Source organism: Oncorhynchus tshawytscha, linkage group LG01 (genome assembly GCF_018296145.1).
Source record: "Oncorhynchus tshawytscha isolate Ot180627B linkage group LG01, Otsh_v2.0, whole genome shotgun sequence".
NCBI lineage: Eukaryota > Metazoa > Chordata > Actinopteri > Salmoniformes > Salmonidae > Oncorhynchus > Oncorhynchus tshawytscha.
This window is the reverse complement of record NC_056429.1, coordinates 42,821,286-42,893,374: the sequence shown is the minus strand read 5'-3', so window position 1 is coordinate 42,893,374 and position 72,089 is coordinate 42,821,286. Positions and strand designations below refer to the sequence as shown.

Here is a 72,089-nt window from a genome sequence, read left to right as displayed (position 1 = left end):
GACTCTTTGCTAATCCTCGCTTTATCATGTCAGGGAGAGTGGAAGAAGCTCAGAGACAAATACTGCCATAGGGTCTCTATTTTTGTTATTTTTGCCGTCAAAAAATGGTGACCATCTAGTCAATCTGTGCCTTCTGTTGTTTTCAGGTCAGCACACTTCACTTTGGTCCATTCTGTTCCCTTGCCAGTGTAATATTAAACTAAAAGGTAGAGAGCTCCAAGTCATTCGCTCATCAGTCTATAACCTTATAAACTTAACCTGGCCTGAACCCGCTGGCTTGTTTGACTTTGTTCCATGGCAGTTTTGCAAAAAGGATTAATGATTTATCATCTGCACATTCTGCTGTTATACCCCTCCATTACCATGCACACACATACAGAAACACTAAATGCATGTATACACACACACACACACACACACACACGCACACACACACATGAATATAGGCACACAGACTCAAAAATACCACACAACAATATTTACTTCAAATGACCATAAACTTTACACCCTTCCAGGCTCACCACTATTCTAGAATCCTAACCAATAGTCCTACCACAGCAAGCACACATCAAGGAGAGGCCATGTACAAGGGCAGGTGTCTTGAATACTGACCAGCAGTGGTATGCAAATTTCCCCAGGCACTGCATACGCGTGTCCTATCACCCCTCACACATACTGTATACTGTAGGCTTACATTATAAAGCAGTCTACTACCTGGATTGCTCTGTGAAGCAGTCAGTTTAGGACTACAAATCAAATTGTCTTGGTAGCGTACACATATTTTTCAGATCTTATCGCAGGTGCAGTGAAATTTGTATGTTTCTAGCTCCAACAGTGCAGTAATACAAAACAATACACACAAATCCAAATTAAATAACTAAAGGAATTAAGAAATATCAGAATGAATACGATTACTCAACACTGGCAAACGCTGCTTTCAGGAGAACTGGGAACTCTACAAAAAAAACTGGTCTAATAACGACGTCACCGATCTTTGTCGGAGAAATCAGAGCTCTAAGATGATGCCTGAGTTTCTGAGTTGGATGACCGTTCAAAACGATTTTTCACAGTCGGAGCTCGTTTTTTTCCAAGAGTTCTCAAAATGCCTCGAACACACTGAAGTCTTGTACGCGGCAAAAGATACTAATCCATCTTTGAAAAGGGAAATGTCTAAACGGTATTGTTATGTGTGGTACGACGTGCTGTTCGTCGTACTGTACGTTGTTGTTTACGACAGTTTGCTGCTTTATGGATGAATGGGTTGTCAGAATGAGTGACACATGTCATTAAATGAGAGAGTGACGTACAATGTGAAACTGTGCAGATGTGCGTTCTTTGACAGCTAAGCTATATATAACAGGTAGCCTTGGGACGTCCCAACACCGACGTCACCCCGTTGAATTTGACATTTAAAACTGTTAAGGTAAGGGTTAGGGTAGGGGTTATGGTTGTCCACTGCCCACTCGCTGGGGATTGTGGGCAAAACCAGTGTTTCAACAGGCAGGAGTGAATATAACTAATTAACAGGTTCAAATAAAAAATGTAATGTTGGCCTACACAGTTTACGGCATGTATAAAAAGTGCAAGCCTCATTTGCAAGCTGCAAGGCTATGCACAAGACTAGCATATAACATCACATAATGTTCACAGGCCTGTCTCAATCAAACCTGTATAAATGTTCAATATGAGAGATCTTATTCAACAAAAAATTACAATAACAAAATGGCAGAACCCACAGGGAAAAAAAGATGCTTGCCTTTCGAGCAACCTTGAGAGTACACACACAAGTCCATGGGCACACCTTGTATCGACCGCGTACGTTAACAAAGCGGCAGCAATAAACAAGAAGAAAAACAAAAAAAAGGCACACAAAAAAATGCACAAACTGAAGGAAATTAAACTGATAACTGGGTCATTTGTAAGCCATATGGGTAGTATGTAACAGTCATAACACAGGTTTAAAATTGGTATTAAAATCTTGGGCCAATTGGCCTCGGGCCAATGTATAATTTGTGAACCAACTGTTTCAAACATAATCTCAGCCATACCGTCAAAACCAGAGGAGTGCTGCTATTGCACCATCACCACTTAGCTACAGTTTCAGTTGGTTGTCCACTGACTGTACAGAGGGAATTCATTTAACCTTTTTTTTTCTGGAAAATTCTATAAGTAGAATCTGCTGAACATGAGCAGAATATAATCTTTAAGGGTCTATTGTAATACTACCATTCCCGTCATTTGATATTCAAAACTTTTCATAGAAACATATTTGCTTAATTTCAATAGATTAGACCTGATGATCATATATAAAACAATTACTTTTTATCCATCATAAATTGTTACATTTCACATCCCAGCTGGGCTTTTACCTCTGTCGACATCACACAACAACGACAACACTCCTAAAAGAATGAGGGGTGATATGCTAACTAATCACTTCATCAAAAAAAGTACAGAGTGATCAACTACCCAGTACGTGTGGAACACAGATCATTAATTCCAGCTCCAACAAGCCCGGTTTCCTCCATGGACAAAGGCTACCTGGCTGTATTGAAGGAAGAGCACTGAGACTAAAAAGCTCATTAAGAAAACCACAGAGGAATCAGAAGAGGCATGGATGTATCGACAGCTAAACAGTACGTGTAGTACAATCAGGACCTAATGACACTAAGCACAGCGTTTGTCATCATTGTGGTGCACACTTTGAGACGTCAGACACATACTGTAGTCGTAAACCACTACATTTAAAATGGCAAATAACACTGGTTCTTCACTATGCAAGGCCTCAGTATGAATGTGTAATGTTGCCTATGTGTAATGAATGTTTTATAAAGTCTAACAATACTGAGGTCTATCAAGAGAGAATCCCTCAGAGATGGCAGGATTCATTTCTACTTCTAAGTTCCTTTGATGTACAACTTAGTTGTAATTTCTTTCAGCTCGATGTGTCCCCTCAACCTGTTCCCTATTCAGCCAGTTAACACACAGCTCAAAAACCCATACATACCCCATAAGACACACAATTAGGGGTCTCTTCACAGTCCCCAACTCCAGAACAGAGGCTGGGAGATGCACAGTACTGTATTGAGCAATGACTACATGGATTTCTCTTCCACCTCAGGTAACTCAGGCAAGCAATAACATCTGTTTAAAAAAAACTGATAAAACAACACCTCAAGGAACGCGGAATGAGAAGAGACACACACGCACTGTAACACACACACACACACACACACACACACACACCCACACATTATTCTTCTAAATTTTCTCTGTCATATTTTGTATTATCTGTTAGTCGTAGTGTTCTTACTTGAAATTTGTGTTGCTGTTCCTGTCCATTAGGGTTCTGTATTTTGTCATGTTCTATGTTTTGTGTGGACCCCAGGAAGAATAGCTACTGCTTCTTCCACAGCTAATGGGGATCTGAATAGAATCATAAACCTAGTTTTACTGTTCCTGTGGTGGCAAACTGGTCCCATTGGGCTGAGGTATCTTAAGCTACATGTGGAACCACAGAGAGAGTTACAGAGTAGCCATACTGCTTTTGATGTAGTGTGAGTTATGAATTGTTTAAATGGTTCATGCACTATTAGTAAAAATTGTTTCAAAAGTTTTTGTAGGCTTTCCGCATAGGGTTCTACATGTAACCCAAAAGGGTTTTACCTGGAACCAAAAAGGGTTTGACAAAGGGTTCTCCTATGGGGGCAGCCGAAGAACCATTTTATCGGATAGCTTCTATCTCAAGGCCATCAGACTGTTAAACAGCCATCACTAACATTGAGTGGCTGCTGCCAACATACTGACTCAACTCCAGCCACTTTAATAATGGAAAAATTGATGTAAGAAATGTATCACTAGCCACTTTATACAATGCCACTTCACATAATGTTTACATACCCTACATTACTGATCTCATATGTGTATACTGTACTCTATCCCATCTACTGCATCTTGCCTATGCTGTTCTATACCATCACTCATTCATATATTTTTTATGTACATATTCTTATTCATTCCTTTATACTTGTGTGTAGAAGGTTTTGTTAGGTTAGAGGTTTTGTTAGGTAGGGTTTTGTTAGGTTAGGTTAGATTACTCGTTGGATATCGTTGAATATTACTGCATTGTCAGAACTAGAAGCACAAGCATTTCGCTACACTCGCATTAACATCTGCTAACCATGTGTATGTGACAAATAAAATTTGATTTGATTTGATAGCACCTTTTTTTCTTAGAGTGCGGGAATGTTCTTTAACACCCTGTTTGGGCTCCCGAGTGGTGCAGCGGTCTAAGGCACTGCATCTCAGTGCTAATGCCTCACTACAGGCCCTGGTTCGATTCCAGGATGTATCACAACCGGCCATGATTGGGAGACCTGCAGGGTGGCGCACAATTGGCCCAGCGTCGTCCAGGTTAGGGTTTGGCCGGGGTAGGCCGTCATTGTAAATAAGAATTTGTTCTTTACCTGATTTTCCTAGTTCACAAACTGAATTATATACGCACCTGTACAAGTACAAAAAAAACTCTACATCACCTTTACTCCACACAAAGATACTGTATGCATACAAAGCCCTCCATTAGCCAAATCTGACCATAACTTTATCCTCTTGATTCCTGCTTACAAGCAAAAACTCAAGCAGGAAGTACCAGTGACACACTCAACACGGAAGTAGACCGATGAAGCGGATGCTGAGCTACAGGACTGTTTCGCTAGCACAGACTTGAATATGTTCCGGGATTCATCCGATGGCAGAGCGAGAAATTCAAAATACAAAAATCGTAATATTAAACATTCATGAACATACAAGTGTCTTACATCATTTAAAAGCTTAACTTCTTGTTAATCCAACTGCATTGTCAGATTTCAGAAAAGCTTGACGGCGAAAGCATACCATGCGATTATCGGAGGACAGCGCCCCACCCACAAAAGCATTAAAAACGTTTTCCAAACCAGCAGAGGCGCCACAAAAGTCAGAAATAGCAATAAAATAAATCACTTACCTTTGAAGATCTTCCTCTGTTTGCAATCCCAAGGTTCCCAGCTATACAACAAATGGTCGTTTTGTTCGATAAAGTCCTTCTTTATATCCCATTAAAGTCAGTTTAGTTGGCTCGTTTGATTCAGTAATCCAACCATTCCACTTGTTCAACATGCATACAAAGGAATCCCAAAAGTTACCAATAAACTTCATCCAAACAAGTCAAACAACTTTTCTAATCAATCTTCAGGTACCCTAATATGTAAATAAACAATAACATTTTAGACGGAATGTAGTATGTTCAATACCGGAGATAAATAACGAAGTGCGCACTCTCATCCACGTGCGCCACAAGGCTACAGTCCAAAATGAGAGCCACCTTGAAAAACTACAATTACTAAGTCATTTTTCAAAAAACAAGCCTGAAAGCCTTTCTAATGACTGTTGACATCTAGTGGAACCTACAGGAACTGCAATTTGGGAGGTATTCCTTTGAATCTCCCATAAACAAGCATTTGAATGGGCTGTGACCTCAAAAGAAAATTCTGGATTAATTCTCCTCAGGTTTTCACCTGCCATATCAGTTCTGTTATGCTCACAGACATCATTTTAACAGTTGTAGAAACTTCATAGTGTTTTCTATCCAATACTAGCAATCATATGCATATCCTAGCCTCTGGGCCTGAGTAACAGGCAGTTTACTTTGGGCATGTCATTCATCCGAATTTCCAAATACTGCCCCCTAGCCCTAAAAAGTTATTAATAAGTGCATCTACGACGTCGTCCCCACAGTAACTGGTCACGTGCACAGTGTATATCCCAACCAGACGCCATGGATTACAGGCAACATCCGCACTGAGCTAGAGCTGCCGCTTTCAAGGAGCAGGACACTAATCCGAATGCTTATAAGAAATCCTGGTACTCCCTCAGATGAACCATCAAACAGGGAAATCGTCAATACAGGACCAAGATCTAATCCCATCAGTTGTGGCAGGGCTAGCAACCTATCATGGATTACAAAGGGAAACCCAGCCGCAAGCTGTCCACTGATATGAGCCAACCAGATGAGCTAAATACCTTCTATGCTGGCTTTGAGGCTAGCAACACTGAACCATGCATGAGAGCACCAGCTGTTCGAGACAACTGTGTGATCACGCTCTCTTTAGCTGATGTGAGTAAACAGGTAAACATTCACAAGGCTGAACTCAGAGCATGGTGTCCCTGTGACCAAGAACGCCAAGGTAACCAGTCCAAATTACCTCTGCCCCATAGCACTGTTTTGAAAGGCTGGTCATGGTTCACATCAACACCATAATCCCAGACACACTGGACCCACTCCAATTCGCATACCGCCCCAACAGATCCACAGATGACACAGTCTCTATTTTACTTCACACTACCCTTACCCACCTCGACAAAAGGAAGACCTATGTCAGAATCAGAATGCTGTTCACTGACTACAGCTCAGCGTTCAACATTATAGTGCCCTCCTAACTCATCACTAAGCTAACACATGGGGCCCTCAGGGGTGCGTGCTTAGTCCCTTCTTAAACTCCCTGTTCACCCACGACTGCGTGGCCAATCATGACTCCAACACTATCATTAAGTTTGTCGACGACACAACAGTGGTAGGCCTGATCATCGACGACGATGAGACAGCTTACAGGGAGGAGGTGGCAGTGTGGTGCCAGAACAACAACCTCTACCTCAACGTCAGCAAGACAAAGGAGCTGATAATGGACTACAGGAAATGTAGAGCCGAGCACGCCCCCATCCACATCAACAGAGCTGTGGTGGAGCACATCAAGGGCTTCAAGTTCCTTGGTGTCCACATCACTAAGGAATTCTCATTGTCCACACACACCAGCACAGTCGTGAAGAAGGCACAACAACGTCTCTTCCCCCTCAGGAGGATGAAAAGATTTGGCCCTCATATCCTCAAAAGGTTCAAAAGCTGAACCAGCTGGCCGAGCTCCCTGCCATCTAGGGCCTCTATTCCAGGCAGTGTCAGAGGAAGGCCCTAAAAATTGTCAAAGACTCCAGCCACCCAAGTCATAGGCTGTTCTCTCTGCTACCGCACTGCAAGCGGTACTGATGCACCAAGTCTGGAACCAACAAGACCCTGAACAGCTTCTACCCCCAAGCCATAAGACTGCTTCTAACCCCAAACCAATATACTGAACAAAAATATAGAATGCAACACGCAACAATTACAAAGATTTTAGTGAGTTACAGTTCATATAAGGAAATCATTCAATTGAAATAAAGTCACTATCAATTTCACTTGACTAGGAATACAGATATGCATCTGTTGGTCACATATACCTTAAAACAAAGTTGTGGTGTGGATCACAAAACCAGTCAGTATCTGGTGTGACCACCATTTACTTCATGCAGCACAACACATCTCCTTTGTTGATTATGGCCTGGGGAAGGTTATCCTACTCCTCTTCAATGACTGTGTGCAGTTGCTGAATATTGGCTAGTTCTGGAACACGCTGTCATAAACGTGGATCCAGAGCATCCCAAACATGCTCAATGGGTTGCATGTCTGGTAAGTACACAGGTCATTGAAGAACTGGGCCATTTTCAGATTCCTGGAAATGTGTATAGATTCTTGCGACATGTGGCTGTATATTATCATGCTGAAACATGAGGTGATGGTTGGAGATGAATGGCATGACAATGGGTCTCAGGATCTCTTTACGGGATCTCTGTGCATTCAAATTGCCAACGATAAAATGCAATTGTGTTCGTTGTCCATAGCTTATGCCTGCCCACCGCCACCATGAGGCACTCTGTTCACAACATTGACATCAGCAAACCGCTCACCCACAAACCAATCACCCACTCGCTATACATGTGGTCTGCGGTTGTGAGGCCGGTTGGAAATTCTCTAAAACGATGTTGGAGGCCTGCTTATGGTAGAGAAATTAACATTCAATTCTCGTACAACAGCTCTGGCGCACATTCCTGCAGTCAGCAAGCCAATTGCAAGCTCCCTTCAAACTTGAGCCATCTGTGGCATTGTGTTGCGTGACAAAACTGCACATTTTAGAGTGGTCTTTTATTTACCCCAGCACAAGGTGCACCTTTGTTATGCTCTTGCTGTTTAATCAGCTTATTGATAGGACACACCTGTCAGGTGGATGAATTATCTTGGCAATGGAGAAACACTCACTAACAGGGATGTAGACAAATTTGTGCACAAAATCTGAAAGAAATAAGCTTTTTGTGAATTTGGAACATTTCTGTGATCGTTTATTTCAACTCATGAAACATGGGACCAACACATTACATGTTGTGTTTTTTTCCCTCTGTATTGTTGGGAAGGGATCATAAGTAAGCAATTCACTCTTAGTTTACACATGTTGTTTACGAAGCATGTGACAAATACTATTTTATTTTATCAAATCATTTTATTTTAATTTGAGCGAAACCGCCTAAGAAAGAGAGATAGACAAAGGGGCAAAGTAGAGAGAGACAAGGGGAAGGGGCCAAGAGGCTGATGATGATTAGTATTATCAGAGACTAAAGAAGTGGTTGATACGGTCTCTTAATGATCAGTACGAACAAATATGAAAATGTACAGTATGCACTGACTACTGTAAGTCACTCTGGATAAGAGTGTCCGCTAAATGACCAAAATGTAAATGCTCTCTGAGACTCTGGGGTCGTTCTATGTCATCAGCTGGACTGGTCACATGTTGGTGAAGGAGTCAATCCATCTGTTACTCACCATTTTACCACGTCATTGAGGAGAATGACAGTGTCATCTAGGTCTAGTAGGGTGTATTGGAGTGATATTTAATGTTGACATTAGTGTGCAAATATATCCTGAATTACAGTGTGAGCTTTGGTGCTGTGGTACTCCCAGTGTATTGAAGTGTTACCAGAGACCGGTGTAAGGGGGTGGGCTGGGCTGGGGGATGATCATTCATGATGTGTTATCTGCACATGGTTCTGACCTTAGGTATGACCATTTCCAAGTATCATAAAAGGGAAACATACCACTATTGTGTGTAAAAAACAAGAGACTTGGGTAGACCGTAGGTCGGCTGTTGGGTAAACATTTTAACAGTTTTCACATCTGAACTCAAGGGGACATGGCACGTCTAAAGCATGGGAAGCCCTTGAGAAGACAGATAGTTCAACGCATACGTTCATATGCAGTGACGACGTATCGCATGTAGACCTTCCACATGACAAAACACAGGGGCATATAGTGTAGATTTGTATGCCCCCCCCGCAAGGTCCAAGCAAGCCCCCCCCCAAAACAAATATATGTTATTGTTTGGATGGGGCAGAGAGAATCATGTGCAGTTTTAAAGCAAATTTTGGGTAATTCTAAACATTTATTTTATTGCTTATGTCGTGTTCATATGCTATCTAGGGGGCCCGACCTCCAGGGGGACTCCAACCCCACCCCTCTAAAAAAAGAGTTTGTGGGTCCTCCTCCTATCGGCTACTTGAATTCAAAGTTGGCTACTTCTAATTCAACTAATGACAACAGATCTGTTCTTTTGTTAATGAGAGCATCTAGATTTGAGGGAGGCATTACAATGTCTGGACACCATGGAAATTACTGAGATAGAGATACAAATTACTGGTGCAGAGTAGAATTAAGCATCGTTCCCAAAATTAATATATGTGCACCAAAATTAAAGACCATGGATTTGGCTTAACTTTGAGCCAAATAGAACATCAAAGTTCAGTGTGTGTGTATATATATTTTCCTACAAATCACCAGAATTTCAAGGTAGGAAAACAAGAAACCTTTTGAAAAGTCCTGAATTTGTTAAAATGCTATTTTAGGCATAAGGGTTACGTTTAGGTTTAGGAGTTGGGTTAGGGGTTTGGGGATTGGGTTTAAGATTAGGGTTAAGATTAGGGTAGGGTTAGAGTTAGGGTTAATGGTTAGGGAAAATAGGATTTTGAATGGGAATACATTTTCATGAAAACAAAGCTGTGTGTGTGCCCTTTTGGCTGACCCACATCACAGAAAGGGAGAGAGAAGACAGAGAGGGAGGCCCAAACGTAAAGGGACCTGTGTACCTCAACAGAGGCCAAACACTCTCATGACATGTCTTGCACCTGGCTGGGTGCATTGGGGGTAACTGGGGACTTGCATCAGTCTTAGTAAAGAGACAACAGAGTCCAGGAAGATTTAGTCACGGTAGTTATCAACACACAGCAAGCAGGGTTTGTTTAGCTTTAGCCATGGTCTCCATGCTACTCACATGACTACAATGCACTGGACTTCTTGTGCTGCTAACAACAACCCTTCCCCTGAGCCAAGGGGGTGTATCAAATCCTGCTGTAGGACTTATTGCAACCAGCAGGTGAAACAAAGGACTAACATGAACGAGTCACTCACAAAAAACAATCATGACTCGAGTCAGTAAAAAGAGTAGTTCAAAAAGAACTAATTGTTCGCAAACTGCATATCACTACCTTGAACATCATTGTTGCCAGTTTTAAAGGTTTTGAAAAGGGTAACATAAGTGCATGTGACAGATGGGAGCAATATGTTGCAATCATCAGTTGGCTCCTATTTCATATATCAAATTAATTGGAAAAGTTTGGTATTTTGATGTCACTTTGCTTACTGGGAGGTGACTGAGTTTTACAGAGGAACTAAAAGTGGAACTGTGATGCAATGCCAACTAGCCCAGTTTGGTTATGATGCTACAGTGTGACCTGATATACTATGTAGACTGTTAGTTGTTATATAGATAGTCCATTATGACTTGTTGCAGGTGTCATAAATCTTGCTGTCCGTCTCTCTGACATTTGCAACATTGTTTCAATATTCAAATTCAATCTCCAGCTGTCCCATAGCAATGAACATGTCAGGAGTCAGGACAAGACAGGCAGGCAGGCAGGCAGCGTTTCTCAGCCAGTCGAAATCATGAATTAGCTGGCGTAATTTTTATGGATGTATACAAATAAATGTCATTTGAAAAAAGGTCAAACCAAATGAAGTGCAGCTAGTCTGCAGTCTTTCCAGCTTCAGTTTGAAGTGATTGTGTTAGCTGTGTTGTTGGCTAGGTCCTCTGAACAACAGTGTCCTGACGAGTGAGCACATTTTCTTTGCCAGGCAAAATCGCACCTCATTAGCTCATTGTTATGGATGTATTCAAAATGTCACTAGAAACAGCTTAAACAAATACAAATGCAGCTACTTTGCTGTTATTCTGGCTGCACTTTTTGACGTGAATGTAAGTTAGCCGTAGTTAGCTAGCTAGCAGCAAGGGATAACAACGTTGCAAGCCAGTATGGCAATGGAACATTTAGAACGAACGACCATAGATACAGATCAAAACGACTGGGCTGCGTCTCTGGCAATAGAACGAACGACCAGCCGGGTGGGATAGCAATCATAGATTTGTATCGAAACTATATCTTGTGGAAGCATGAAATATGAATAAATTCATCAAAATAACATTTTTTTTAAATGAAAATATGTCTATCGTTATTTGAATATTTTGGTAACCCTTTGTATAAAAGTGATAATGCTTTCAACGCTGGTGTTTGGAGGATATATTGACAGGGTTCGGCAGCCCTCGACTTCATCTCAGGCCTAACAACACCCATGCCAATATATCCTCCAAACACTGGCTTCTTGGGCATTATCACTTAATCGTACTGTCATCAAGGCTTTTGACTCAACTTTTAGAACTATAGAAGATCAGGCTTTACTTATTTCAGAGTTAGCACTTTAAAAAATAAAATAAAAAATATTTCAGAAAATATAAAAGTGGACGGATGAAGAGTCAGAGACTTCTGTGACGGTCACAAAAGTTCAAAATGTCCAATAGCTACACCATTAATATTGACACTGTTAAATTAATGAACACGTTGCCGGGGCAACAGACACCCTTTCGCCATGGTCACATCATAATGAGCTAGTTAACAGTCACACTTTGCGTTCCATGTGGCTGCTGATTTTAACACCAGTGTGGAGAATAGCATAGGATTATCTTTAAGTTGACATAAGGTACTATTCAATGGGGAAAACCCATACAACCTGGCAGCACCTCTTAAAAGGTCTAAATGTTTTCACTCTGACCCTCTGAACCATAACATTTCAGCACATCATTTGTACATCCAACTACTTTTACTTTGAAAGTAAGTCATTCCAACTTTGGAGCAATGACCAGAGAAAGATACACAAACCCACCGCCTCATATTTATTAAGGTTATATGGTGCTATAGTAATGTGTGAGAAAGTTTGTCACAGCTTATCAGATGTGACTTCGCTCTTGTGACACCCTTCTCAAATTCCATTCCATTTCTCCAGACACAAACATAAAAAAACTTGGCCAGTTCTAGAACAATTTTTTTCCTGATACTTAAAAATGAATCTTTACCACTTCTTCCTTCAGCAGACGTTCCCCCCCAAAATCCAACATTATAAAGTATGTAAGGGTTGGGATAAAGTACAGCATAATTTTTCCTTGCATATGTGCCCCATAATATCCATCATTTAGTTTATTTTATTTTACCTGTAAAAAAAAAGCTAAATGTATTGATTAAATGTCCAGACACATGTTACCCCCAGGGCGAGGCTCTCCAGCACTCTGCTCAGCGTTCGGATCTGAGATCTTCCGCTGCACTGTGTCTTAACTTCTTGATCAGCTCATACCAGTAGCACAGTCATCAGCACTTGCCACCTGTCAGAGACAGAACACGACATAGCTGAAACATTCATAGGGGAGAGTTGGGTAAATTGAGCCATTTTTTACATTCCGCATCACTCTGTCAGGGAATGTCGTATTATTATAGTATTATTTCTGACAAAAAATATCTACATATTCAGTACCAGTCAAACATTTGGAATCATGTAGTAACAAAAAAAAGTGTTTTGTATTTGAGATTCTTCAAAGTAGCCACTCTTTTCCTTGATGACAGCTTTGCACACTCTTGGCATTCTCTCAACCAGCTTGCTTTTCCAAGAGTCTTTAAGGAGTTGCCACATATGCGTAGCACTTGTTGGCTGCTTTTCCATCACTCTGCGATCCAACACATCCCAAACTATCTCAATTGGGCTGAGGTCAGGTGATTGTGGAGGCCAGGTCATCTGATCTAGCACTCGATCACTCTCCTTCTTGGTCAAAAAGCTGGATGTCTGTTGGGTCATTGTTCTGTTGAAAAACAAAATGATAGTGTCTGTGTCTGTTACTTGAACTCTGTGAAGCATTTATTTAGCCTGCCATTTCTGAGGCTGGCAAACTGTAATGAACCTATCCTCTGCAGCAGAGGTAACTCTGAGTCTTCCTTTCCTGTGGCGGTCCTCATGAGAGCCAGTTTCATCATAGTGCTTGATGGTTTTTGCAGCTGCACTTGAAGAAACTTTCAAAGTTCTTGAAATGTTCCAGAATGACTGACCTTCATGTCTTAAGGTAAAGTAATTATGGACTGTTGTTTCTCTTTGCTTATTTGAGCTGTTCTTGCTATAATATGGGCTTTGTCTTTTGCCAAATAGGGCTATATTCTGTATACCACCCCTACCTTGTCACAACACAACTGATTGGCTCAAACACATTAAGAAGGAAAGAAATTCCACAAATGAACTTTTATCAAGGCACACCTGTTTATTGAAATGCATTCCAGGTGACTATTTCATGAAACTGGTTGAGAGAATGCCAAGAGTGTGCAAAGCTGTCATCAAGGCAAAGGGTGGCTACTTTGAAAAATATCAAATATCAAACACATTTTTGGTAACTACATGATTCCATATGTATTATTTCATAGTTTTGATGTCTTCACTATTATTCTACAATGTAGAAAATAGTCAAACAAAGAAAAACTCTTGAATGTGTAGGCGCATCAAACTTTTGACTGCTACCGTCTTATCAGGATGTTGTGTATCAATGGAAATAATCAGTATTCATGTAAACATTACAGTTTTAAAAACATAGCTTGTCCAAAAAAGTGGCCCCTAGGCACACATAACCTGGGTATGAGTATGTTAAACTGCCTATACATTTCTGTACTGAATGAAATATTACCACTACCTTTATTAAACTATGTCTATCTTTATTTGCCAAACACAATTCACCAACATTCACAATCAATTTTCTTCTTTGAATCATTTTAAGCATCTTTTAACACAGGCTTAACACCTAACATGCCCTTTGTACTTTTTTAAACACTCATTTTCTTACCACGTTTTCCATTTGACCTCTTCCTAAATATTTAATAAAATTATTGAATTGGTGTATGGTTTCCTTAAAACAAGGGTGGCTCAACTTAGACCACTCCCCCCATACTGCTCTTGTCAGGGCTAATCTTTGAAGCTCCCCTGAACATTTTGGGGGTTGCAGAGAGCTGAGACCTGGCTTGGCTGACGGAAGGAGGGAGAGGAGGGGAACTGTGGTGCTACAGGCAGTCTAAAACCACATTCCAATTCTCCACAAAAGTGCATGTTCACGTACCCTACATGATTTAAAAAGCATTGGGTTTATGGTAGATAAGACTTTATGCACATCAATGCAACCCTTTTTTAATCCTAAAGGGGGTGAATGAGTGTACACTTCAAGGGCGGGGGGAGCTTTTAAAAATATATGCCTGAAAGACAGGAGGAGCTATCTGTGTGTGTGTGTGTGTGTGTGTGTGTGTGTGTGTGTGTGTGTGTGTGTGTGTGTGTGTGTGTGTGTGTGTGTGTGTGTGTGTGTGTGTGTGTGTGTGTGTGTGTGTGTGTGTGTGTGTGTGTGTTTATTCAGGAGATAGTGAATAGTGCTTGTTGTGGATCTGAGACTGATTCATGCTGAGGATGCTGGCTGGGAACATCTCTCTGACTGAGCCCAAGTCACCACTGGCTCTTAGCTTCTCTCTGAGGAGACAGAGTACTGCCGAGGGAACTTCATTCACCTCTATGACAACCTGACAAGTGTCCTCTGCTGCAGCAATGCTCTTGTTCTGTTATGAGGGGAATCTCACAGGAATGGAGAAGGGACACGTTATTTGCAAATAATGACACACTCACCTCAAGAGTAGAGTTGATACATATCAATGGCTGTTAATTTCAAACCACATTCAAAGTCTTGAAAGGAGTTCAACTAACTGTGGACTATGTTCTCAATTATAGTTCTGTCTTTTCCTACCAAGGTTCAGGCCATTAAGTTGAGTGCACTATGGGCCCTGGACAAAAGTAGTGCACTAATTGGGAACATGATGCCTTTTAGGATATACACATTCACTCAACCAGGAATGTGAGGTCTCCCCCACGTTGGTAACAGATAGAGTGACAATGACAATGTCTCCATGCATAAATACTAGCCAGCACAAGTAATGTTCTGTTCTGCCGTGATTCCTTGCTTCATCCCAGCCAGAACCATACAATACTGTGTTGACAAATCTGATCCGTATGTTGATTGTCCCACTGGGCTTGATTGTTAGGTTAGCTACATACAAAGGACAGAGAGAGCTCTCCTACAGTAGGGCTTTGGCTCAACACTATTGTGCTGTCACTGTCACTGAATAAGTAGGCGGGAGGAGTCATGTTACAGACACTGTTGCTATGACACTGACTAACACTGACTAACGCACATCAAATCAAATCAAATGTATTTTATTTTTCAAATCAAATGTATTTATATAGCCCTTTGTACATCAGCTGATATCTCAAAGTACTGTGCAGAAACCCAGCATAAAACCCCAAACAGCAAGCAATGCAGGTGTTGAAGCACGTTGGCTAGGAAAAACTCCCTAGAAAGGCCAAAACCTAGGAAGAAACCTAGAGAGGAACCAGGCTATGAGAGGTGGCCAGTCCTCTTCTGGCAGTGCCAGGTGGAGATTATAACAGAACATGGCCAAGATGTTCAAATGTTCATAAATGACCAGCATGGTGAAATAATAGGTCTGGGACAGGTAGCACGTCCGGTGAACAGGTCAGGATTCCATAGCCGCAGGCAGAACAGTTGAAATTGGAGCAGCAGCACGGCCAGGTGGACTGGGGACAGCAAGGAGTCATCGTACCAGGTAGTCCTGAGGCATGGTCCTACAGCTCAGGTCCTCTGAGAGAGAGAAAGATAGAGAGAATTAGAGAGAGCATACTTAAAATCACACAGGACACCGGATAAGACGGGAGAAGTACTCCAGATATAACAAACTGACCCTAGCCCCCCACACATAAACTACTGCAGCATAAATACTGGAGGCTGAGACAGGAGTGGTCAGGAGACACTGTGGCCCCATCCGATGATACCCCCGGACAGGGTCAAACAGCAAGGATATAACCCCACCCACTTTGCCAAAGCACAGCCCCCACACCACTAGAGGGATATCTTCAACCACCAACTTACCATCCTGAGACAAGGCCGAGTATAGCCCACAAAGATCTCCGCCACGGCACAACCCAAGGGGGGGCGCCAACCCAGACAGGAAGATCACATCAGTGACTCAACCCACTCATGTGACGCACCCCTCCTAGGGACGGCATGAAAGAGCACCAGTAAGCCATTGACTCCTGTAATAGGGTTAGAGGCAGAGAATCCCAGTGGAAAGAGGGGAACCGGCAGAGACAGCAAGGGCGGTTCGTTGCTCCAGAGCCTTTCCGTTCACCTTCACACTCCTGGGCCAGACTACACTCAATCATATGACCCACTGAAGAGATGAGTCTTCAGTAAAGACTTAAAGGTTGAGACCGAGAATGCGTCTCTCACATGGGTAGGCAGACCATTCCATAAAAATGGAGCTCTATAGGAGAAAGCCCTGCCTCCAGCTGTTTGCTTAGAAATTCTAGGGACAATTAGGAGGCTCATGAGGCTCACGTGGCCTTTTGGGGGCCCTAAACAAGATTTGGTTGGGGAGCCCAACCATTTCATGCAATTGTACACATTGTGCCAAGGAGCAGATACATTTTTGCCATTTCAAAGCGAGTTTTCTGGAGTTCTACATATTTTGCCCTTGGGCGGAGACAAAATGTGAAATACATTTTTGCTGTTTTAAAGCCAGTTTTCTGCAGTTCTACTCATTTGTTCCATGACTTATGCCATGTTTATGATAACTGAGTAAGAGTGGCTAACAAAAAAAATGGGGGGCCCCTGGGGATCAGGGCCCTGGAGTCGTTATTCGGCCAGGATTACTACTAAGTTTAGATTACTGGCTAAACTAATTTACATATCTAAAAATTGTTCGCTTACATGGCTAATTGAGTGACAGTCACTGATAAAACAAGAGAAAAACTGCTTATGCAAAACCAAATTTCAAACTTGCACCTTATGTATTCTACTACTCTAACTCTTAACAGTAAATTTAGATCACGACTACGTTCCTAAATGTTTGGTTTTTTTCATATTTTTTTCATCTAAATGTTTCTTCTTTTTTTTTAAATCACTGAGTTAATAACACGCATACAAATATGGTCTCTTTTTTGCTATCTTGATTAAGGCAACTCCAAAGAAGTGTTTCAGCCTAGTTCAATGCTTTCTGTGGGGCAGCCAGCAGAAAATACAGAGCATAGCGGTTGGTAATGACTCAGTGTGACTCAGTGTTCTGTTGAATGTGCGACCGCAAAATCTACAGGGGAGAACTCAAAAATAGATTTACATTATAAGTGCCCATTCAAGAAGGCTCAAGTTCATTGGCCACAGATAAAATTATGTCAAATCACGTTATATCTACCGTAGCTGTGACTGGACTGATCATGTCAACATCATACTTTCAATATCTTAGCTAGCAAGCTAAACAAGCAGTCATCATGAATCAAGTCGACAATCTACTGGCAAATCCTTCTCAATCCTTGTCATATGAGCAGAAATTATAGATAAAAACGTATTGGTGGTCATCGGTCATTGGACATAAACATTACACAAGAATTTGGAAATCGAAAATTCAGCAATGAGTGGTTTAGAAGGAATCAGTGGCTAACTGCAAGTGGAGAGGGTGTGTGGTCTTAAACACAGACTAAGGGTCTCTTTTCCAAGCTTAAAAAGGATAAACATTCACATGCAACACCATGGGCCAGAAAAGGTTGAATACACTATCCATTCTGTCAATCCAGCATGACTTTTGCCATGTTCAAAACTGTCAGCTTCATTAAATAGTACCTGCAAAACACCAGACTACTATTTAATGAAGCTGCCAGTTGAGGACTTGTGAGGTGCCTGTTTCTCAAACTAGACACTCTAATGTACTTGTACTCTTGCTCAGTTGTGCTCTGGGGCCTCCCACTCCTCTTTCTATTCTGGTTAGAGCGAGTTTGCTCTGTTCCGTGAAGGAAGTAGTATACAGCGTTGTACGAGATCTTCAGTTTCTTGGCAAATTCTCACATTGGAATAGCCTTCATTTCTCAGATCAAGAATAGACTGACAAGTTTCAGAGGAAAGTTATTTGTTTCTGGCCATTTTGAGCCTGTAATCAAACCTACAAATGCAGATGCTCCAGATACTCAACTCGTCTTAAGAAGACCCATTTTATTGCTTCTTTAATTAGCACAACAGCTTTCAGCTGTGCTAACATAATTGCAAAAGGGGTTTCTAATGCTCAATTAGCCTTTTAAAATTCTAAACTTGGATTAGCTAACCCAACATACCATTGGAACACAGGAGTGATGGTTGCTGATAATGGGCCTCTGTATGCCTATATAGATATTCCATTAAAAAATCTGCCATTTCCAGCTACAATAGTCATTTACAACATTAACGATGTCTACACTGTATTTCTGATCAGTTTTATCAGGCAAAAGCAAACCAATTGCTTTTCTTTCAAAAACAAGGACCCCAAACTTTTGAACGGTAGTGTACATGCATTTTACATACACATGTCACATAACAATAATACAATACCAAACAAACTCTTTAATCCCAACACTCAGCCCATCCTACCTATCACCATACACCACCCTCGTTTGGTTTTCATGTACCACATATTTTTTTTAAATTGTACTTTGAGGTTTTAGATTTTCTTTTTACCTTTCTAATCGTATATTATCCACAGATTGTGAGCTAAAGATGAAAACCTTTCCTATGAGTATTATTATATTATTTATTGACTGACTATGGCTTTCCAAATCGTCCAACAGTGCTATTTGTAAGGTTCATTTTAATTGCATGTTGTGCTTTTTTAACCATTCCTGAACCTGTGACCAGAAACAAGCTACATACCAGAATAAATTATCTATTGATTCTGTCTCTTCGCAGCAAATCTACAGAACTGTGAATGTTGTATGCCCCATATATATAGTATTCTTTTGGTGGCAAGAATTTTATATAATAATTTAAAAACTCTAAGTGTTGAATCAGGTGTAGTTTTTTTGTGCCAGTTCATAAACCATATGCCATGGAATTGATACATCGCAAATCTCTTCCCATTTATTTTGCAACCTGCTGTCAACATTTTTGTCCTCAGAAGAAACGGGTATATTTTCTAATTATGCCTCAGAAGAAACTGCTATATTTTCTATTTATGCCAGTTCCGTTCAGCCAATATGTAGCTTTAATATATGGCGGGCAAACAAGTTTCCTATCTTCTCACTTTTCCACTTGCCTCCTCCATTTGTGATAGTGCTACAATCAGTTGGTTGTACATTTTGTCACGCCCTGGTCTTAGTATTTTGTGTTTTATTTATTATTTTGGTCAGGCCAGGGTGTGACATGGGTTTATTATGTGGTGTGTTTTGTCTTGGGTTTTTTGTAGGTATTGGGATTGTGAATTAGTAGGGTTATCTAGAAAAGTCTACGGTTGCCTGAAGTGGTTCTCAATCAGAGGCAGGTGTTTATCGTTGTCTCTGATTGGGAACCATATTTAGGCAGCCATATTCTTTGAGTGTTTCGTGGGTGATTGTTCCTGTCTCTGTGTTAGTTTGCACCAGTTTAGGCTGTTTCGGTGTTCACGTTACGTTTATTGTTTTTGTATTGATCGTGTTTCATCTTCATTAAAGATGTATCTCAATAACCATGCCGCATTTTGGTCCGACTCTCCTTCACCGCAAGAAAACCGTAACAGGATCACCCACCACAACAGGACCAAGCGGCGTGGTGACAGGCAGCAGGAGCAGCGCAAAGAGGAATGGACATGGGAGGACGATTTGCACGGTGAAGGACCCTGGGCACAGCCAGGAGAATATCGCCGCCCCAAAGAAGAGCTGGAGGCAGCGAAAGCAGAGAGGCGCTGGTATGAGGAGAGAGCACGGCGGTGCGGATGGAAGCCTGAGAGTCAGCCCCAAAAATGTCTTGGGGGGTGGCACAGGCAGAGTCAGACCTGAGCCAACTTCCCCTGTTTATCGTGAGGAGCCAAGGAGGAGACCAGAACCAGAACCGGTGTTGGAGGTGAGTGAAGCAGAGACTATGAAGGAGTTAATGGGGAAATTGGAGGAGAGAGTTATGAGAGAGTTGCTGTGTTTGTGCTTTAGGCACGCAATTCGCCCGACGGAGCGTGTCGGGGATTTGATGGCACCTGGGTCAGCGCTCCATACTCGTCCTGAGGTGCGTGTTAGTCGGCTGGTGAAGATTGTGCCAGCCTCACGCACCAGGCCTCCTGTGCACCTCCCTAGCCTTGCACGTCCTGTGCCAGCCCTGCTCTCAAGATCTCCAGTACGCCTTCACGGTCCAGTCCATCCTGTGCCATCTCCACACACCAGCCCTCTGGTGGCAGCTCCCCGCACCAGGCTTCCTGTGCGTGTTCTCGGCCCAGTACCACCAGTGCCAGCACCACGCACCAGGCCTTCAGTGCGCTTCGCCTGTCCAGCGCTGCCAGAGCCTTCCTCCTCTCCAGCGCTGCCGGAATCTCCCGCCTGTTTAGCGCTGCCAGAGCCTTCCTCCTCTCCAGCGCTGCCAGAGTCTCCCGCCTGTTTAGCGCTGCCAGAGCCTTCCTCCTCTCCAGCGCTGCCGGTGTCTCCTGCCTGTTTAGCGCTGCCAGAGCCTTCCTCCTCTACAGCGCTGCTGGAGTCTCCTGCCTGTTCAGCGCTGCCAGAGCTGCCAGTCTGCATGGAGCAGCCAGAGCTGCCAGTCTGTATAGAGCTGCCAGTCTGCATGGAGCAGCCAGAGCCTGCCAGTCTGCATGGAGCAGCCAGAGCCTGCCAGTCTGCATGGAGCAGCCAGAGCCTGCCAGTCTGCATGGAGCAGCCAGCCAGCTGCATGGAGCAGCCAGAGCAGCCAGAGCTGCATGGAGCAGCCAGCCAGTCTGCATGGAGCAGCCAGAGCAGCCAGTCTGCATGGAGCAGCCAGAGCCGCCAGTCTGCATGGAGCAGCCAGAGCCGCCAGTCTGCATGGAGCAGCCAGAGCCGCCAGTCTGCATGGAGCAGCCAGAGCCGCCAGTCTGCATGGAGCAGCCAGAGACGCCGCCGCCAGTCTGCATGGAGCAGCCAGAGCCGCGCCAGTCTGCATGGAGCAGCCAGAGCCGCCAGTCTGCATGGAGCAGCCAGACCGCCAGTCTGCATGGAGCAGCCAGAGCCGCCAGTCTGCATGGAGCAGCCAGAGCCGCCAGTTTGCATGGTGCAGCCAAAGCCGCCAGTCAGCATGGAGCAGCCAGAGCCGCCAGGATCTTCCAGATCCGCCAGTCAGCCAGGATCTTCCAGATCCGCCAGTCAGCCAGGATCTTCCAGATCCGCCAGTCAGCCAGGACCTTCCAGATCTTCCAGATCCGCCAGTCAGCCAGGATCTTCCAGATCCGCCAGTCAGCCAGGATCCGCCATTCAGCCAGGATCCGCCGGAACCGCCAGTCAGCCAGGATCTGCCAGAGCCAACTACCTGCCCGAGCTACCCCTCAGTCCCGAGCTACCCCTCAGTCCCGAGCTGCCCCTCAGTCCCGTGGGGTCCTTGGTGAGGGTTACTAGGCCAAGGTCGGCGGCGAGGGTCGCCAATCAAAGGACGCGATACAAGGGGACTAAGACTTTGTTGGAGTGGGGTCCACGTCCCGCGCCGGAGCCGCCACCGTGGACAGACGCCCACCCGGACCCTCCCCTATGGGTTTTGGTGTGCGGCCGGGAGTCTGCACCTTGGGGGGGGGGGTTCTGTCACACCCTGGTCTTAGTATTTTGTGTTTTCTTTATTATTTTGGTCAGGCCAGGGTGTGACATGGGTTTATTATGTGGTGTGTTTTGTCTTGGGTTTTTTGTAGGTATTGGGATTGTGAATTAGTAGGATTATCTAGAAAAGTCTATGGTTGCCTGAAGTGGTTCTCAATCAGAGGCAGGTGTTTATCGTTGTCTCTGATTGGGAACCATATTTAGGCAGCCATATTCTTTGAGTGTTTCGTGGGTGATTGTTCCTGTCTCTGTGTTAGTTTGCACCAGTTTAGGCTGTTTCGGTTTTCACGTTACGTTTATTGTTTTTGTATTGATTGTGTTTCATCTTCTTTAAAGCTGTATCTTAAAAAAAAAAAAAAATTAAAGCTGAAATGCTTACTTACAAGCCCTTAACCAACAATGCAGTTTTAAGAAAATACGTGTTAAGTATAAAATGTATATAACATCATTAAAGAGCAGTAGTAAAATAACAGTAGTGAGGCTATATACAGGGGGTACCAGTACAAAGTAAATACGCAGGGGCACAGGTTAGTCAAGGTAATAGAGTTAAAGTGACTATGCATAGATAATAAACAGAGAGTAGCAGCAACGTTTTTATTTACCCATATAAGTTGACTGAGAACACATTCTTATTTACAGCAACGACCTGGGGAATAGTTACAGGGGAGAGGAGGGGGATGAATGAGCCAATTGTAAACTGGGGATTATTAGGTGACCGTGATGGTTTGAGGGCCAGATTGGGAATTTAGCCAGGACACAAGGGTTAACACTCCTACTCTTACGATAAGTGCCATGGAATCTTTAATGACCTCAAAGTCAGGACACCCGTTTAACATCCCATCCAAAAGACTGCACCCTACACCGGGCAGTGTCCCGAATCACTAGACCAGAGGAAAGAGTGCCTCCTACTGGCCCTCCAACACCACCTGGTCTCCCATCCAGGGACTGACCAGGACCAACCCTGCTTAGCTTCAGAAGCAAGCCAGCAGTGGTATCCAGGGGGTGAGGGAACAATACAAACAGTTTGGGTAGCCATTTGATTAGCTGTTCAGGAGTCGTATGGCTTGGGACTAGAAGCTGTTAAGAAGCCCTTTGGACCTACACTTGGCGATCCAGTACCGCTTGCCGTGTGGTAGGAGAGAGAACAGTGTATGACTAGGGTGGCTGGAGTCATTGACAAGTTTTAGGGCCTTCCTCTGACACCACCTGGTATAGAGGTCCAGAATGGCAGGAAGCTTGGCCCCAGTGATGTACTGGGCCGTACGCACTACCCTTTGTAGTGCCTTGCGGTCGGAGTCCATGCAGTTGCCATACCAGGCAGTGATGCAACCAGTCAGGATGCACTCGATGGTGCAGCTGTAGAACTTTTTGAGGATCTGAGGATCCATGCCAAATTCTTTCTGTCTTGTGAGGGGGAATAGGCTTTGTTGTGCCCTCTTCCAGGAACTGGAATCTCTCAACCTGCTCCACTACAGCCCTGTCGATGAGAATGGGGGTGTGCTCGGTCTTCCTTTTCCTGTAGCCCGCAATCATCTCCTTTGTCTTGATCACGTTGAGGGAGAGGTTGTTATTCTGGCACCACACAGCCAGGTCTCTGACGACCTCCCTATACGCTGTCTCATCGTTGTCGGTGATCAGGCCTACCATTGTCGTGTCGTCAGCAAACTTAATGATGGAGTTGGAGTCGTGCCTTGCCATGTAGTCATGGATGAACAGGGATTACAGGAAAGGACTGAGCACGCCCCCCTAAGGGGCCCACATGTTGAGGATCAGAGTGGAAGATGTGTTGTTTGCCAACCTGGCTTGTCAGGAATTCCAGGATCCAGTTGCAGAGGGAGGTGTTTGTCCCAGGGTCCCTAGTTTAGTGATGAGCTTTGAGGGCACTTTTAAATCTTAGTCCTGTAATGACGCTTTACCTGTTTGATGTTTCATCAGAGGCCATAGAGGGATTTCTTATGAGCGTCCGGGTTAGAGTCACACTCCTTGAAAGCGGCACCTCTGCCCTTTAGCTCAGTGCGGATGTTGCCTGTAATCGATATGTTCTGGTTGGGGTATATACGTACCGTCAGTGTGGGGACTATGTCATCGATGCACTGATGAATTGATGATGCCAGTGACTGATGTGGTGTACTCCTCAATTTCATTGGAAGAATCCCGGAACATATTCTAGTCGGTGCTAGCAAAACAGTCCTGTAGCTTAGCATCTGCGTCATCTGACCACTTCTTTATTGAACGAGTCTCTGGTGCGTGCTGCTTTAGTTTTTGCTTGTAACCTGGAATCAGGAGGATAGTATTATGGTCAGATTTGCCAAATGAAGGGCAAGGGACAACTTTGTATGCGTCTCTGTGTGTGGAGTAAAGGTTGTCTGGAGTGTTTTTTCCTCCGGTTGCACATTTAACATGCTGGTAGAAATGAGGTGAAACGGATTTAAGTTTCCCTGCATTATAGTTCCTGGCCACTAGGAGCCCCACCTCTGGATGAGTGGTTTCCTGTTTGTTATGGCCTTATACAGTTCATTGAGAGCGGTCTTAGTGCCAGCATCGGTTTGTGGTGGTAAATAGACAGCTTTGAAAAATATAGCTGAAAACTCTCTTGGTAAATAGTATGGTCTACAGCTTATCATGAGATACACTACCTCAGAGAAAAACCACGAGACTTCCTTAATATTAGATTTTGTGCACCAGCTGTTGTTTACAAATATACACAGACTGCCACACCTTGTCTTACCGGAGGCAGCTGTTCTATCTTGCCGATGTTATTCAATGATTGTACGTTGGCTAATTAGGACTGATGGTAGAGGCAGATTATCCACTTGCCGTTGGATCCTTACAAGGCACCCCGACCTATGTCCTCGATATCTCCATCCCTGTCATTCGCATGAGAAAGAGATTTTGGCCTTGTCGAGTGTCTGAAGTAAATAATTTGCGTCCGACTCATTAAAGAAAAAAATCTTCGTCCAGTACGAGGTGAGTAATCGCTGTCCTGACATCCAGAAGCTCTTTTCGGTCATAAGAGAAAGTGGCAGAAACATTATGAACAAAATAAGTTACAAATAACACAAAAAGACACAGACAATAGCACAATTGGTCAGAAGACCGTAAAACGCCAGGGATCTCCTCCGGCGCCATTCTCATGTTACCTTTTTAGTTACATGGCTTTTCTAGCACAGATAGAAACTGCAACCACGTTTCTACAAAGGCAGATATCCTACCTGATGATCTTCCCTGATGTTTTCGTGAACTTTCCAAATCCTTTTGAATGCATATAACAAAAATTAATCAAATAATTTGATATATTTTCTTATTAGCCTATGAATAAACGTGATTGCAATTTCTATCTTTCCTAGAAAAGCTATAAAATTACAAATGAAATAGGATATTGGTATTGGCCCTCAATATTCAAATTGGTGCATCCCTTATTGAATGTATAAAACTTGATAGAAAGTATGCAGACATTGGCCTCCCCGGTGGCGCAGTGATCTAAGGGAGGGTTTGGCCGGCAGGGATATCGTTGTTTCATCGCGTACTAGCGACTCCTGTGGTAGGCCGGGCACAGTGCACGCTGACCAGGTCGTGTAGCGTTGAGACAAGACAGTAACTACTAACAATTGGATACCATGAAAAAGGGGATAAAAAAGTATGCAGAAATTATAATGGCCTATACATTTTTAAATAACTGCCTTGACCTTGTGGTTAAAAAGTACACCCCGAGATTCAATGCCTAGTTGAGAATTGGATATGATGACACTCAGCATTAAATAAAATTCAATCCAAAAACGATATATTTGGTATGTGTTTCATTATTGCATTGTTGATATTGTTGATACCCCCCTTGGTTTGTGCCATGGCGGAGTTCTTTGTGGGCTATACTCAGCCTTGTCTCAGGATGGTAAATTGGTGGTTGAAGATATCCCTCTAGTGGTGTGGGGGCTGTGCTTTGGCAAAGTGGGTGGGGTTATATCCTTCCTGTTTGGCCCCTGTCTGGGGGTGTCCTCGGATGGGGCCACAGTGTCTCCTGACCCCTCCTGTCTCAGCCTCCAGTATTTATGCTGCAGTAGTTAATGTGTCAGGGGGTTAGGGTCAGTTTCTTATATCTGGAGTACCTCTCCTGTCCTATTCGGTGTCCTGTGTGAATCTAAGTGTGCGTTCTCTAATTCTCTCTTTCTCTCTCTCTCTCTCTCTCGGAGGACCTGAGCCCTAGGACCATGCCCCAGGACTACCTGACATGATGACTCCTTGCTGTCCCCAGTCCACCTGGCCGTGCTGCTGCTCCAGTTTCAACTGTTCTGCCTTATTATTATTGGACCATGCTGGTCATTTATGAACATTTGAACATCTTGGCCATGTTCTGTTATAATCTCCACCCGGCACAGTCAGAAGAGGACTGGCCACCCCACATATGCTCTCTCTAATTCTCTCTTTCTTTCTCTCTCTCGGAGGACCTGAGCCCTAGGACCATGCCCCAGGACTACCTGACATGATGACTCCTTGCTGTCCCCAGTCCACCTGACCGTGCTGCTGCTCCAATTTCAACTGTTCTGCCTTATTATTATACGACCATGCTGGTCATTTATGAACATTTGAACATCTTGGCCATGTTCTGTTATAATCTCCACCCGGCACAGCCAGAAGAGGACTGGCCACCCCACATAGCCTGGTTCCTCTCTAGGTTTCTTCCTAGGTTTTGGCCTTTCTAGGGAGTTTTTCCTAGCCACCGTGCTTCTACACCTGCATTGCTTGCTGTTTGTGGTTTTAGGCTGGGTTTCTGTACAGCACTTTGAGATATCAGCTGATGTACGAAGGGCTATATAAATAAATTTGATTTGATTTGATATAGTCCTAAAATGTTTTGCATGTCAGCAATCAAGTTTTGAAGATATATAAATACAGAAATACAGTCGGTATGATGCATAATAGATCAGTTCAAAACCTCTCTGCAAATAAAAGCTTGTTTTCAGGTTAGGCTACATTTCCCTCTCATTAGGCCCTTCTGCTCTGGTGGATTTTCCCATACTGTGGTTAATGTACCACTTTGGTGCCCTTCCCACTCAGATCATACATACAGTCCTAGAGACATTCTTACTTGAAAAATATTTTTTTTGCTTAACAAACATGATTATTTTCTTTTTGACCACAACTACTATGGTAAGGTACATCGTTGCTACCCAGAAATGATTTGATAGAGATTTATTTTATTTTATTACAGTTGCATTGGGCCTTTAAAATGCAGAAAGTCGTTTTCAATTTTCTAAATGGAAACCTTTTGTTTGATGCATTTGATGTCATACCACACATTCCGCTCCAGCCATTACCAAAAGTATTTCCTCCCAAAATGAAGGTGCCACCAACCTCCTGTGTCTGGAACGCAACCCATCTCTTACCCAACTGATTGCGCCATCTTGCAGTTGTAATTGTCTTTTGGCAGGCTAGGCTATATTAACCAAAGACTTTCATAACTAACCCAAGATAGACCACCACCTGTCATTTCCAATTGGAACGAAGTAGTCATGGTGGGCAGAACAAGCAACGAGGGAGGCAGAGCCAAGCACAAACTACTGAGATCTTACAAACTAGTTCACACTGTTTGTAACAGATTTTTTGGGGGGAACAGAAAACTGTATTTATATCAAATGTTTCATCATTAAATAAAAGAGCATAGGGCGGCGCACAATTGGACCAGCGTCATCAGGGTTTGACCGGTGTGGGCCTCCATTGTAAATAAGAATTTGTTCTTAACTGACTTGCCTAGTTAAATAAAGTTGAAATAAAAAAAGTTAAAGAAATACATCCCACTGCCGGCCGCTGGGCTTCCTCTCATCATCATATTTCGTAGTGTGGAAACGCCAACCGGATGCATCACAATTAGACATCCGGTGGAATATCTGGCTCCTTGCTCCATCTTGGGTATTGCTACGTGTGGTACTTGTGGGGGAGAGTGACACTCTACTCGCAGTTCTGATTCAATTAACTAAGTTGACCAGACCTATCTGCTATTGCACTGGGTTTTATGGGAGACACACCCAGTTAGGCAGACCAGAACTAACCTTTTATTTTTTTCCCCAAATGGTAAACGGTCTGAGTGAACTATCGTCAGTTTTCCACCTCCTTTGTTGGCACTTCGCCCTTGCGAACGTGCTCGAGCCGCCCCTTTTGTCGCGCCTTGTTCGGACTTGTCTGCACTTCAGTCGCATTGGAGAGAGAAAAGAGCGGGACCTGTCCAAAAACGGAACCGTATCCACACAACTCTGAATTTACATTAAATATGTCTACCACCTCCAGCTGTCAAAAGCCCCAGGTAAGGTTTTATTTCTTTCGAATTTTGCGTATTGTCATTGTTGGTAGATGTTGTACTGTAACGTTCCGTCGTAGGCCAATGCTAGCCCACTGGGAAATGTGTAACGTTACATTTAACACGAGGTTGCTTGCTTGGCTGTTTTTTTAAAACTATTTTTATATGCTGACCTCTGTCGGGTAGTTTTCTAAATGTAGACGGGTTTTACTGCACTGTAGCCTACATGTTTTACATTGAAGTTTGTTAAATAGCATATTCCCGCATTGTAGTGAGTGGCCAACCGCAGAATGAATATCTACAATTTGTCGTTGGCTGCAGTGACAGATGTAGGAGCATCATTACATGTCTGAGTTCTTTCCCGAAACCACTGTTAAAGTTGCAATTGAAAACGCTTGGAATTTACCCACTGCCCCAGACCATATGAGGAACGGCTAAGTGCGCCGTTAGATTCCCCCCCTCCCCCTTTAAACCTTTTTATATGCAGATCTCCGCTAAACGTGGAATTCAAGATCTGTCTCTGACTGCTGATAACTTCACAAACACAAGGAATCTGACAAATACAAAGTTGCCAATGTATTTGCAACTGCTACAAATAAGCAAAGGATGTCAATATGCTTCAAATGAAAACTGAGATGACTGCATTAAAATATGAATAGGTTACATAGGCCTATATAATTAAATCATATTGAAGTACATTTCATATTCATTTGAGTTCAGCTACTCGCTGTAAATTTTCCTTCACTATATTTTGATATGTAACAAAAATGTCCACAATGTTTTGCAAATCTAGTGCATTGTTATAGGGTAAGCATTAGTTTTAGACCCCCTCAATATTTGCATCCATATGTGATAACTCTCTAGGAGCTGATCCGTCATCAGTATTGTGAAATAATTCTAATGTTATGGTAAGATTTTAATGGGGGAAACTGATCCGAGAGGAGCGCTGCTTTTCTTTCGATCCTATCATTTTCGGCTCAAACTCCCAATGATGCACTTAGCGAACTTTCTCTCTGTGAAACGTATATGACTTTTTCGGCTGTTGTGGGAAAGATGCATCGTTAAAACGCTAAGTTCCAACGCTATCGGGAAACCAGGCCCTGGCAAGTATAGCAGGCAGGCGACAAAACAAAAATAGCCTTTTGTGATGTTTTCCTGGTGCGGCCTCTTTCGTAATACACTGTAATTGCCATGTCCTTCGTGTTTTGTTTTTGTGTGTGCATAGTTGGTAGTGTGTAGTCATGCCATCTATTGAGGCTTTGGCTCCGCTGACACACATGCTTGTGTTATGGGACGGGGGTCGACTGACAAACTAGTCAAAGCGCTGTGGTCTGATGTCTCGTGCAAGCATGCTCCACTGTACGCTATGCGCACGCCCAGACACCAGTCTCAGCGACAGACAAGTTGAGCCAACCAATAGAACTGCTTCAGATTGGGTGTTGGACCCATCATCTGCGAGGGGCGGTGGTTACACTCGTTGACACTGCCCACCAACTGGGTCGGCAGCATGGCAACACGGGTAGGTCTACAATTTGTCTTTTTGCTTTTGAGATTGATAGGTGGCTACAATTTATCATGGCTTTCTACATTATTACTATTAAATGAAAGGTACAGTTTACTGGTCTGAACCTTTGACAAATGTAACTCAATCCAAGGATGGAATATATCATTGCATTCCTAATCATCCTGAAATTATGAAAGGTGAATTGAGGAGATTAGTAGTATTTCAGTTTTTAATTAAACTTTTGTTTTTGTCAGCATGCTAGGGGGCGGCATGTAGCATAACGATTAGTATTCTGCCAGTAACCAAAAGGTTCCTGGTTTGAATACCAGAGCCAACAAGGTGAAAAATCTCTGTCCTTTAGCAAGGCACCAAATTTACTCGAGGCACCATACTACAATGTCTGACCCTGTAAAACGGCACATTTCAATGAACCTATCTGGTGTATGTGACACTTTTTAAAATGCTAATGGTGAAGCAACCCGTTGGTTTCAACACTACTTCCGGTAGCTACTCACCCCAATGCTAGGTGTCGCATCCAATGGGCTGTTATAACGTTAGTTAGCCTAGCATTCTGGCGAATACTGAACCATTGCCATTTTTCTTCAAATCTGTAGAGATACACAACAAAGGATCATCAAACCCACCAGCTCAATCTTAGTATTTCCAACCATTGAGATTTTCTGTGGTAGCAGTGACATTAGTCTTGTCATCTGAGTGAGGGACATTTATGTTGTACGATGTGGCAGTAGCTAGTTGTCCAGTCCCTGGCATAGGTTAGGTTTTTAGGCCTAGGCTTCTTCTTGGCATCCCCAGGTCAGATGTTCCTCACTCCCCCAAAATCTCTTTGGAGGTCTGGGGTGTACATGTAAGTCTTTATTTTCTATGCCTAGATCCTTTGTCTTCTGGACTAAAATAAGATGAGAAAAATACATATTTGGTGAAATATTAAATTTGATCATGAGAAGTTAATAACTTCCTTACAAACACACATTATCTCTTTACGGAGTGGTTTATTTAAGAACCCTGTTAGCTACTGTTTATGGAGTCCACATAAAATGTTCAAATACATGACGAAGTACAAAACGGTTATAGAAAAGAACAATGTAAGATATTACATTTAAATTCTAAATACAATTTGAGATGTATTTTGCAATAAAGGTTTCACACCCCATTACTTTTCCCATATTTTGTTACGAAGTTGGATTAAAATAGATTTGTCTTTTTTGTCAACGTTCTACACAAAATACTCTAAAGTGGAAGAAAATTTAGAACCTTTTTTAATTATTGGAAAATAAAGCAATAATATATTTGGAAAAGTATTCAACACACTGCTCAAAAAAATAAAGGGAGCGCTAAAATAACACATCCTAGATCTGAATGAATGAAATATTCTTATTAAATACTTTTTTCTTTACATAGTTGAATGTGCTGACAACAAAATCACACAAATTATCAATGGAAATCAAATTTATCAACCCATGGAGGTCTGGATTTGGAGTCACACTCAAAATTAAAGTGGAAAACCACACTACAGGCTGATCCAACGTCCTTAAAACAAGTCAAAATGAGGCTCAGTAGTGTGTGTGGCCTCCACATGCCTGTATCAAATCAAATGTATTTATATAGCCCTTCGTACATCAGCTGATATCTCAAAGCGCTGTACAGAAACCCAGCCTAAAACCCCAAACAGCAAGCAATGCAGGTGTAGAAGCACGGTGGCTAGGAAAAACTCCCTAGAAAGGCCAAAACCTAGGAAGAAACCTAGAGAGGAACCAGGCTATGTGGGGTGGCCAGTCCTCTTCTGGCTGTGCCGGGTGGAGATTATAACAGAACATGGCCAAGATATTCAAATGTTCATAAATGACCAGCATGGTCCAATAATAATAAAGCAGAACAGTTGAAACTGGAGCAGCAGCACGGCCAGGTGGACTGGGGACAGCAAGGAGTCATCATGTCAGGTAGTCCTGAGGCATGGTCCTAGGGCTCAGGTCCTCCAAGAGAAAGAAAGAAAGAGATTTAGAGAGAGAACACTTAAATTCACACAGGACACCGAATAGGACAGAAGTTCTCCAGATATAACAAACTCACCCTAGCCCCCTGACACAAACTACTGCAGCATAAATACTGGAGGCTGAGACAGGATGGGTCAGGAGACATTGTGGCCCCGTCCGAGGACACCCCCGGACAGGGCCAAACAGGAAGGATATAACCCCACCCACTTTGCCAAAGCACAGCCCCCACACCACTAGAGGGATATCTTCAACCACCAACTTACCATCCTGAGACAAGGCTGAGTATAGCCCACAAAGATTTCCGCCACGGCATAACCCAAGGGGGGGGCGCCAACCCAGACAAGACGATCACATCAGTGACTCAACCCACTCAGGTGACGCACCCCACCCAGGGACGGTATAAGAGAGCCCCAGTAAGCCAGTGACTCAGCCCCTGTAATAGGGTTAGAGGCAGAGAATCCCAGTGGAAAGAGGAGAACCGGCCAGGCAGAGACAGCAAGGGCGGTTCGTTGCTCCAGAGCCTTTCCGTTCACCTTCACACTCCTGGGCCAGACTACACTCACACTGTATGACCTCCCTACAATGCCTGGGCATGCTCCTGATGAGGTGGCGGATGGTCTCCTGGGGGATCTCCTCCCAGACCTCGACTAAAGCATCCGCCAACTCCTGGACAGTCTGTGGTGCAACGTGGCGTTGGTGGATGGAGCGAGACATGATGTCCCAGATGTGCTCAATTGGATTCAGGTCTGGGGAACTGGCGGGCCAGTCCATAGCATCAATGCCTTCCTCTTGTAGGAACTGCTGACACACTCCAGCCACATGAGGTCTAGCATTGTCTTGCATTAGGAAGAACCCAGGGCCAACCGCACCAGCATATGGTCTCACAAGGGGTCTGAGGAACTCATCTCGGTACCTAATGGCAGTCAGGCTACCTCTGGCGAGCACGTGGAGGGCTGTGCGTCCCCCCCCCCAAAGAAATGCCACCCCACACCATGACTGCCACACCGCCAAACCGGTCATGCTGGAGGATGTTGCAGGCAGCAGAACGTTCTCCACGGCGTCTCCAGACTGTCACGTCTGTCACGTGCTCAGTGTGAACCTGCTTTCATCTGTGAAGAGCACAGGGCGCCAGTGGCGAATTTGCCAATCTTTGTGTTCTCTGGCAAATGCCGAACGTCCTGCACGGTGTTGGGCTGTAAAGCACAACCCCCACCTGTGGACGTCGGGCCCTCATACCACCCTCATGGAGTCTGTTTCTGACCGTTTGAGCAGACACATGCACATTTGTGGCCTGCTGGAGGTTATTTTGCAGGGCTCTGGCAGTGCTCCTCCTTGCACAAAGGCGGAGGGAGCGGTCCTGCTGCTGGGTTGTTGGCCTCCTCCACGTCTCCTGATGTACTGGCCTGTCTCCTGGTAGCGCCTCCATGCTCTGGACACTACGCTGACAGACACAGCAAACCTTCTTGCCACAGCACGTATTGATGTGCGATCCTGGATGAGCTGCACTACCTGAGCCACTTGTGTGGGTTGTAGACTCCGTCTCATGTTACCACGAGTGAAAGCACCGCCAGCATTCAAAAGTGACCAAAACATCAGCCAAGAAGCATAGGAACTGAGAAGTGGTCTGTGGTCCCCACCTTCAGAACCACTCCTTTATTGAGGGTGTCTTGCTAAATGCCTATAATTTCCACCTGTTGTCAATTCCATTTGCACAACAGCATGTGAAATTTATTGTCAATCAGTGTTGGTTCCTAAGTGGACAGTTTGATTTCACAGAAGTGAGTTACATTGTTTTGTTTAACTTCTTTGGATATATGGGGCGCTATTTTTAATTTTTGGATGAAAAACATTCCCGTTTTAAACAAGATATTTTGTCACGAAAAGATGCTCGACTATGCATATAATTGATAGCTTTGGAAAGAAAACACTGACGTTTCCAAAACTGCAAAGATATTGTCTGTGAGTGCCACAGAACTGATGTTACAGAAAAAAAACAGATACAAATCCAATCAGGAAGTGCCGCATCTTTTGAAACCGCCTCATGCCAATGACTCCTTATATGGCTGTGAATTGGCTGTGAATGAGCTTAGGCTTTCTGTCGCTTCCCCAAGGTGTCGACAGCATTGTGACGTATTTGTAGGCATATCATTGGAAGATTGACCATAAGAGACTACATCTACCAGGTGGTCGCTTGGTGTCCTCCGTCGCAATTATTGCATTATCTCCAGCTGCAGTATTTTTCCGTTTGCTTCTGATGAGAAGCCAACTGCCACCACTGATAGATCATCGAATAGATATGTGAAAAACACCTTGAGGATCGATTCTAAACAACGTTTGCCATGTTTCTGTCTTATTATGGAGCTAATTTGGAAAAAAGTTTGGCGTTGTGACTTCATTTTCCGGTCTTTTTCTTAGCCAAACGTGATGAACAAAACGGAGCTATTTCGTCTACACAAATAATATTTTTGGAAAAACTGAACATTTGCTATCTAACAGAGTCTCGTCATTCAAAACATCCAAACTTCTTCAAAGGTAAATTATTTTATTTAAATGCTTTTCTTGTTTTTGTGAAAATGTTGCCTGCTGAATGCTAGGCTTAATGCTATGCTAGGCTATCAATACTCTTACACAAATGCTTGTGTAGCTTTGGTTGAAAAGCATATTTTGAAAATCTGAGATGAGTGTTGTTAACAAAAGGCTAAGCTTGTTTGAATATATTTATTTAATTTCATTTGCGATTTTCATGAATAGGAAACGTTGCGTTATGGTAATGAGCTTGAGGCTATGATTACGCTCCCGGATACGGGATTGCTCGTCGCTAGAGGTTGTGTTCCCTTTATTTTTTTATCAGTGTATTTTGGCAGTGATTTAAATCTTCTCTAAGAGCTTTGGAAACCCGGGTTGTACGATATTTACCCATTGTTCTTTTAAAAACGAGCTCTGTTGGGGCTTCCAGAGTGGCACAGAGGTCAAAGGCCCTGCATCGCTGTGCTTGAGGCGTCACTACAGACCCGGGTTCGATCCCAGGCTGTGCCGCGACCGGGAGACCCATGAGGCGGCGCACAATTGGCTCAGCGTCGTCCGGGTTAGGGGAGGGTTTGGCCGGCCGGGATTTACGTATCTCATCGCACTCTTGTGACTCCTTGTGGCGGGCAGGGCGCATGCACGCAGACTTTGGTCACCAGTTGTACAGTGTTTTCTCCGACGCATTTGTGCAACTGGCTTCTGGGCTAGACAGGGCTTGGCACGGTCGTGTTTCGTAGGACGCATGGCTCTCCCGAGTCTGTACGGGAGTTGCAGCAAATATATATATCTATAGCCAGTCCTGTCAAGGTGTTTGTTGCTCATTGAAAGAAATGGGTTTTTATTATGTTTTACTGCTATTGGGGACATATGTAAATGCCTACAACAAAAAAAAAACATTTTTGGATGTGTAACCTTTTATTTAACTAGGCAAGTCAGTTAAAGTGGTTAAGAACAAATTCTTATTTACAATGATGGCCTTCCCTGGCCAAACCTGGATGACGCTGGGCCAATTGTGTGCCGCTCTATGCGTCTCCCAACCACGGCCGGATGTGATACAGCCTGGATTCGAACCAGGGACTGTAGTGACATCTCTTGCACTGAGAAGCAAGCAGTGCCTTAGACCGCTGTGTCCATGTTTGTGTGTTAACTATTAAACTGTACTAGAATGCTTAAAAGGATGCAAAAATGTTAAATATCGGCCAGAAATGTCGTATTAGTGCATAACTAGTCTTCACTCATCACTGTGGCGCTTCTCAAAGTAATTTTTTCTTTGCATCAAACCGCAAGTAAACTAAGCCTTTTACATCCATTGAGAATGACAATGGTTTCTTAATTTAGCCTATTTGAAAAATCTTTCCTGCTCTCTCCCTTTCGATAACCACTCAGCATGAAAGGGAAAAAAAATGTCATGCTCTGATCTGGTGGAAACGTCATAAAATAGGCCTACCTCAATCAATCGACTGTATTTTTAAAGCCCTTTTTACATCAGCCAATGTCAGTGCTATACCAAAATCCAGCCTAAAACCCCCAAACAGCAAGCAGTGCAGATATAGAAGCACGGTGGCTAGGAAAAACTCCCTAGAAAGGCCAAAACCTAGGAAGAAACCTAGAGAGGAACCAGGCACTGAGGGGTCGCCAGTCTTCTGGCTGTGCCGGGTGGATATTATAACAGTACATGGCCAAGCTGTTCAAACATTCATAGATGACCAGCAGGGTCAAATAATAATAATCAGTGGTTGTAGAGGGTACAACCGTCAGCACCTCAGGGGTAAATGTCAGTTGTCAGTTGACTTTTCATAGCCAATCATTCAGAGATAGTGAGAACGTCCGGTGAACAGGTCAGTGGTTCCATAGCCACAGGCAGAACAGTTGGAACTGGAGCAGCAGCATGACCAGGTGGACTGGGGACAGCAAGGAGTCATTTGGCCAGGTAGTCCTGCGGCATGGTCCTAGGGCTCAGGTCCATACCTGACTACTTCTTATGCCTTGGCAAATAGCCTATAGCCGTCTGTCTGGAGCAGGAAACTTGAGGGCCCAGAATATTTTATACAATGTTGCAAGTTTGCTAGCATAAGATTTAGGCCTGACCAAGTTATTTGTTGATGCAATGTTTCAAACAGGCCATGCATAGCCAATGGGATTTTATAGGATATTTATTTTTATCAGGATATGTTATACCTGTGGACTGCAATGTTTTTGTGTTGGCATTATGTCGGCAACTTATGTATCGGCAATGGCACTAGACGTTACTTTTAGATAGCGTTTTGATTAACCACATGACATTGAGTTCTATATTTTTTTTAATAAAAAAAAAAATCTATGACTTTATTATGAATTAAATGAATGTGCTTTTCTTTTTTTAAGTAACTGGCACGCAGATCAGTAGAAATGGTATTATAACTTGGCACTCCAAATGGATAAGGTTGCCGACAGCTGGTGTAGCCTATTACTGGCAACCTAAGGAACTTAAAGGCACAATGTGAAGACCAGCGGGAGGAGAACCATCTGGCCATTATTTTTCTGGTTAGGCTATATCAATCTGACTCCCTCTTCAGTAATTTGTCTTTATTTTTTAATCGCAGTGCTGAAACCATCAGACAAGCTCTAGTCTACATATAGTTTTATTTTATTCAAACGTGTGGAAAATATGTGGGGGGGGCAAATACGCAAACCGACCCTGTCAACCATTTTTATTTTGTCGGAAATAGCCCTAAATCGATTACTGAAATATAGACTAACTGGTCTCTACCTCACTGTGGTTTATGAAGACTTTAAATGTGCCTCTCCTCATTCACCTTTTCATTGGCCTTTGTAGAGCAGCCCTGATAGCATCAGTCAAAATGCTTATCAGAATCAGGAAGAGTGTTTCTGATTGGGAAAGATATGGAGAGGGGGATATAGAGGAGAGAGATGTAGGAGAGAGGAGTGTGGGGGGACCTAAAGGAGCAGAGAGCGAGTGGAGCATTCAGAAGGATCTTCTGCCACAGTGGGCCAACTGACCCACATATGTACAGTACATACAGGGGCTGTGGCTGCTGCTCTAACACACACACTGGCCTAGAAACATCCTTGATTCAACTCTTGCTTACATACTTATGCAAGGACACACACATACGTTGTTGGGCACACATTCAATTTTATAACCCGCCTGGCCAACTCTGTCACTTCATTCTGCCATGCAAGCTATAGCACATCCGCCACACACACACACACGGAGTAGGCTGGAGACACACCCAGATTCAAAAACACGTTCCAGATTTTAGTAGCGTTAGTCATGTGACATTCTGTTCTGTTTCACAGCAATGCAATACATTTTTCGTAGTTCCCTTTGTACTTCCCCTTTCTCTCCCCTCCTTGCCTACAGTTTGTCCTTACTCCCCCTCTCTCCAGTCACCATGCTGTTGTGTAAGACTTGTGTAAGGCATGTGATCAACAATAGTGAGGGATCATTCATTTTATTAAGAAGGGAGGCAGGCAGAGAGGAATCTGATCTGTGTGTTCTTTCGTCTTATGCCTCTGTGGGGTCTGGCTTCTGGCTGGAGTGTCATTGATCCCTAAACACACTTCATAATACTTATTCAAGTTGTTTTCTGTTGTGATGCGTCTGTTTAAAAGACTTGGTGGAGAAATCTGCTTTGCATGTTTGTCAGGTGCATCCTGTTTCCATTAATCATCCTTGATTGCAGTCCACCTGTGGTAAATTTGTTAGACCGAAGATTGAACTCTTTGGCCTGAACGCTTAAAACCTCTTTGGGATTTGTTAGAGTATAAGCCAGGGAAACTGCAGAGCGCCAAATTCAAATAAATGACAATAAAAATCAAACTTTTATCTTCTTGACGCTACCTACCTATAGCGGGATAATTGTCATCAACAACCGCAGAATTTCAGAGCGTCACATTCAAATAATATTACAAAAAATATTTATATTCATGAAATCACAAGTGCAATATAGAAACACAGCTTAGCATTTTGTTAATTCACATGTCTTGTCAGATTTTGAAAATATGCTTTACAGCGAAAGCAACCAAGCGTTTGTAAGTTTATCGATCACTACATAAAACATGAACACCTAGCATCAAAGTAGCTTGGACACAAATCAGAAAAGCAATAAAATGAATCGCTTACCTTTTGGTCTTCGGATGTTTTCACTTGCGAGACTCCCAGTTACACAAATGTTCCTTTTGTTCCATAAAGATTATTTTTATATCCAAAATAACGCGCCAAACAAACTGCTATGTTCAGAAATCCACAGGCTCGAGAGGTCACGGCGACACAGACAAATTCCAAATAGTATCCGTAATGTACACAAACATGTCAAATGTTTTTTATAATCAATCCTCGGGTTGTTTAAAAAATATATATATAATCGATAATATAACTGGCACTGTCTTTTTCAGTAGGAGAGGGAGAGACGATGGCTGCCCAAGCTCTGTTGCGCAAGCATACATTGCGTCCGGTGTTCGCATGAGTTTATCTTTCTCGCTCATTTTTCAAAATAAAAGTCTGAAACTGTCTAAAGACTGACACCTTGAGGAAGCCATAGGAAAAGGAATCTGGTTGATATCCCTTTAAATGGAGCGAAGGCAGGCTATGGAACATGGAGCTCTCAAAATAAAAGCCACTTCCTGGTTTGAATTTCCTCAGGTTTCGCCTGCAATATCAGTTCTGTTATACTCAGACAATATTTTGACAGTTTTGGAAACTTTAGCGTTTTCTATCCTAATCTGTCAATTATATGCATATGGGCCTGAGGAATAGGCCGTTTACATTGGTTTACAAACTGTCCTTTTGTTCGATTAATTCCGTCAATTATATATCGAAAATGTCCATTTATTTGGAGTGGTTTGATCCAGAAAAACACCGATCCCTACTTGCTCAACGTGACTAGAAAATATCTCAAGTTACCTGTAAACTTTGCCAAAACATTTCAAGCTACTTTTGTAATACAACTTTAGGTATTTTTTTAACATAAAAAATTGATACAATTGAAGACTGGATGATCTGTGTTCAATGCAGGAAGAAAACAAACTGAAGCATGCTTTCTGGTAACGTGCATCTAACAGTACACTTCAAGTGACCCTCGTTCAAGATACTTGGTACTTCATTACACAAAGGAATAACCTCAACCAATTTCTAGACTGACATCCAGTGGAAGCGCTAGGAACTGCAAGAAGGTCCCTTAAAAATCTGGATTCCCAATGAAAACCATTGAAGTGACAAAAAAAAAACTAAAACAAATCTGAATGGTTTGTCGTCGGGGTTTCACCTGCTAAATAAGTTCTGTTATACTCAGACCTGATTCAAACCGTTTTTAGAAACGTTAGTGTTTTCTATCCAAATCTACTAATAATGTGCATATCTTCTCTTCTGGGGATGAGTAGCAGGCAGTTGAATTTGGGCATGCATTTCATCCGTACGTGAAAATACTGCCCCCTGTCACCAAGAAGTTAAGCGTCACGTCTGGAGGAAACCTGGAACCATCCCTACGGTGAAGCATGGCGGTAGCAGCGTTACACAGTGGGGATGTTTTTCAGCTGTGGGGATTGGGAGGCTAATCAGAGTTGATGGTAAGCTGAACGGAGCAAAGTACAGAGATCCTTGATGAAAACCTGCTCAAGACCTCAGTCTGGGGCAACGGTTCACCTTCCAACAGGACAATGACTCTAAGCACACAACCAAGACAACGTAGGAATATGTTTGTGTGTTAGGTAGAAGATAGCGGTCTCCTGTGGGTAATATTAGTATTGAGATCCCAGACACACATTTTTCTTCAGATGAAAGTTGGGTGGTTTTGAAGTCCGCCAGGGATATTAACTAAAGAGCTTTCAAAGAACTACCGGGTGGTGGCTTGGCTGCAATTGTGTTATGATACGCCAAGGTTAACAGTTTAATTTGGCAAATGGCACCTAATTTAATTAGTTGGTATTTGATTAAATGGTGGAAAAGCAATGCCTGAAGTGTTTGCTAAACTAAAATGCTACTTTGCCCTACACCAGGGGCAGGCAACTAGATTTCACCACTACCAAGCCCAAGAAGAGTTACTTTCAAATGCAATATCACTTAATTTCTTGACTATAATGAGACAAGATCAGGTCTTTTTTGTTGGAATGCCGCGGCCCGATTTATCGGGCGGATGGTTGGGTAGCCGGAACATAATTATAATTTATACACTACAAATTCACCGCTACCAAGCCCAAAAAGAGGTACTTGCAATATCACTTAATTCCTTGACTATGAGACAAGATTAGGTTTTTTTTTTCTATTTGTTGGAATGCTTGGGATCAGATTTCCTAAATGCTAAAATGTTTGGGGGGCAGTGTTCCTGATGATAGTATTTTTGGACCAATATCTAAAATACTCTAGGGGGATATTTTTTGGCCTATTGCTGACCCCCACCCCCACATACAAACTACACATTCACACTCCTACAGTTTCCAAACCAGCTGAGCACAAGATGCCCGAAACAGAAAAAGTTGGACAAAAGTCTCTTTCACACATGGCCTTCGTGGCGGTTTTAAGAATGTGAGCGTGTGTATTGTTTCTTCTGTCTGAATCGTCTTGGACTGGAGGAAGACATGGTCGTCATTATTTCCAGCAGCACACAAAGAGCAGTTGGTCTGTCGGTTTGTCTGTGTACAATTTTGAATGTGTCTCAATAGGAAAATAGTGCTTTTACACAATGTAGAAGCCTAATGTTCCACAAATGACTTGGTAATTTCAATGACTGTTATTTGTTCATCTTAGCTCTTATACTAAACTGAAGTGCTGAAGTTTCATATGTGCTTCAAAAGTAGCTTGAATTCATGTAGTCTGTATCTCAACCAAATAAAAATAAAAAATATTTTCTGGTGCTCCTAAATTTAATGTGGTGCGCCTAAATTTAAGTTGAGACAACCAGTGCTACCAATGAAAAATGTATTTAGATCTGTGTTTACAGGAGAATGTCAGGTCATCAAGTCTGTAAACTGAAGCACAGCTGGGTCATGCAGCAAGACAATCATCCAAAACACACAAGCAAGTCTACACCAGAAGGAACAGATGGAAAGTTTTGAAATGGCCTAGTCAAACGTCCAGGCCTGTTATGTTAGGAGCTGAAATTAACAATTTCCCACACCCACATTTTATTAAATAAGTATCCAATTTGTATTCATTCACTCAGGTTCCCTTTATCTAATATTAGGTTTTGGTTGAATATCTGGTATTCAGTGACAAATATGCACAAATAGAGAATCAGAAATGGGGCAAATACTTTTTCACGGCACTGTAGCTGTCAGCACCAGTGACAGCAGTTAGGTTGGCTATAACATTGTATGTACACTAGTAAAATGGCAAGGGTATTTGGAACATGTTGCCTTGTGAGAATCTCACACATCCCCCACATAATGGCAGATTTTCTGGAATGGTGACAGTTTCTTCCTTCTCTTGTTATGTATTAAGACTGAGGGATAGTCCTAGTGGATGAGGGATAGTCCTAGTGGATGAGGGATAGTCCTAGTGGATGAGGGATAGTCCTAGTGGATGAGGGATAGTCCTAGTGGATGAGGGATAGTCCTAGTGGATGAGGGATAGTCCTAGTCCTCGGCAAAGCACATCCACGAGTTTGAGCCGGATTCAGCGGTAGTGTCTGGGCTGGGTAGCCGGTGTGGAGGGGGCAGGGATCAGAGGGCCTGTTCTTAAGACTTTAGAGAGGGACACTGAAGGAGTGGAAAATGGGAGGGTGGGGTTTAATGCTACTGAGAGACTATTTTAGTGACTGGACTGTCAGTGTGCTACTTGACTGCAGCAGTCACTCTGCTTGCCTGCTGGAGATGCCATGAAGTAGCTTAGTTTAAACACGTGGGTTAAATTCAGACCTTGTTCTGAGCATGTGCTTCTATCCTATCTATTGATCTCACTGCAGTTTGGTGTAATTTAGTTGTGACAAACTTTCTCCTCTCTCCTCCAGGTTATAATGCACGCCCAACACAGAAAAAGTTTGACTCTATAGCCAACGGGATCCTGAGGACTTGATTACAGTCGCTTCAAGCCTGATAGTTTGCACCGGTGCGGCTGCCCCCCTACCCCCGGCTCACATCCCTTTGGTCAACTGGCATTACTTTTGACAGCCCCCTTCCTCCTCCGCTGGTTAATAAGACTTGGGTTCCCTTGTGGTCTCTGTCTACTTTGCCTGCCTTCTCTTCCATCGGTCCCTGCCCTCTACGGACACCAGTAGCAGTCCCTGGAGTTACATAATCCTGTATTAGGTATGTTTAATTATTATTATTAATGCAAGGGGCGGATTACACACGCACAATGCACATGTGCCTAATCCAAGTCATTGTGATCATGAATTAATCAAACAAGCTTTTATGAACGATGCCAGCATCATGCCACTCTTCTCTGTGTGGGACTGATGGTTGACATGTAGTCATATGGGGATAGAAATTTAGATACTTTTTTCTCTTTTTCATGTTCCCCCTTTCTCCCCTCCATCCCTCGCTGGTCAGGCTCAGCCCCCAACATTAAATAGTGAGATGATTCCCAATGGTTATCTGCTCTTTGAAGATGAGAGTCTCTTGGATTCCACCGTAGCCAAGATGAATGCCCTGAGAAAGAGTGGACAGTTCTGTGACGTGAGACTGCAGGTACGTGTTTCCCCCCCCGCTCTCGACCCCCCCCGGTCCATCTTTTGAGAAATGACACCATTACTGAGTCTTGAACTATAAGAATAGAAAGGTTCAGAACTTTTGCGAAAGAGCACTGTTGAAAAATATATGGCAAATAGAAATCAACTGGATGGTGTTCAGAGATGGATGGGAGGGGTTGAATGGAGCTGAATGATGGGACTAAAAATAACAAACACATGTTCTGATGTGTCCAAATTTGAGATTTTTGGTTCCAACCGCTGTCTTTGAGATGCAAAGTAGGTGAATGGATGATATCTGCATGTGTGGTTCCCACGGTGAAGCATGGGGGAGGAGGTGTGGTTCTGCTTTTTTGGTGACACTGTCAGTGATGTTATTTAGAATTCAAGGCACACTTAACCAGCATGGCTACCCCTGCATTCTGCAGCGACACGCCATCTCATCTGGTTTGTGCTTAGTGGGACTATCATTTGTTTTTCAACAGGACGACCCAAAACACACCTCCAGGCTGTGTAAGTGCTATTTGACCAAGGACAATTATTGAGTGCTGCATCAGATGACCTGGCCTCCACATTCACCTGACCTCAACCCAATTGAGATGGTTTGGGATGAGTTAGACCGCAGTGAAGGAAAAGCAGCCAACAAGTGCTCAGTATATGTAGGAACTCCTTCGAGACTGTTGGAAAAGCATCCCAGGTGAAGCTGGTTCAGAGAATGCCAAGAGTGTGCAAAGCTGTCATCGAGGCAAAGGGTGGCTACTTTGAAGAATCTAAAATATATTTTGATTTAACACTTTTAGGCTAAGTTTTGATGACTATTGTTCTACAATGTAGGAAATAGTACCCCCAAAAAAACTTAAATGAGTAGGTGTCAACTTTTGATTGGTACTGAAACTATTCAGTCCCTTTTCCATATTTTGTTACAGTACCGCCTTATTCTAAAATGGATAAAAACATTGAAGAAAATAATCTACACATAATGTGAAAACTGGTTTTTAGAAATGTTTGCAAAAGTATTTTTTTTAAACAACCTTTATTTATGTAAGTATTCAGACCCTTTGCTATGAGACTCAATTGAGCTTAGGTGCGTCCTGTTTCCATTGATCATCCTTGATGTTTCTACAACTTGATTTAGAGTCCACCTGTGGTAAATTCATTTGATTGGACATGAGTGGGAAAGGCACACCTTTTCTATATAAGGTCCCACAGTTGACACAGCATGTCAGAGCAAAAACCAAGCTGTGAGGTCGAAGGAATTGTCCGTAGCGCTCCGATGAAGAGTACCAAAAAATGTCTACAGCATTGAAGGTCCCCAAGAACACAGTGGCCGCCATCATTCTTAAATGAAAGAAGTTTGGATCCACTTAGACTCTTTGTAGAACTGGCCGCCCGGCCAACCTGCGCAATCTGGGGAGAAGGGCCTTCATCAGGGAGTTGACCAAGAACCTGATGGTCACTCTGACAGAGCTCTAGAATTCCTCAGTGGAGATGGGAGGACCTTCTAGAAAGACAACCATCTCTGCAGCACTCAACCAATCAGGCCTTTATGGCAGTGGCCAGACGGAAAATCGCATTTTATTGGTCACATACACATGGTTAGAATGTTATTGCGAGCGTAGCGAAATGCTTGTGCTTCTAGTTCCGACAGTACAGCAATATCTAACGTAATCTATTTGTAATATTTGATTTCACCTATTCACCCTCTAGTAACCTTTGTAATAAAAACGCATATCCTTCAGTACAACACAGAACATACTTTTAATGTTATTGTTTTATAAAAAGCTATAATAAATAAGAAAAGTAAGTATTAGCTTTATAGGTCAAGGTCATTGCTTTTTATGTGGCCAAGAAACATTTAACAGGCAGTTCATGTATGAAATCTATCCTTTAGTATCACGCTTTTGTCCTACGGCACAGCAAAGGTTTCATGTCACCCATTATGCTGAATGACAGTAGCTTTGTTATCCCATGTAATCATGCAATTCATATTTGATATATGAATACTGAATATTATAATTTTAAACTATATTATGGCCTTTAACTTTCCATAAATTCTAAAATATTTTTCAGTGTAAGGCAGGAAGTTTTTGTAAAAGACCAACAAATTTTGAGTTGTACTTGTGACACTGTGTTATTCAAAATAATTATTTTTATTTTTTTCTAGGTAGTTATATTTCTGCCATCTAAGCATGGATATATATAACCTTGTGATTATGAAAAATTGGCTTTTTAAAAAAATGACATTTTACTAGGGTACATTCATATGAATTATTGGCTTTATTCTTGAATAAAACTAATGGCATAGGTGACACTCCAATGAACATAAAGCCTTTTTGGGAATTGTAATTGCTGTTTTATTTTTTTGCTACTCTGAAAACCTTATGTCTTTGACCCATAAACTCAGCAAAAAAGAAACGTCTTCTCACACTGTCAACTGCGTTTATTTTCAGCAATCTTAACATGTGTAAATATTTGTATGAACATAAGATTCAACAACTGAGACAAACTGAACATGTCCCACAGACATGTGACAAACAGAAATGGAATAATTTAAAAATAAGATTGTTGTGCATATGGAACATTTCTGGGATCTTTTATTATGGCTCAGAAAACTTGGGACCAAAGCTTTACATATTGTGTTTTTTTTAAAATTTTTGTTCAGTATAAATTATAGCACCTCTGAAGAATGGTCTCTCTGGTTTTAGCCCTGACCTCTGATCTATCTCCTCTGTAGGTGTGTGGTCATGAGTTGATGGCTCACCGTGCCGTGCTGGCCTGCTGTAGCCCCTACCTGTTTGAGATCTTCAACAGCGACATCGAACCTCACGGCGTGTCCCACGTCACCTTCGATGACCTTGACCCAGAGGCTGTGGAGATCCTGCTTAACTACGCCTACACTGCCCAGTAAGTGCCATGACCTCTGACCCCTAAACTATGCCTACGCTGCCCAGTGAGTACATCTTCTAAGACATGCATTGCGCAATGAGTCCTAGGCTTTATTAGATGTCCTTCAACTTTCACCACTACGTAAGTTTTTAAAATTATTATTATTATTTTTTTTTACCTCGTGCTTTGGCCTGAATGTCCTTATTTTGGTAAGGATCAGAATATAAATAATTTTGACTGAATGAGTTGTAACTTCCAGAGCTTTTAGTTGTAGAACAATAACTTAAACATACTTACATGCCATAATTTTGACTTTCATTATAACCTTGTTTACAAGGTGTATGTGTGTAAATAAAACTTATCCATATCACAATGGCGCACTTGAAAATTGAGAACTGAATATCTGAATCTGTTTAGTATTTGATGTAAATAACTCAGGAGAATGCATGAAGAGTAACTTCATTGCAGTCTGGTTTCTTTATTTACCTTTTAACAGCAGAATTCCAGTGTTTAACATTTGAAATGTTATAGACACTGATATTTTCTCAAAATGATGAAATGGACTGTAGATTATACCATGGGCCATTGCCTCTGAAGCATGACACAGCAAGTAATAATAAGGATTACTTACTGTGTTTGTCCTCTGTGACTCAGCCTATAGTCGGCCCTGTATATAATCGTGGTATTCTGCAATAAATAGACGGCAAACGAGGTATAGGCCAAGATGGTCCACCATGCAAACAGGCTGTTCTGGTCCTGAATCTTATGTTTCCCTATTGAAAACAGTATAACAACGATAAAGCAAATTTAGATGCATTATGTATGCCTTTTTTGTTTTTAAGAAAGCCTACAGACCTGTGAAAGTATGCTACTTTCAGGGTGCAACTCTAGCTCCAACTGACAGGTCTAATACCATGTGCCTTTGTTTTTTAAAGGGGTAAGGGGGTGGGCTCTAGACCATCCTATTAGCCATTCCAGCTGTGTAATTTCATATTAAATTTTGTTTCCTAACACCCACACCATCAGACTGAGCGTTTCAGTGGCCCTAGGAGGCGCAGGGAAATATATTATGAAAACATGTATATATTGGAGTGATATAAATAATATTAAATAAGGGATTTAGAAGTACAATTAAAAAGACTGCATGGGTTTAAAAAAATATTTCCTGGACCCTTCACCGCTCTCTCTGCTCGGCTTTCATCACCTGTCAGGCATGCGTACAACTCCTGTCTGTGTTTGTCTGTCTGATGAACTAATGGTTCTGTCTTGCAGGTTGAAGGCAGACAAGGAGTTGGTTAAGGATGTCTACACTGCAGCCAAAAGGCTAAAGATGGAACGAGTAAAGCAGGTAGGATCTTACTCTGTTTTCAACTACTGATATGCAAACAGTCCCAATGTTAAGATGTTTAAACTTCTCTCCTCTCTGATTGGTCAGATCTGTGGTAACTACCTGCTGTCGAAGATGGAATCCCATAGTGCCATCTCCTTTCGTAACTTTTCCAGCTGCATGGGAGACGGCCGCATGCTCTCCAAGATCGACATCTACATCCAAGAACACCTGCTGGAGGTCTCTGAGCAGGAGGACTTCTTCAAACTCCCCCGCCTCAAAGTAAGCCCTCCCTGAGCAATGTTCTACTGCAACCTTAACCTCTCTGGGATAATCGGGACGGTAGCGTCCCACCCCCCAACAGCCAGTGAAAGTGCAGGGCGGCAAATTCAAAACAACAAATCTCATTAAAATTCCTCAAGCATACAAGTATTTTACACCATTTTAAAGATAATTCTCGTTAATCCAGCCACAGTGTGATTTCAAAAAGGCTTCACAGTGAAAGCACCACAAACGATTGTTAGGTCACCACCAAGTCACAGAAAAACACAGCCATTTTTCTAGCCAAAGAGTGGAGTCACAAAAAGCAGAAATATAGGTAAAATTAATCACTAACCTTTGATCTTCATCAGATGACAGTCATAGGACTTCATGTTACACAATACATGTATGTTTTGTTCGCTGAAATGCATATTTATATCCAAAAATCTTATTTTACATTGGCGTGTTATGTTCAGTAGTTCCAAAACATGCAGTGATTTTGCAGAGAGCCACATCAATTCACAGAAATACTCATAATAAACATTGATAAAAGATACAACTATTATACATGGAACTTTAGATAAACTTCTCCATAACTTGGTGCACCCATCCCGTTAGCAGGATCATTTTCTCAACATCCACTGAATTGCAGAGCGCCAAATTCAAATTAAATTACTAAAAATATTACATTTTCATAAAATCACAAGTGCAATATAGCAAATCCACATGGCGCGTCAGATTTCAAAAAAGCTTTTCGGCGAAAGCTATCCAAGCGTTTATGTTAAGACATCTCTCAGCAGACAAAACATTACAAAGACCTAGCAGCAAAGTAGATATGTCACGGAAGTCAGAAAAACGCAATTTAATGAATCGCTTACCTTTGATCTTCGGATGTTTGAACTCCCGAGACTCTGTTACACAATAAATGTTCCTTTTGTTGCATAACGTTTCTTTTAAAATCCAAAATAACGCGCCAACCAAATGGAGGTATGTTCAGAAATCCACAGGCTCGAGCGGTCACGACAGGGCAGACAAATTCCAAATACTATCCGTAAAGTTCGTAGAAACATGTCAAACGTTTTTTTAATAATCAATCCCCAGGTTGTTTTTACAATAAATAATCGATAATATTTCAACCGGACCGTAGCTTTTTCAATAGGAGTGAGAATTTCTGCTCCAAGCTGCTCGTGCATGCAAAACTCTGCTGGCACCCAGCCATCCACTGACGCGATGTGATCTTTCTTGCTCAGTTTCAGGCTTTTATTCTGAAAAATGTCTAAAGACTGAAGCCATAGGAAAAGGAATCTGGTTGATATCTCTTTAAATGGAAGGAAGGCATGCAATGGAACTGAGGCTTCAGGAAAAACAGCACTTCCTGGTTGGATTTTCCTCAGGTTTTCGCCTGCAATATCAGTTCTGTTATACTCAAAGACAATATTTTGACAGTTTTGGGAACTTTAGTGTTTTCTATCCTAATCTGATAATTATATGCATATTCTGGGCCTGAGAAATAGGCAGTTTCATTTGGGTACATTTTTCATCAAAATACTTCCCCCTACACTCAAGAGGTTAATGCAACCGTGGTGTCGGATTTCAAAAACACTTTACGGAAAAAGCACACCATGCAATAATCTGAGTACGGCGCTCAGAGACCAAAACAGCCAAAGAGAGATCCGCCATGTTGTGTAGTCAACATTAGTCAGAAATAGCATTATAAATATTCACTTACCTTTGATCATCTTCATCAGAAAGCACTCCCAGGAATCCCAGTTCCACAATAAATGTTCGATAAAGTTAATAATTTATGCCCAAATACCTTCGAGTGTTTGGTAAACAAATCGAAACACGTGTGCAAGGTCAGACAAAGTCCAACCAGTTATATTACAGGTCGTAGAAACATGTCAAACTAAGTATAGAATCAATCTTTAGGATGTTTTTAACATAAATATTCAATAATGTTCCAACCAATTCCGTCACGAGCTCATAGCAATCTGCAGGACACCTGGCTCAATCCCCTCTCATTCAGCCCCACTTCACAGCAGAAGCATCAAACAACGTTCTAAAGACTGTTGACATCTAGTGGAAGCCTTAGGAATAGCGTTAGTAATATCTTCAATAGGGAATGAGTTGAAAAACGACCAACCTCAGATTTCCCACTTCCTGGTTGGATTTTTTTCTCAGGTTTTCTCCTGCCATATGAGTTCTGTTATACTCAGACATCATTCAAACAGTTTTAGAAACTTCAGTGTTTTCTATGAAAATATACTAATTATATGCTTATTCTAGCTTTTATGGCTGAGTAGCAGGCAGTTTACTCTGGGCACCTTATTCATCCAAGCTACTCAATACTGTGCCCCAGTCACCAAGAAGTTAAAGCGTTCGAGTACAGTTAAATAGTTAACACGCACACGGACGTAGTGGTCAAAGGCACTGTATCGTAGTGCAAGAGGCGTCACTACAGTCCCTGGTTCAAATCAAGGCTGTATCACATCCGGCCGTGATTGGGAGTCCCATAGGGCGGTGCACAATTGGCCCAGCATCGCCCAGGCCGTCATTGTAAATAATTGTTCTTAAATTTAACTAGACAAGTAAGTTAAGGTTACACACACACAGGGTTATTTTGTTGCCATTTACTCCCCCTGAACAAGGCAGTTAACCCACTGTTCCTAGGCCGACATTGAAAATAAGAATTTGTTCTTACGCCTAGTTAAATAAAGGTAAAATAAATGACCAGAAACATAATCAACCTATTTATTTCACTTAATTGCTGTTTCATTCTCAACCAGGATTTCTATGCAATGCCGTTTGGGTCTTCGCGTGTCAAAAAAAAATTCATGTCTAATAACACGATTTGACCAATCAGGACCTGAATATGACTGCACGTCAAATAATTTAACGCTTTCATTCATTTTTTTACGTAGTTATTACACTCACTCATATTTCATATGTCACAACGATTCATCGATACGTATGCTACGATGCTGGTAAAGTTTGCTTGTGCTCATGGATGCAAACAATGTAGTTCTTGTAGTTCTTCCCCTAAAAGCAAAATAACATCTGTTTCAGTAGCTATAGTTAGTTAGCTAGCTAACTATATAGCTAGGTGTCATCTAAAATAACCCCAATTTACAAGACAGTTCTTATTTTATTAATGGTGGTCGAACCCATCTATGTGGGGCGGCAGGGTAGCCTAGTGGTTAGAGCATTGGACTAGTAACCGGAAGGTTGCAAGTTCAAATCCCCCGAGCTGACAAGGTACAAATCTGTCGTTCTGCCCCTGAACAGGCAGTTAACCCACTGTTCCTAGGCCATCATTGAAAATAAGAATTTGTTCTTAACTGACTTGCCTAGTAAAAAAAAAAAAAAGCTAGCCACAACAATAAGGATTAACCACAATAGTGACTTTGTGGTTAGCCTTCAAAATAAATGTATGGAATGATTCTACTATTTGTATTCATTTGCGTCACTGTCAATGACATTATTTTGATGGCAAACTGCAAATTCCACTATTGTGGCTAATCCTTAATGTGGCTATCTTCACAACCCGGTCCGGTTAAGCCTCACTAGCCAGATGAAGCTAGCTGCTTATAAAGTTAGCTTTGGGCAACAGAGTTAAGTTGCTGACTAGCTATTCATTTTCATGAACTGAAGTACAATTTCAGTAGGCAAACATCAACTGGCAACCTAGTTAATACTTACAAGGATTCCTAAATCATTGCTAAGAATAATGAAAATGATTGCAGTTTCTACTGGTCATTGTTTTCAGGCTGGTTATATTGGTGTTAACTAGGTACCAAGCTAAAGCTAGCTACCCCTGAAGTTGCGGTCGAACAAATGATGCTTTATTACTAATGCGGTATTGTAAACGCATCATTCGTGGCCAGTATTTGCCTGTTTGCAGACTGTTTTGAAATGCTTTGACAGTGCTACTGTATCTTTGACACGCAAAGACCCAAACTGCATTCCATAGCATGTATCTCGTGACGCTATTACTGTGTAACTCCGGTAGGGCAACATCTGGGAAAAATAGCGCACTTGGTATTGTGTACCGGTGCTCGACCAGTCGGCGAAAGCCAACATCACCCACGACAGAGAACGGTGGAATGTCAAGGACAATGAATTCCATTATCTTGGCTTTAATGGATTTCGCCTTTTGAGTTGTCCCACTGAAATGTTCTTACTCTTTCAAATGACTGCTTGATCTACACAGCAGACATTGTGGGCTAGGTCAGAAATTCTGTGTTGCACGTGTAGTGCAAAATGTGACCCAACTGGTTATTTATGGCCTTCAAATACACTTAGTTGCATTATTAGTTTTGTGCTACAGAATTCACCAGTTACTGGTTTTGATTGAATAGTCTTCTTTGTCTCCAGTTAAGGCAGAACGCATCATAACCCTAGCTAGGCTATGATGGTTCAATAAGGAATCAGTGTCTTGTGATTTATGATTTGATCCTAGCACCTCTTCTGACTGGTCTCTTCTTATGTCTCTACAGTTAGAAGTAATGCTGGAAGACAGCTTGAGCCTGCCCAGCAATGGCAAGCTCTACTCCAAAGTGCTTAACTGGGTCCAGCGCAGACTGTGGGAGAATGGAGACCAACTGGATAGACTGATGGAGGAGGTCAGTACCGTAGCTGGAGACTAGCTTGCACTCATCCGCCCCATATGCATCCCTCCTTTCTGCGCTTTCCTCTAACAAGTTAAGGCACTGTTCACAACTCAACGTGGCATGATGTCATTTCACACACTGTTAGGACTGTTTGTTTTTTCGTTCTTTTTTTAAGTGTTAAGTTATGCAGTACAGTGTACCTGGCCATACTGCAAACTAGAGGTGAGCAGAGACACAGCCGTGTGGCTGTTCGCTCTTTGATATTTATGTTTTAGTGATCAGTTGGTTCCACCCACAGTATTGACTTTTGGTCTCTTTCGCATTGAAACAAAGTGAGTGAGCAGGTCTTTGACTCTGTTCTGTCTCACCGATGCCCTTCTCTTTCTGAGCAGGAGTGTGTGTGCGCATTAATTGTGAGTGTGTCAGTGAGCGCTCCAGTTCTAATGACTGTTCCTCCCCGTTGATTTCTCTGTCCTCCAGGTTTATTAACAGCAGCAGGAGACGACTGAAGAGCCAAGACTGAACCACCAGGGTAATGAGTCAGAGAGCGAGAAACAGGGAGAGAAAAAGAGGGAGGAGAGAAGCACCTCCCTCTTTCTACAGCCGGATATACAGCCGGATTGATCATCCGGATATACAAAATTACTCAGAAACCCATATCCACTGAACAGTACATCTGCTTAGCACATAACCATGATTACCCCAACCCCTCCACCCCCCTGAGACTCGATACACCCCTCATAATTCACTGATTTAACCCCTTATTTTGGAACCGCATTTAATATGAACCATATTTATCCAAATCAGTGATTGCACAGTACATTTTAAGAGCTTTGTCCTTTAACGTGGGCAAGAGCAGAATGACGGCCATTTAAACCAACTTTTGAAATGCTTCTCTGCTCAAGCATATTCCACACACCATCTCAATGCCCATGTCATAATCCAATCACTTATTTCGATTTTTGTCATACTAACTTTGATTGAAAACAACTTTTTTGTTTTTTATTTTATGACTACTTGTATGAAACGTCAATGTATGTTGAAGCTTTGCCTTCACCTGCTGTATGAAAGCATACCTCATGGTTTTACACCAGGAAACTGCAGTGCCTATTATAATTATAATGACCGACTTCAGCCAGCCAGGAGCGTGGTTTCTGGTTTCCAAGCAGCCTGTGAGGTCATGTGGACTGAAGACGTTTCCAAATGTTGCGTATTTACCAAACCCAGACTCCTCCTTTTTTTTTTAGATCTTATGGAGAGAGGGCAGCACAGAAGCAGAAACTGCTGATTTTGTGTGGACCCCTACATGTCCTGTAACCACCTCTGTTCGTTCTGTGTGTCTATGTTGATAAAGAAGTATTGGTTTCCTACCAGTGACAACAGATCAGCCTTCCTCCCTCACTGTCCTCCTTCCTCCCTCACTTTCTTGTTGCCCGGGATGCTGCTGTGTTGCCATGAAGACAGCCTGCCACATGGGTGATGTCGCTGTGTGTCTTGCAGGTGCAAACGTTGTACTACTCAGCCGACCACAAGCTGCTCGATGGCGCACTCATCATTGAGGAACATGGGATGTTTGGGGTTGGTGCGGAGGAGGACCACATGCAGTTGGTTCAGGTACACAACCCACCCCTACCTGGACCTTTCCTGGGCCTACCCGAGTGTCGCTTGGCCCAACTTGGCTTTTATCCCACCTTATGTAGCCTGGCAACAGGGCAAACAATTAGTTTGTAGAACCTGGTGATACTACAGATCTGCTTGCTTAGCTCATGTTGCATATTAGACTGGTTCTCAGATCAGTCTTTTGGCGATTGGGTCGTGATTACTACCTATTTGTGTGTGTTGTCTCAGTATGTAGCTGCTTCTGCATTTGTAAAAGTCTTCTCATTGCCTGTGCTGTCTTTCAGCTTGTTCAGATGGTTTAAAATTTGTTGTAGGCTGGTTTGAAACATTTCAGGGGGACTGGCACTGCTAAAAGAATGTGCTTGGATGTATTTCTATGCAGGTTTAAACCCAGGTTTAGTCCATTTTCAGGCCAGATTGTGGAGTGTGCGCTCTGCAGCCAGCTGGTGTATTAGGCAGTGGTGGGATGATGTGGCTGTTGCCTCTGGCTGGGCTTCTGTAGCTGCTTTCTGCTCTTGCAGAAGAAGCCCCCCCGTGAGAACAGCAACACCAAGAGACAGCCGAGCTCTTCCACCTCCGGCAGCTCTTCACCCTCCGGCTTGGCCTCCAACACACCCAAACCCTGCAGGAGAGAGTGGAAGTACATCGCTTCCGAGAAGACCACCAGTAAGTGAATGTTTGAAGATTTCGATGTCAAGGAGTGGGTGTATAGCATAATTTGTATGAATAGCCTAATAACATCAACGTTTTTTTATTTAGTTATTAACATCCCCTCCGCTCATACATCAACTCCCTCCCTCCTTCTCCATCTCTCTTCCAGACAACACCTACCTGTGTCTGGCCGTACTGGACGGGGTGTTGTGTGTGATCTTCCTGCATGGCCGCAATTCTCCCCAGAGTTCTCCCTCTGCCACACCATGTCTGATGAAGAGCCTGAGCTTTGAGGCTCAGTCTGAGGAGCTGGAGGAACACCCGCTGACCTCCATGCACTACGCCCGCTCTGGCCTGGGCACTGCCACCCTGCACGGCAGACTCATCGCTGCAGGTATGCAGGGTTAACCAATGGGCCTCTCTATCTGGAGACTGGCACTGACAGGTCTCAAATCTTAGATTGTCCAAATCAACCTTTTCCTGTTACTGACCTTGAATGTTCCCTCCAGGAGGGTATAACCGGGAGGAGTGCCTGAGGACTGTGGAGTGTTACGACCCCAAAGAGGACCTCTGGACCTTTACTGCTCCCATGCGGACTGCCAGGGCTCGCTTCCAGATGGCCGTGCTCATGGTACAACACACCCCTGTCCTTTGAACCCGCATTTCTTATGATTGACAGGTGCCTGTCTGACCCTGACTGATCAATCGTTTTCTGACTTAAACCTGCCTCCTCTGATCTCTTAGGGTCAGCTGTATGTGATGGGTGGCTCCAACGGTCACTCAGACGAGCTGAGCTGTGGGGAGACCTACGATCCCCACACTGACACGTGGGCTCAGGTGGCAGAGCTCCGGACCAATCGCTGCAACGCAGGTGTCTGCTCGTTGAACAATAAGCTGTTTGTGGTGGGAGGGTCAGACCCCTGTGGGCAGAAAGGACTGAAGAACTGTGATGCTTTTGACCCTGTGACCAAGACCTGGAACAACTGTGCCCCCCTCAACATCAGTACGTACCAATACCACACATACACTTCCCTACGTATTTATTTGAATTTGGCTTTATACTCCAGCATTTGATTTGAGATCAAATGTTTTATATGAGGCGACAGTACAGAATGTCACGATTATTTGAGGGGTTTTCCACATTAATGTAGAAGTGTTCAGAAACATTCTGTTCTTATTTACAATAAGTGACTCAAAAATGACATGATTTCCCATTCACAACATAATTCGAAACACAAACTAAAAATAAACCCAACAAGTTTGAAGAGTCACAACCTTAGTGATTGCATGCTAGGTAAATGGGACCAAATACTAAACTTTTGACTAAATTGAATACACAAAGTACATTTGTCAAAGTACTTGACACCTTAAAATGGGTGGACTAGATGCATAAAATGCATTCATTTCTAAACGGTAAAACATATGTATTAAAATACCCTCACGTAAAAGGCTAAATTCTTTACTGTCACCTCAATATAAAACATATATCAAATCCCAAATGCTGAAGTATAAAGCAAAATTAAAAGTTTAAGCTTCATTGTTCAAATACGATTGTACTGTACACATGCTGTACCAATATCACACACACACACACTAAGCAAAAAGGGTTCCAGATTATAACAAAAGGGGTTTCTTTGATCTGTCACAGCACTGAATGCTTTAGTATGGTGCCTATGTACAGTGCATTCGGGAAGGTATTCAGACCACTTGAATTTTTCCACATTTTGTTAGGTTACAGCCTTATTCTGAAATGGATGAAATTGGGGTTTTTCCCTCATCTACACACAATACCCCATAATGACAAAATAAAAACATGTTTAGACATTTTTTGCAAGTTTATAAAAAATGAAACTGAAATATCACAAGTGTTCAGACCCTTTACTCAGTACTTTGTTGAAGCATCTTTGGCAGCGATTAGAGCCTCAAGTGTTCTTGGGTATGATGCTTGACGCACCTGTATTTGGGGAGGTTCACCTACTCTTCTCTGTAGATCATCTCAAGCTCTGTCAGGTTGGATGGGTAGTGTCGCTGCACAGCTATTTTCAGGTCTCTCCAGAGATGTTCGATCGGGTTCAAGTCTGTGCTCTGGCTGGGCCACTCAAGGACATTGAGAATTGTCCAGAAGCCACTCCTACGCTGTCTTAGCTGTGTGCTTAGGGTCGTGGTCCTGTTGGAAGATTAACCTCTCTGGGCTAAACAAATACTTTATTTACATAAGTATTCAAACCCTTTGCTATGAGACTCGAAATTTAGCTCAGGTGCATACTGTTTCCATTGATCATCCTTGATGTTTCTACAACTTGATTGTAGTCCACATGTGGTTGATTGGACATGATTTGGAAACGCACACACTTGTCTATATAAGGTCCCACAGTTGACAGTGCATGTCAGAGCAAAAACCAAGCCATGAGGTCTAATGATTTGTCTGTAGAGCTCCGAGACAGGATTGTGTCGAGGCATAGATCTGGGGAAGGGTATCAGAACATTTCTGCAGCATTGAAGGTCCTCAAGAACAGTGGCCTCCATCATTCTTAGATGGAAGACGTTTGGAACCGCCAAGACTCTTCCTAGAGATGGCCGCCCGGCCAAACCAAGCAAACAGGGGAGAATGGCTTTGGTCAGGGAGGTGACCAAGAACCTGATGGTCACTCTGACAGAGCTACAGAGTTCCTCTGTGGAGATTGGAGACCCTTCCAGAAAGCCAGGGAAAATGCAGAGTGCCAAATTAAAATAAATTACTATAAAAAATCAAACGTTCATTAAATCACACATGTAAGATAGCAAATTAAAGTTACACTTGTTGTGAATCCAGCCAACATGTCAGATTTCAAAAAAGGCTTTTCGGTGAAAGCAACGATGCTATTATCTGAGGATAGCACCATAGTAAACAAAGAGAAAGCGTATTTCAACCCCGCAGGCACAACACAAATAAAAATTCATGCCTTTGACAAGCTTCTTTTGTTGGCTCTCCAATATGTCCCATAAACATCACAAATGGTCCCTTTGTTTGATTTAATTCCGTCGATTTATATATCCTAATTGTCCATTTATTTGGCGCGTTTGATCCAGAAAACCACCGGTTCCAACTTGCTCAACATGACTACAAAATATCTCAAAAGTTAACTGTAAATTTTGCCAAAACGTTTCAAGCTACTTTTGTAATACAACTTTAGGTATTTTTTTAACATAAATAATTGATACAATTGAAGACTGGATGATGTGTGTTCAATACAGGAAGAAAACAAACTGAAGCATGCTTTCTGGTCATGCGCCTCTATCTAACAGTACACTTCAAGTGACCCTCGTTCAAGATGGCCGTACTTCATTACACAAAGGAATTACCTCAACCAATTTCTAAAGACTGTTGACATCCAGTGGAAGCTATAGGAACTACAGGAAGGTCCCTTTGAAAAACATTGAAAAGAGTGACCTCAAAAAAACTAAAACAAATCTGAATGGTTTGTCCTCGGGGTTTCGCCTGCTAAATAAGTTCTGTTATACTCAGACATGATTCAAACCGTTTTTAGAAACTTCAGTGTTTTCTATCCAAATCTACTAATAATATGCATATCTTATCTTCTGGGGATGAGTAGCTGACAGTTGAATTTGGGCATGCATTTCATCCGGACGTGAGAATGCTGCCCCCTGTCACCAAGAAGTTAACCTTGGCACCAGTCTGAGGTCCTGAGCGCTCTGGAGCAGGTATTTATCAAGGATCTTTGTCCTTTGCTCCGTTCATCTTTCGCTTGATCCTGACTAGTCTCCTTGCCGCTGAAAAACATCCCCACAGCATGATGTTGCCACCACCATGCTTAACCTTTGGGATGGTGCCAGGTTTTCTTGGTGTTCAGGCCAGAGAATCTTGTTTCTCATAGTCTGAGTCCTATAGGTGTCTTTTGGCAAACTCCAAGTGGACCGCCATGTTCTACTGAGGAGTGGCTTCCGTCTAGCCACTCAACCAAAAAAGCCTGATGGTGAAGTGCTGCAGAGATGGTTGTCCTTCTGGAATGGTCTCCCATCTCCACAGAGGAACTCTGAAGCTCTGTCAGAGTGACCATCAGGTTCTTGGTCACCTCCCTGACCAAAGCCATTCTCCCCTGTTTGCTTGGTTTGGCCGGGCGGCCATCTCTAGGAAGAGTCTTGGCGGTTCCAAACGTCTTCCATTTAAGAATGATGGAGGCCACTGTTCTTGAGGACCTTCAATGCTGCAGAAATGTTTTGATACCCTTCCCCAGATCTATGCCTCGACACAATCCTGTCTCGGAGCTCTACAGACAAATCATTAGACCTCATGGCTTGGTTTTTGCTCTGACATGCACTGTCAACTGTGGGACCTTATATAGACAAGTGTGTGCGTTTCCAAATCATGTCCAATCAACCACATGTGGACTACAATCAAGTTGTAGAAACATCTCAAGGATGATCAATGGAAACAGTATGCACCTGAGCTAAATTTCGAGTCTCATAGCAAAGGGTTTGAATACTTATTTTATTTTTATTTTTTATTTCACCTTTATTTAACCAGGTAGGGTAGTTGAGAACAAGTTCGCATTTGCAACTGCGACCTGGCCAAGATAAAGCATAGCAGTGTGAGCAGACAACACAGAGTTACACATGGAATAAACAATTAACAAGTCAATAACACAGTAGAAAACAAAGGGGGGAGTCTATATACAATGTGTGCAAAAGGCATGAGGAGGTAGGCGAATAATTACAATTTTGCAGATTAACACTGGTGATAAATGATCAGATGGTCATGTACAGGTAGAGATATTGGTGTGCAAAAGAGCAGAAAAGTAAATAAATAAAAACCGTATGGGGATGAGGTAGGTGAAAATGGGTGGGCTATTTACCAATAGACTATGTACAGCTGCAGCGATCGGTTAGCTGCTCAGATAGCTGATGTTTGAAGTTGGTGAGGGAGATAAAAGTCTCCAACTTCAGCGATTTTTGCAATTCGTTCCAGTCACAGTAAATAAAGTATTTGTTTTATTTCTAATACATTTGTAAAAACCTGTTTTTGCTTTGTCATTGTGTGTAGATTGCTGAGGGAAATAATGTATTTCATCCATTTTAGAATAAGGATGTAATGTAACAAAATGTGGAAAAGGGGAAGGGGGCAGAATGCTTTCAGTACCAGTCAGAAGTTGAGACCTACTCATTCAAGGTTTGTTTGTTCATTTGTACTATTTTCTGCATTATAGAATAATAGTGAAGACAGCAAAACTATGAAATAACACACATGGAGTCATGTAGTAAGTCTAAAAGTGTTATATCAACATATATTTTTGATTATTCAAAGTAACCACCCTTTGCCTTGATGACAGCTTTGCACACTCTTGGCATTCTCACAACCAGCTTCACCTGGAATGCTTTTCCAACAGTCTTGAAGGAGTTCCCACATACACTGAGCACTTGTTGGCTGCTTTTCCTTCACTCTGTGGTCCAACTCATCCAAAGCCATCTCAAATGGGTCGAGGTCGGATGATTGTGGCGGCCAGGTCATCTCATACAGCACTCCATTATTTATTTAATCTATTTTAGAATATGGTTGAAATTTAACACAATGTGGAAAAGTGAAGTGGTTTGAATACTTTCCGATTTCACTGTATCGCATATACTGTATTCGTGAAGAACTGGAACAGCTTTGAGTTCTGTGAAAAGTGACTAATGTGCAGTGTTTACTCTGTGTTCTCCTAGAGAGGCACCAGGCTGCGGTATGTGAGCTGGATGGCTTCATGTACGTGATTGGAGGTGCTGAGTCGTGGAACTGCCTGAACACAGTGGAGCGCTACAACCCTGAGAATAACACTTGGACCCTTATCGCCCCCATGAACGTAGCTCGCAGGGGGGCTGGGGTGGCCGTCTACAATGGTAAGAGACTACTCCATAGAAATGAAATATTCCAATTTTATGGTCTGCTCTAAACGGGGGCGGGAGAGTATTACCATGTATAGGGTAATCAGTTCGGTGTAGGAATGCAGGTTTCTGTGGTTGCAACCTTGGAATTTGGCAGAAATGTCCAAATCATTACTCCTCAGATAAAATCTGATTTGTGCTGACCCTTTGCTCTTTCTTTCTCTGCTCTCTCTCATCTCCTTCTCTTCCCCTCTCTAGGGAAGCTCTTAGTGGTTGGTGGGTTCGATGGCTCCCATGCACTGCGCTGCGTAGAGGTGTATGACCCAGTCCGTAACACGTGGAGGATGCTGGGTAGCATGACCGTGGCACGGAGTAATGCGGGTGTGGCTGCGCTGGGTGACGTCATCTGCGCCGTAGGCGGCTTCGACGGAAACAACTTCCTGAACACGCTCGAGGTATACGACCCTGAGACGGACGAGTGGAGTGACTGCGCCGAGGCCCTCTCCTCTTCCGTCTGAGGGTCAGGGGTTAAGGGGCTGTTATGGGGGGTCTCAAACTAACATGCGTAGTGCTTTTAATTGTGTTTTGTGATTTTCTGTACGTGAGCGGGAGGGACGGGAATCATTTTTGGAGGGTTGCCTAAAGCAACATCAAGCCTTTGCATATTGCATACAATGTTTTTCGTGCTGTATATATTTAGATTGCTTTTTTTATTTTTTGTATTAAGAATGCCAACATCTTTAATACATTTGTGCAATTGAGTTTCTTGGAACGTTTTGTGTATTGTTTTCTGAGGGGTTACAGAGAAACACCTACTGTTTTGGTCACCAAGACTACCTTGGACTTAATGGTGTGTTCAGAATAGGTGACAGTACTGGAAAACATTGAGTTGACTAGTTTTAGGAAAGTGATTCTGAATATTTTTTTCCATTTTGAACTGTCATTTTAGCTCACACATTTAAATATCTGCAATTTTGAAGCCTTATTCAAAGAAAGAGGGTAACTCCCATGGCATTTTTGTGTAGTTTAGACTAAAGCTGGATTGCTTGATAAATATTTAATGCCCTTTTTATATTTTTATACACTGCTGATTTACCAATAGAGGAAGTAGTGGACGCACATGTCTGAGTCATCAAACGAAACCAGTGCCAGTTTAGTAACGCGTAACACACACGCTAACCAACTCTTGTTGCTGCATTTTGACTAATCTACTATTATGGAGATGCTGTTGTGTTGAGCGTTTTTGAAAGGGGTTCAGACATTTGGCTTTTTTCTTTTGTGAGTTTAGAATGATTCAATTGGAAAGTGCTGCATCACATTTGTAACAAGCTGATATTTCTTAACTAATAAACCATTTCAACCTGACTGTTTGTCCTCTTTTAGTTTTCCAGTTCAATACAGTACTAGAACTAAGAGTCAGGTTTGACTGGTTTGTTAAAGTGGAGTGACTTGCTGTTTTTGAGGTAGCATTGGGAAATTTCCACCCCGGGGTTCTAATGAAATAACCTGATTTATACACATTCTATAAACCTTCTACCAATTGGATTTTGCAAGTCACTATTTTTTTCCACCAGGACACAATTACTGTCCCCGAATATAGCATTTCTCTCCGCGAGCAGAAATGTATGGCAGCATGGTCTGCAGCCGAATCTGATCCTTTGCCTAATTGGCAAAATATCTGATCTGATTGGTCAATAGACCAATTTGTGGAAGAATATCAGAATTGGGCTGCGCAGCCATAGCTCCTCTACCAGTTAGTTTCCACTGGGACCAGATTACCTACCTCCCTAATGGCTGGATTCAATCCGTATTGCGGAAGAGCAGCATAAAAAAATTAATTTCAGATTGAGCCAACATGTTTAGTGTGAATGTAGTCTCTGCGACCGTGGGAACAATGTCTTTTAATTGTCAATTGCGCTATAAAGCTACGGCTTGAATAGAGCCCTAAATCCTTTCTCTGTTCCTATTGGGGTATAATTTGAAGGATTACACTAAATATAGTTTGCCTGCAGAGCAGGGAGGGAAGGATAGAGGGACCCAGTCAGTCTGGGTCACATGATCTTGAAAGGTGGATGAATGGCGCAACACCTGAGCTGTACCTGCAATCCCTTGAACTACCCTGTCCTTGGACATTGGCTACCTTACCTAACACCTGCCTGTCAAAGACCACTAATTCCTCCCCCTCTACGTTCCGTCAATTCACAAAATAGCCTCCTGTAAGCTGTGACTAGTCTGACGGCATACCTGTCAATCACGTCGCAACCTGGCTGAGGGAAGTAGGTCACAGAAGGTTCGAGGGTAGCACTTCACTTTCTGCTGAGCAGTCATGGCTTTTGGCCAGGCCATGTCAAACAATTACCTACCCATAGAAATATAAGTATACTTCTATGGAATTATAATTGTCCCATCTGTTCTAAAAATGAACAGTCAGAATTTTGTTTCACTGAATCAGACATACTGTCAGAGACAGAAAATATAAAACGCCTACGGTCCCATAGGGACATGAGCTTTAGCCAGGATCAGGGACATGAGCTTCAGCCAGGATCACGGTCACATGCATGGTAAAAGCAAAGGGAGGTTAGGAAATTAAACATGTTCTGTGACAAATGTTTCACCAACTGTAAAATTAGTCCAATCTTCAAATCTACGCATAGATTCTATCAGATTAAGCGTTAACCAGTGATAGCCGACACCTAGCCACTCTTGTGTAGGCTATATAGAAATATTGCCGCTCAAGTTGAAAATCATTCAACCATAAGAGTCTAAACTGGAAGGGGTAATACTAAGCTGTATGGAATTGTTTTAAGGTCATACCAAGGATAATTTTGCTATTTGATTTGGAATTTTAAGACTCCTTGAAGTATCGAAAAAAATATGAATAAATTGTTTGATAAATGAATTTTTGGACTTACTGCTATTAGCTCATACAAACACATTGAATAACAGATTCACGACATGGAACAGATAGTCCCCGCAAAAATAAAGTTTGTTCTTAGTGGGGCAAAAAAGTATTTAGTCAGCCACCAATTGTGCAAAAAAAATCCAGAAAATCACATTGTAGGATTTTTAATTTATTTATTTGCAAATTATGGTGGAAAAAAGGTATTTGATCAATAACAAAAGTTTATCTCAATACTTTGTTTTATACCCTTTGTTGGCAATGACAGCTTATCACTTGTGAATGATGCCCAGCATAAGAAACAATGCCTTTTTTTTGCACACCTCATGTAGCCCATAGCCCTATAGGTGTCTATCACTGAAGTGGCCAAATAACTTCTTAAAATTAAGCACATTAATCCGCTTTACAAGGGGTGTAGAGCCTAAGTGGTATACATAAGCGGCACGTGAGTTTCACATTTGGGGAAGATAATTTCACCATAAAAATGCACCTTTATAATCAAAGCATAATAATAATATTTTTTTCTCCTATTGGAACATTCAGGCTTATAGCCTACTACCATGTGTGCATTACTGCGCTTATAATGTGATGAAATAACCTAATAGTTTATCAACATGTTAAGCTAAATGTTCTGATCTGTTGTGTCAGCCACATTGCATAAAAAAGTTTTGATGCTAGTGGTTGTATTAATATGGGATCTATCGCATCCCACAACTGTCCCAGACTATGTTTGGAATATTTATTTCTCGCACAGAATAGGTCAACCTTTGTACTGTGGGGAATAGTAGATTGAAATAGGCGAGTGCTTTTGCTGTTTGTTAGGCCTACTCATTTTGTTGGCTGATGATATCTTCAATATGCACCTCGGGAATTGGATAAGGATGCATGCAGTTGTGTCCCCGATGTGTCTGCCTTCACTTGTAGCCTGTGAGAAAGACCCAATCACATGATGGAGCGCGCAGCACTCAGGGAGAAGGGCAACCGGCCACTGGCTGCAAAAGGCCTGGATTTCTTTAGGGTGCATTACGGCCACACAAAGGGGATGCCAGCATGAAATTCTAGGCATTATCAAGTTCTTCTCAAATTGTGAATGAGTGACTGATGTAGTGTGTACAGTCTGCACAAAAACAAAGCAGTGCTCATGCACTCATCATGCGCTCTCTCATCATGCAGCCTTACAATGTATTAAAAATCTAAACATATAGCCCAACGTTTGTAGAACAACTAAAGTTACATTAATTAAAAAACTCTGGGGCGGTATTTCATTTTTGGATAAAAAACGTTCCCGTTTTACACGGGATATTTTGTCACGACAAGATGCTCGACTATGCATATAATTGACAGCTTTGGATAGAAAACACTCTTAACGTTTCCAAAACTGCAAAGATATTGTCTGTGAGTGCAACAGAACTGATGTTACAGGCGAAACCCAGATAAAAATCCAATCAGGAAGTGCCCCATATTTTGAAAGCGCTGCATGCCAATGACTCCTTATGGCTGTGAATGGGCTACGAATGAGCTTACGCTTTCTACGTATTCCCCAAGGTGTCTACAGCATTGTGACGTATTTTTACCCATTTATGTTGAAGAATAGCCGTAAGGGACCACATTGAGCAAGTGGTCACATGATGGCTTCCGCAGAAAATCTTGCGTAAAGTACAGAGGTAGCCATTATTCCAATCGCTTCTAATGAGAAACCAATTGTCCCCGTGGATATATTATCGAATAGATATGTGAAAAACACCTTGAGGATTGATTCTAAACAACATTTGCCATGTTTCTGTCGATATTATGGAGCTAATTTGGAAAAAAGTTTGGCTTTGTAGTGACCGCATTTTCCGGTCAATTTCTCAGCCAAACATGAAGAACAAACGGAGCTATTTCGCCTACAAAAATAATATTTTTGGAAAAAAGGAACATTTGCTATCTAACTGGGAGTCTCGTGAGTGAAAACATCCGAAGTTCTTCAAAAGTAAATGATTTAATTTGATTGCTTTTCTTATTTTCATGAAAATGTTGCCTGCTGCTAGCAGGGCATAATGCTATGCTAGGCTATGATAAACTTACACAAATGCTTGTCTAGCGTTGGCTGTAAAGCACATTTTGAAAATCTGAGATGACAGTATGATTAACAAAAGGCTAAGCTGTGTCTCAATATATTTAATTTGTGATTTTCATGAATAGGAACATTTTCTAGGGATATTTATGTCCGCTGCGTTATGCTAATTAGTTTCAGGCGATGATTGCGCTCCCGGATCCGGGATGGGTAGTATCAAGAGGTACATTAATAACTCTAAATTAAGCGTATAGGAATAACTATTACATTGTTAACCACTCAACACAGAATAGCAGCTTGTGCACGCACACTGCCTCAAATTGTTTGGAGAAAATATTATTTCTATTTTATTCAGCTTTGTTCAATTGTATTCTTCATATTATTAAATAATGCCACGGAATTCTAAACAAATCTTGTCTGCTAAATGAACTAGTGTAACCCACAGCCATATGGCATCGCCAGATCAGGACCTAACATATGGAAAGATCAGAGTATGCTATTCTGTTCTTCTGAAATAGACTACATTTTCTTCATATCATGCTTCTTTAGACCTGTCTAAAATAAACAATGGGACAAGGATATCCCTACCGGCCAAACCCTCCCTAACCCGGATGACGCTAGGCCAATTGTGCGTCGCCTCACGGACCTCCCGGTGGCGGCCGGCTGCGACAGAGCCTGGGCACGAACCCAGAGTCTCTGGTGGCACAGCTACCGCTGCGATGCAGTGCCCTGGATGACTGCACCACCCGGGAGGTGGCCCGTTCTACTAGCATTTAACCTTTTCACACGTACCAACACATGGGTGTGGTCATTCTACAGTGGTCCCTGTAGCATACGATCAAACCGGTGTGAATAGAACACTTACTTAGAATGTCCAGTTTCGGTATGAAGCAACAATCAGCATTTGAGCTGGCCACACTGTTTTTTTTCAGAAACATTTTGAACAAACACAGTCCTTATTTTTGGATGCAATGTAGCTAGCATAACACAATCATCCAAACTGAAAAAATGTAGGCTACATTTGTCCTATCTCTAACTGAGGAAATATTGGCATAACACGAGGTCATATTTTTATAACTCTCGGCTGACTGTCACAACTTCCGCTGAAGTCGGTTCCTCTCCTTGTTCGGGCGGCGTTCGGTGGTCGACGTCACCGTTTTTTTAGCCATCGCCGATCCACCTTTCATTTTCAATTTGTTTTGTCTTGTTTTCCCACACACCTGGTTTACATTCCCTCATTATTTGACATGTATATAACCCTCTGTTCACCCCATGTCTGTGTGTGGAATTGTTTGTTGTAAGAGTTTTGTGCATTTCTGACTGGTTGGCAACGGGTTGTTTCAACCCGTATTTTGCTGTTCTGGGTGCAGTTTGTTTTTGCATCATTAAAGTGCTCCGGCTGTTTCCCATTTCTGCTCTCCTGCGCCTGACTTCCCTGCGGCCAGTTACGCACCGCTTACACTGACAGAAAGTACAATATGAATGATTTACTATTTACAATTAATCACATCACTGGTGAGCTCACCATTCATCGAAATAACTGAGTAAAACACTATCTAGGAATTCCGAGGATGGGTAGTGTTGCTCATCGAATAATTACACGTTTCTAATTGCGTGATTAACTGAATCAAGCAATTATTAACTTGGGAAAACAAGTTTTTATTGACTTTCTATTTCCCAAAGTAACTCAAAGAATATCGATTTTACAACAGACGCTAATTAACCAGTTACCTCTACCAATCTCGTGCTGAACGTCGTATAGCCCGTGAATCTGCACGAACCCGGGTCTCACTAATGAATTCGTACCACACCAATCTTAGTTCAATATTTATTTTACTAAAAAGCTAAAATGATGATAAAAGATACACAGACAAAACACATTATAGGCTATTGATTAGAACTTAGTATAACGGGCCAAAGCACTATGGCGCATATTACCCACAATGAGGATTTCAAAAGAGAGAGAAAAAAGAAAGTACACGAGAAATATACATTTGGGTGAATTTGTCAGCTATGCTATTCTAACCCTAGCCTTGCCCCAAACTGCCGCTCTTATGGGTCAGAATATAATGATGTAATTACGTGGAGATGATCTCAGAGGATTCTCTGCGTGCACTGTTCCGCTGTTCGATGACGCACTTCTCCTGCGCACCTCCCTGCTCAACCTCCCAATGTCAGTGTCCTTTTTGGCTTAGGAGTCTGTTTCCTCACTCTCTGGAAGGGGTCTTCTGAGGGCAGACAGCTCTGTAGCTCAGAGCTCACAGCATAGGAATGAAACCCTTTAGATACCACGATTCGATGGGAGATGGAGGCTAGGTGGTTCGACCTGAATTCACCCGCTTAGACACAGCTACTCATCCGTAGTTTGGGCAGAAAAGGATTTCTTTGTCTTCAAACTTGAGTCGCGTTCTGGGTTTGTTTACTTTTTTAGACCTTGCTGCAGCTGGGGTCACATAGTCCTGTCGAAAATTCTATACTCACAGGTTTTATAACCTTGGGTCAGAAGTGGGCGTAGCCGCCTTTAGGGCAATTCTCTGGGCGTACCAAGTTAAAGAGGCAAGGTCCAGATTTTACTCAAATCCAATTTTAGACAACTAACTTAACATTTCATCTTCCCCAAAACATTATCTTTGATTTGGATATTTTACATACAACGTACAATGTATAAATATCAAACATATACTAGGAAAACCCTTCACATTACAATGTTTTCGTAATAACGTCATCTATTAACCTTTAATAACAGAACAAAACTGACATACATTTTCATATTCCATCTATCGTCATGACCACCATTGTGGCTGACGAAAACCATTGTTCCAAAGTCCCTTTAGTTCATGTTTAATGTTCTGAGGCTGGTTCTCCATAGTAACAGGACAAAGGAATTTGTCTGTGGCCTGAGAGGCCAATAAACCCCCCACATCTTCAGAGCCCTAGATCTCTCCTCCTCTGTTGGGGTTGAGAGACAATCTGTAGGGTTGTGGTCTCCTGTAACCTGACCTGATCAGGACAGTCATGACAGTAGTTTCTGCGCGACGCCATGCTTGTTTTTTTCCGCACCAACCAAAGATAAGAGGAGACAAGATTAGATTGGTCTGTTTATAGTATGCATGTTGAAGGGGGTGTGGGGTCTACGATCATCCACTTCCATTCATTCACTTCCGGAAGTTTACCTGAAAGATGAGTGAACCATTCCTTCACCTCAATATAACATATTTGGTCTGACAGACGTTTACGTGATACCTAGAATGCATTGTATAATGTCAACAAACATGGCGCCACACATAGCTGGCAAATAGCTAGCTCATTGTAATCAGTACGACCTTCAAAAAATAATTTTACACATCATAGGTGTCCATTGCAATATATGCATTAATTGGAATGCATTTTTTGTCACCAGTAATTGAAAACATGAACAAAACTGTAAATACATTATGCTCCATACATACTGTACATACAGTTGAAGTCGGAAGTTTACATACATCGTAGCCAAATACATTTAAACTCAGTTTTTCCACCATTCCTGACATTTAATCCTAACACCATGTGGTCCCATGGTGTTTATACTTGCGTACTATTGTTTGTAAAGATGAACGTGGTACCTTCAGGTGTTTGGAAATTTCTCCCAAGGATGAACCAGACTTGTGGAGGTCTACAATTGTTTTATGAGGTCTTGGCTGATTTCTTTTGATTTTCCCATGATGTCAAGCAAAGAGGCACTGAGTTTGAAGGTAAGCCTTGAAACACATCCACAGGTACACCTCCAATTGAATCAAATTATGTCAGTTAGCCTATCAGAAGCTTCTAAAGTCATGACATCATTTTCTGGAATTTTCCAAGCTGTTTAAAGGCAGAGTCAACTTAGTGAATGTAAACTTCTGATCCACTGGAATTATAAGTGTCTGTAAACAATTGTTGGAAAAGTTACTTAGATGTCCTAACCGACTTGCCAAAACTATAGTTTGTGAACAAGAAATTTGTGGAGTGGTTGAAAAACCAGTTTTAATGACTCCAACCTAAGTGTATGTAAACATCCGAGTTCAGCTGTACATATATACTGTATGGGCCTACAGTAGAAATGACAACACGATATACAGAAAACAAGGAACTTACTTTGATCGGAACGCACACATGGCCAAAGTTATTATGTGTAAGGAAAACAACAAGGAAGGCAAAGCGAGCACCAGCAAGAAAATGTTCCAATTCTTGCAAATATATGCATACTTGATCTGCGCAAACATGAGTGAAGTGTGGTGGGTTTTTCTTGCTCAGTAAAGCCTCAAACATAAATTGTACGCAACGCAGAAATGGGCTACTTCTATGTGAATTAATGAGTAGGCGGAACATACCTCAATTCAAGCTGTTGTTAGAAAACCATTTGAAATTGACAAGTTGAAACATAGCCTATAGATAATTAGCAGGCAGCGTGTGTTAACTGTCCTGTTGTGTAATAATCACATTTTGGAACCGTGAGTGTATTTATGCGGTCAGCATAAAACAACTCAACCTGGGGTGACCATTAGAGATATTTGGAACTCACATGTGAAAAGGTTAAGAGCAGTTGGAGGCCAGGGAAGGAGTGTTGTATGGCATTGAAGCTCGTTTTGGAGGTTTGTTTACACAGTGTCCAAAGAAGGGCCAGATGTATACAGAATGGTGTCGTCTGCGTAGAGGTGGATCAGAGAATTGCCAGCAGCAAGAGCAAGCTTTGAGTCAAGAAGCAGGTGCAGGTGAAACATTTAAGAACACAACAAACATGAAATGCGACAACATAACAGTGGCGTTTACGCATGAACACAGAAACATTACTGACTGGGGATGGAACCAAAGGGAGTGACAGATATAGGGGAAGTAATCAGGAAGGTAATGAGTCCAGGTGAGTATCATGATCTGCAGGTGCGCGTGATGATGGTTCCAGGACCGGTGGTTAGTATACCGGACATAACCCTCCATCCTTCTTGGCCACAAAGAAGAAAACAGCCGATGCAGGAGAAATGGATGTATGGATGAAACCTTGCTGGAGCGCCTCTTGGATGTAATCCTCCATGGCCTGGGTCTCAGCCACCGACAGAGGGTAGATGTTTCTGCACGGAGGTGCTGAACCTGCAAAAAGTTGCGTTTACACAGGAACAATACTGACTGAGGAAGGATCCCAAGGGAGTGACAGATATTGGGGAGGTAATCAGGAAGGGTGAGTATCATGATCTGCAGGTGCACGTCATGATGGATGCCAGGTGTGTGTAATGATGGATCCCAGGACCGGTGGTTAGTATACGCCAGGGGAGGAGACGTGACAAATGCCAATATATATGGCTTGGGCTCTGCTGTTCACAAACCCTACTGGTCATTATGTAAACAGTGTATTATGCCATAACCTTGCTAATAAAACAAGTTATCAGAAAGCAGTTCTTTTCATTCAACAACTTGGAAAATGACCTTTGGAGTACTACTGGTTGATTTGTTCATAAGAAACTGGAACTGGAATTCTCATTTGCAATCTACTCCAAGGCCTTCAAAAAGGTAACAACTAAACGGAATGGAATTGAACTCTATCACAAAGGAAACATAACTCTGAAATGCAGTTATTTCCCTTCTGAAATCGCTCCCCCACCTGAGGCGATGTCTGGCTGGGCAGCACACATGACAGACCACACCACAGTCACACACCCTCTGACGTTTCTGTCTCTGTGTGTGGCTGAGCTGTTGATCACTAATGTGTGTGTGTGTTGACATAACCTCTGTGTAGCCACCGGTAACTGATGACTAACTATTGTCTGGTGATTGGTAGCTGTGATAAGATTACAGTTTGTAAGGTTGTGTCTGGCTCTGAGGGAATTAATTATGTAAGATAATAGAAATAGATGCATGTTAACTTCTTTGGGACTGGGGGGCAGTATTGAGTAGCTTGGATAATAAGGTGCCCAGAGTAAACTGCCTGCTACTCAGGCCCAAAAGCTAGAATATGCATATAATTAGTAGATGTGGATAGAAAACACTCTGAAGTTTATAAAACTGTTTGAATGATGTCTGTGAGTATAACAGAACTCATATGGCAGGCAAAAACCTGAGAAAAAAATCCAACCAGGAAGTTGCCTATCGAATATACAGTGTCTATGGGGTCATATTGCACTTCCTACGGCTTCCACTAGATGTCAACAGCCTTTATAACCTTGTTTGAGGCTTCTACTGTGAAGGAGGAGAGAATGAGAGCTGTTTCAACCAGAGGTCTGACTGAAGGCCATGAGCTGATCACCCGTGCGCCTGTGAGAGGTAGCTGCATCCATTGCATTTCTAAAGACAAAGGAATTCTTCGGTTGGAACATTATTGAAGATTTATGATAAAAACATCATAAAGATTGATTCTATACATCGTTTGACATGTTTCTATGAACTGTAATATAACTTTTTTGACATTTCGTCTGAACAAGTGATCGCGCATTATGCATTTGGATTACTGGGCTAAACGCAACAAAAAGGAGGTAATTGGACATAAATTATGGACTTTATCGAACAAAACAAACATTTATTGTGGAACTGGGATTCTTGGGAGTGCATTCCGATCAAGATCATTAAAGGTAAGTGAATATTTATAACGCAATTTTCTGACACCTCTCCTTCTTTGGAAAATGGCTGGATGTTCTTCTGTGACTAGCGCTGACCTAACATAATCGCAAGGTGTGCTTTCACCGTAAAGCGTTTTTGAAATCTGACACAAACGGTTGCATTAAGGAGAAGTTTATCTATATTTCCATGCATAACACTTGTGTCTTTTATCAATGTTTATTATGAGTATTTCTGTAATTTGATGTGGCTCTCTGCACTTTCACCGGATGTTAGTATGAGACAATGCATTTCTGATCATAACACACCAATTTAAAATGAGATTTTTGGACATAAAGATAAACGTTATCGAACAAAACACACATTTATTGTGTAACATGAAGTCCTGAGAGTGCCATCTGATGAAGATCATCAAAGGTTAGTGATTAATTTAATCGCTATTTCCTCTCCTT

At 42.4% G+C, this 72,089-nt stretch overlaps 1 protein-coding gene across 2 annotated transcripts; it reads left to right on the top strand.

The window, feature by feature from the left end:
* Positions 1-27,844: 27,844 nt before the first annotated feature.
* Positions 27,845-61,486, top strand: LOC112250933 (influenza virus NS1A-binding protein homolog A). Of its 2 annotated transcripts, none has more exons than XM_024421502.2 (14): positions 27,845-28,247; positions 42,230-42,527; positions 42,771-42,908; positions 45,642-45,811; positions 47,066-47,141; positions 47,229-47,402; positions 51,878-52,003; positions 53,492-53,605; positions 54,133-54,277; positions 54,432-54,656; positions 54,772-54,893; positions 55,007-55,265; positions 59,963-60,136; positions 60,380-61,486. In XM_024421502.2, the coding sequence occupies exons 3-14, from the start codon at positions 42,798-42,800 to the stop codon at positions 60,637-60,639; spliced, it is 1,956 nt and encodes a 651-aa protein (XP_024277270.1). In that variant the 5' UTR covers positions 27,845-28,247; positions 42,230-42,527; positions 42,771-42,797; the 3' UTR covers positions 60,640-61,486. The 2 variants fall into 2 exon arrangements, with proteins under 2 accessions (XP_024277270.1, XP_024277276.1); XM_024421508.2 differs by lacking the exon at positions 27,845-28,247 and adding an exon at positions 34,267-34,289.
* Positions 61,487-72,089: the final 10,603 nt, after the last annotated feature.

What these genes read in the sequence shown, in the direction of transcription:
- LOC112250933 (XM_024421502.2), top strand. Translation starts at nt 42,798, where the DNA reads ATGATTCCCAATGGTTATCTGCTCTTTGAAGATGAGAGTCTCTTGGAT. An exon ending in TCTGTGACGTGAGACTGCAG is followed by an intron (nt 42,909 to 45,641) that starts GTACGTGTTTCC and finishes TCTCCTCTGTAG; the next exon opens with GTGTGTGGTCATGAGTTGAT. An exon ending in CGGCAGACTCATCGCTGCAG is followed by an intron (nt 54,657 to 54,771) that starts GTATGCAGGGTT and finishes TGTTCCCTCCAG; the next exon opens with GAGGGTATAACCGGGAGGAG.